The sequence below is a fragment of the Protopterus annectens genome, chromosome 12.part0 (genome assembly GCF_019279795.1).
Source record: "Protopterus annectens isolate FY-2018-M chromosome 12.part0, PAN1.0, whole genome shotgun sequence".
NCBI lineage: Eukaryota > Metazoa > Chordata > Ceratodontiformes > Protopteridae > Protopterus > Protopterus annectens.
The window spans coordinates 563,857,874-563,929,962 of NC_056746.1; positions in this window are offsets into that span (position 1 = coordinate 563,857,874).

Consider the following 72,089-nt stretch of genomic DNA (forward strand, 5'->3'; position numbering starts at 1 on the left):
TATGGATCTATTTATAAGTATTGCAATAGGGAACGCTATTGCATCAGCTACAGTTTGAAGACATTCAGGAGGAAAGTCAGGAGTCAGTGAGGTAGGTTTTAGCTTTTATACTAGTTTTATTTTTAATTGAGTGATACTTGCTGAAGGTTCAGTGTATCAAGAATATTATGTGAGTCATTGTTGCTTGGTATTAAGTTACTGTTTTGCATAGAAGAGTTAGCCATGCCTATGGAATACTTGTTGAAAGTGGAGGCAATGGTAATGTCAGTTTTACTGGGGAGAGGACCAGCGGTCTTTTTGCCCTGTTATAAGCAGTTTTTTAATGTTTGCCCAGTGTTGTTTAAGATTATTTTGATGCTGTAGTTGCTGGTTAAAGACATTTTGCTTGCTTTTCCTAATGATTCCTTAATCCTGACTTCTAAGTGTGTTATATTTTTTTCAAGATTGTTAGGTTGGTTGAGAACTTTTCCAGTGTCCCAAATCTTTTCCCCTGATTGATATTAGTTCCTTAATGTCTGTTGACATTCAAGTTGCAGTATTGATTTAACTGTTTTTCTTTTGTATGAGGGTAAAACAGTAGGAAAGTACAATTAAAGTAGTTGACAGCCTCATCTGGAGGAAGATGCTTTAGAGGATGCTATTTGCATTATGTTAGTAATTCCTTGAAAGTGTCCTTACAGGAATGCCTTTTGGCTCCCACCCACTTGAAAATTATATTTTTGGGGATTTTCTGCTGCCTCCAGATAACAAAGGCTGGATGAAGATCACTAAGAGAGTTTAGTAACGTATCTAAAGAGAGAGAGAGAGCACGACTACTTTGAGTTGTTAGCACCCAATCAATAAAGCTTTCCTCACCACTGCTTTTATCGATTTAAGTAGTGTCAGTTATTATTTGTGTGAAACTGAAGAGGTTGATGTTTGGTGTTAAGAATACAGTCCTGTTGTTTTTAGCCCAATCTATGTTCATATCACCTGCTATGAAGGCATAGAGCTTTGTGTTAGTAGAGATCCAGGATAAATTATCTTCAACAGTAGAAATATTGTTATTGTTTGAGTGAGGTGTGATATAAGTGACTGCTATCTTAAATTCGGTGTGGCTGTTTGTAATTATCTTAGTGAGTACGATTTTGGATGAGTCTAATGCTAATGTAGTTAAGTCAGATCTTAAAAGCTTCAGTTGGCTTGAATAAAATACACATATTCCTCTACCATATTTGGTAAATCAGCTCTAATAATGTGATATGTGGGGGAACACCCTTGTCATCTGATGCACTGGGTTTTGACCCAGTCTCAATGATAGTTAAAATATTAGGTTTATTGTGATGGGTCTACCTACTGGGCTTGCTTATTATATTAACAATACTTTGAATGTTCCTGTGAGACAGCTGTATTCCATGACTGGTTTAAGAGGTAGTGTAGAGTTGTGAATTATAGTGGGAGATAGGCCCAGGGTTAAGTTCAGTATTCAATGGTTGAAGCTAAAAGTTTTCTGTTACAATCTTGATAGTGTCTCCTGATTTATAGAAAAATGTACAACTGATTATCTAAACCATTACAGTCCTAAGTATTACCTCTAAGTTCCTTAATGTACTTGTAGAACTCATTGCTTTTTTTCCATTTTGTTTGGAAGCTTAAACATATAGTAGGCGTTGTCTGAATGGATTGACCTTGTTAGTACCTTTTGTGCTAGGGTGACCTTGGATTTAAGTTTTCAAGTTTTGTCCCATTTGAAAGTTATGTTCAGCCTTTTCTTCCTACCGTAGGGTTTGTTTCTGCTATAGATCCATAACAGGAAGTTGTTATACAGTTCCTGCTATATTTTTATCTCAGTGGGATTCATATTACAGATTTCTTCTGTTATATGGTAAATCAAAAAACTTTGGGTAAATAACTTATTCTTGATCACAAGACAGTGAATAAGAATCTCTAACTGAATCATAGAAACTGAAGTACTCTTGACACAGCTGCCAAATGGGTGTAAGAAAGAATTTTGAGTCACTAATGATTGGCATGCAGAGTGAGATGAGAAAACAGTCCATGACATATACATTTTAAGGGTAAATTTATGGTACCTCCGAAAATATGCCTTACTCCAAGATATAGTAATTTTAAGGGTTATGAGGTTTAATCCCCATATCAGGTTGTGTAGGGTGGTGAAGTCTAACTGCAAAAATGTTTTAAATAATTGTGCCCCATGAATGCATGGTACAAAACAGAATTGTATTAAAATGCAGTAAAGAAAATGTAAATTGCAACAAATGTTATAAACAACTATAAATTATTGGTAAGGGAACCATGAATCAGTTAAGAAGTTAGAGAATTTATTGAAACTGTCAATGTTAACATAATTCAGGCATTTAGGAATGGATCTCAATAAGTGTTTGTAAAGATGTTAATGTTGGTGTAGTCATTGTTGGGGAAATCCTTTAAATGTGGAGGTAGTATGTGATTGTATCATTTGTTTTGATGTTTAGATCCTTAGATCAGGTAATTCTAGTGCTGTTTGTTATGCAAATGTGTAGCAAATCCATCAGGGCTAGATCGGAGATTCCCTTGTGGGTTAGGCATAGATCATCCCTCAGTAGTCTGTAGGAGAATGAGTAGAGAGACAGGGCTTTGAGGTGGCCTGTATTCTTTTACTGAAGAACCTCTGTGGTCATTCCAGCTGTTGCAAATTACCTGGTCAAGTACATGCTAAAGGGTGCATTGGATTTGATTATTGGTCTAATATGGGCTGCCTACAGTAGGACTATGATCTCCTAAGAACTGGATGCCATGTCCTTACTTAAGTTACACCACATAGAAGGATTTTCTCAATTCCATGGACACATGATGATCAAAGTTCAGGTTACTGTCAGCCTGAGTTCCCAAGTCCTTTACCACTGCACCTACCCATAGGGGAGTATTATCTATGCTGTAATTTGCAGGGGTAGTTATTTTCCAAAAAGGTGTAATTATGCATTTTTTTTGCACTGAGTTTGGTTCTGGCACCAGTTATTTGTCTGTGTCAGACCTTCTTGGAGGGTATATACACCTCTGAGGATTCAATAATTGCACACACCTTGCAGGCATCAGCAAATTTGGTCATCCAAAGCCCTTCTGCATTTACCTTGACTTAAATGTTGTGAAAAATGGGTTCTTGCACCCTTGGTAAAAGTATCTGGTAGCCAGACTCAAACCATTAATTAGCTGTGTTTTTTATCTAAAGTTACTGCACTTACACATTGTACCAACACAAAGATAGTTTTGTCTTCAAGAAACATCCTGCACAGAAAGATACCCATCAGAAGTTCAATACTGATCTTTTTTTTTGGGGGGGGGTAAGATAATTTGTTTTATTTTCTGTGTTACTTATGACTAATAAGATATATTTTTTTGTCTTGGAAATGGTCAGTTACTTTGCTTATGTTCTTAGTTTCTGGTTCTCTGACACACAAATTTGGAATCTGGACACGAGGGAAAATGATTAAATCCTGAAACAAAATGTTTCCTTCTTCTCTATTCCTCATGACCTTATAACACGGAACAGTGCCTCTAACAAAGCAAGTTCCAACATCATAAGAAGCTGAAAAAATGAAAGTGCAACGTTTTACACGTGAAACTTTAGCAAGTAACAACACAACACATTGTGAACTACAATTCTCCAATAGCTATCCTGTTTAAGGAAGATGCAGTGCATAACCATCCTGTTTATGTTACGCACTATGCATAACTATCTGTAGTAGACACTGTACAGCACTATATGCAGTAGGCAACAGTTTTAACTATTTGTATTTTGTACCATGTACAATTACCTATTTGCAGTTGGCACTGTGTGTAAGTATTTGCAGTTGGCAGCATATGTAACTGCCTGTTAGTAGCAAGTACTGTACTGTATGGAACTATTTGACTGCAGGAGACACTGTGTACAACTATCTGTCTGCAGTAGATAAAATATGAACAGCAATTGAGAAAGTTTATGTATTATTAAATAAAGGTTACAGATTGGGATATTTTAGTAAAAATGATCTTGATAAAAAAATTTAATGGGAAGGGGTCAGTGATGGCTACTTTTTATTGCCCTCACAAAACACATGTACACATGACACATATATCTTATTAGTTAGACTCTACCATCATCTGCTCAGCCCAGTCCCTACCCAAACTGCAAAAAATCACACAGGAAGCCTTTTCCTCTGTTGAAACATGGTTATCCGATGCCCAATTAATACTCAACCCAAACAAAACTAAACTACTCATCTTCCAACCCACCAAACATACTCAAAACAACTCTCACTTTAACATCACAGCAAAAGACAACACCACTATATACCCAACTGAACACACCAAATTGCTAGGAGTGGAAATAGACAATAAACTAAAATTTGACATTCACATATCCATGACCATAAAAAAAGTCCACAAAAACTAGGAGCATTATACAGAAATAAACAATTTCTCACCAAAGCAGCAAAGATTTCAATAGCAAATTCCCACCTTATCTCCACCCTACTTTATGCCTCTCCAGTATATACCAACCTAAGACAATGTGATCTAAACAAGCTAGAGACCTGCTACAACAAAATTGCAAAATTCGCCACAGGGGCATCCTACCGTAGTCACCACTGTCTCTCACTTGCTGAACTGGGCTGGCTTGAACTCCCTCACCTCCTTCAGTGGTATCAACTCTCACTCGCCCACAAACTAGTAAACCATCCACTAAATGTCCCATCCCTCCAGAATCTACTCCAACCCTATCGCACCACCAGACCACTAAGATCCAGCAACAAAATCACTTGCAGATCACTAAAGCCAATAACTCTGCTGGTGAAGCACTATTCTCTTGCGCCATAGCCAAATTATGGAACTCACTCCCACCCACAATTACCTCCGTACCATCATGCACCAACTTCAAAACTTTATTAAAAGCGCACCTAAAAACATGCTGGCTATGCCCTTGCAACTCCCACTCTAATATCATCCACCCCATCCAACTACTACCTTTCTTTCACCTCCACTAACTACCTTGATGATAGCAAGCTCAGATGCTCATAAGCCTAGTACTTATTATACAGCAGGAACTTCTCATTGTTACATTTGTTAATGCCTGTTATGTACTTCACAGATAAAGATTCTAGTTGTCTACTGATGTACTATGTTCTTCATCTGTAAATATGTTGTAAGTAATTTCTATGTTAAATTGTTAATCACTATGTAATCCAATGTAACTACTGTCTGTTTATTTTACTGTGGAGCTTTTCTGCCCGGGCCTCCGCTGAAAATGGACCCACGTCCAGTCGGATGCTCCCGGTCAACAAATTTAAATAAATAAAAATAAATAAAAATATAGACACTGTACATAACCTTTCCAAATGTGAAATCTCTTCTTTAAACAGTGGCCTAATTAGTATCAGCTGGTCTCCTGTTTGGTTACTTCATCTGGACAAGCACGCATCCTATTTCAACCATATTATTTTTTCTACACTAAATGAAATTGTACGACTTAGGAACTGTACATAAATATCTGCAGTAGGCATTCATTTTAACTACTCATTTGTAGTTTGCACCATGTACAGCTACCTGTTTGCAGTTGGCACTGTGTGCTACTGTTTGCGGTTGGCAGCACATCTAACTGTCTGTTAGTAGTAGGTAGTATATGGAAGTATTTGATTGCAGGCGACATGTATAAGTATCTGTCTGCAGTAGGCAGTGTGTGTAACTCTAATTTTGCAGCTGGCATTGTATGCAACTAGAATAGAAATAACGCAGCATGTGTCTGTGCAGCCTCCAAATGAATGCCAAACTTAAGGCAATTTAGGAAAAGAATATATGAACGCACATATGCAATCTTAAAAAGTAACCAAAATAATGACCTATACAAACATATTTTAGTTTGTGAAAATTCTAAATTCATGCTTGAACGTAGTTTCCCCTGACATGAAGAGTGGCTCATGGGAGACAGAAATATTCATACAATGGGGCTATGCCAGGCCCAGGGAAATCATGGCCCCCCTGCTGTAGAAGGAAGTATCAGTCTACAAAAATCACAAAAAAGCCATACAGATGATAGAGTGGACTCCTGAGGACAAGAAACAAATTATTTATTGTTACTATTATGGAAAAGTCCCAGAATTTCCAGACAAAAGATATACAAAAAGATTAAGAGAGAAATTAGAGGAAAGAAAAATACTTCCACAAGAATAAGAGAGAAATTAGAAGAAAGAAAAATACTTCTACAAGAAAAACTGTTAGAATATTCAAATAAAAAGTTGTGTTAATTAATACAACAGATCCCAGAAAAACACTATATAGACCAAGAAACCTTGTGGTGTTTGGAAAAAGAAGTGACTGAGGAAGTGTGAAAATTTAAAGAACAAAATTTAGGACATTTGAAGGGTATAAAAAAGAAATATGGAGATGGTAAAGAAAGAGAGATCTGATATGGTGCAATATTTTTGCAAAGAAGAAAGCCAAATTAATCAACATAAAAAAGGCAGCCCCCAAAGATATTCAAAGAGAAATATAGACAAAGGCATCCAGATATGGCAAATTTCACAATAAAAAAAATAAGGTCACAAAGAGGGAATGTAGTACAGAAGATAAGCCAAGTAGCAGTTAAAAAAATAGTAGCTGAAGTTATGGAATATCCGTGAGGTGAAGGATTCAGTGTAGAAAGTCTAACACAGGTCATATCACAGTATGATGGAACAACTAGTCCCCAAAGTAAGGAGAAACAAGAGGAGCAGGAGACATCTGAAGAAGAAATATGGACATGGGAAAGAAAAAGAGATTTAATATGGTGTAATGTTTATGCAAAGGAGAAAGCAAAACTAATCAATGCAAAAAGAGCAGCACCAAAGATATTTGAAGAGAAATACAGGCAAAGACATCTGGATATAGAAAATTTCCTAATAAAAAATAAGAAAACAAAGAGAAAAATAGAAAAGAGGATTAGTAATGGAAAAGTTAAAGAAATAGAAACTGAGGTTATGGATTACCTGCAAAGAGAAGGATTTAGTGCAGAAAATTTAACTCGGATAACAACACAACAGGAGAGAACAATAGACACCCAAATTAAGGGGAAACCAGTGGCGCCGGAAGCATCTAATCAGTTGACATATGAAGATATAGCAAATCAGTGCAAAAGTTCAGTTGGAGCTATACAGCAAGACAAAGATCAGGGAGCTGTGGCAACTCTGCACAGTCACTGTCAGGGACTGATAGGCCAGTGATTTCCCATATAAAAGAGCAATGGATGACACAGGGTGGAATTTAAGAGAATTTGGCACAGGAAGAAGCTCTGGAACTTTCTATAGAATGCCCACAGGAAATGGTGAACAAAGAATGTGCCCTCAGTTCAGAAGAAAATGATCTAAGAGAAGAGTCGCTTGATTTAATAGAGATGGATAGACATACTAATATCAATGAAAGAAACAGACTGCAGAAGATCAATGAAACCCAGAAGGTTAGAAGTTTGATAAAACAAATGAACACAGCAATTAGGACTGTCCATAGGGATTCATGCAACATAACAGAAGTAAATAGGATATATTACTGTGCAGCAAAATTAATAACAGATAAAGTTCTACCACGAGAACACAGAGTAGTAAGGGGAAGGACAAGAGGACAGGGAGAAATCAAATACCATCATGGAAGTATAAATAAAAAAACCTATAAAGCAATTAAGACAAGAAGTGTCACTGTTAGAAGAGTATAGAAGACAGAACAGATCAACAAAAATACTCAGAGAGATAGACGTGATAAAAGCAATGTGCAGTATTATAATGGATCAGGATTTATCATGCACTATCATCAATAATAAACTAAAAATATCAGCACAGGCAGAAAAGCTTAGAAGATACACAGATAAATATAAAGGAAAGGTACAAAATAAGCAATTTATTGATGACCCAAAAAAGTTTCATACAGAATTGGGAAACAAGGTAAAAGTAATTGAAAGACCACAAAAAAGAATAGATACATTTTAAAGAAATATTTATGAAGATCCTGTGGAACGTAACAAATATGCTAAATGGATAGAAAAAGTAAAAGAAAGAATAAGAAGTTCAAATGTGCAGGATATGAAATGGAATGATGTAACGGTCAAAGAGATCGAAATAAAGTTAGGAAAAGCCTCTAAGTGGAAAATCCCAGGCCCAGATGCAGTACTTAATCTGTGGCTAAAAGTATTAACATCTTTGCATGAAGATTTAACCATGAGAAAAAACTATTTATATGCACAACCCAAACAGACACCAGCCTGGCTAACATCAGAAAAAACAATGCTCCTACTTAAGAGTGAACCTGCAAGCTACCGTAAAAACTATAGACCAATAACTTGCCTTCCAACAACTTATGAACTATACACCAAAACTGATGCTGACAGAGTTTATAGTCATTTAGAAGAAAACTCAATTATGGCAATACAACACAAGGGTAATAAAAGAAGGTCATATGGAACAAAGGATCATTTGTTGTTAAATAAAGTCATAGCAGAGAACTGAAAAGGGGGAAGAATCTAAGTATGGCATGGATAAACTACAAAAAAGCATTTGACAGTATCCCACATTCATGGATAAAAGGGTGCTTACAAATGTATAAGACATACTACATCACAATGACCATGAAACAGTGGCAAACAACTTTGCAGTTAAGCCATGATAAAGGATAAATTGTTATTCCAGGGATAAAAATCCAAAGGGGGATATTCCAGGGTGCTCTCTGTCACCACTTTTCTTTTGCCTTGCCCTTAACCCATTAACCTGTCTGCTTAGGTCATGGCTATAATTTGTCTCCCAGAAAGCAACAAAGTGTAAAGACTTCTCATCTTCTCTTTGTCAATTATTTAAAACTGTATAGCTCATCAGAAGAGGAACTGAAAGCACAACTGCAAGTAGTCAGAACTTTTTCATATGCTATAAGAATGTCATTTGGCCTTGATAAATGTGCAAAAGCAACCTTTAAAGCAGCAAGCTGCAGCACCAAGAAAACATCAGTTTGGGACAATAATGTGATATAAAAGAACTTGAGCAAGAGGGAGTGTGTAAATATTTGGGAATTGATGAAGGCTCAGCAATAAAACATGAGCAAATGTGAATAAAACTCAGTAAGGAATATTTCAAAAGACTTAAATTAATCCTGAAAACAGCGATGACATCTAGAAACAAAGTTCAAGCTATAAACCAATTTACTCTTCCTGTCCTAACTTATAGTTTTAGAGTGACTGACTGGCCCCCAAAGGTGTAGGATAAATTAGATAGGAAAACAAGAAGGATGCTCCATGCTCACCAAATAGTTTATAAAAATCAATGTGTACCAAGTTTATATATTCCCCATTCTGAAGGAAGGATGGGCCTCCTTGAAATTGATTACATGTTTAGATCTGCAATCATGGGACTTCATACATATCTGCTGCCCTCACAAGACCCAAACATAGTGAAAGTTTTGAAACATGAGGAGAATAAATCTAAGATGACTTCCCTGCTTAGTCTAGCAGAAGCATATCAGCATCAAGCAGGAATGGAAGTCAAACCAGAAGTAGATAAAATCAAGCAGCAACTGAATGTGCCAAAAAAAAACAAGAATATAAGGTGAAGGATCAGATGAGAAGGCAAGAAATGTGGAAAATGCATAAATATAGTTGCAAGTATAGAAAATTCCTGTAATAACCTCATGTTGATCAGGATCGAATGCAGGAATGGTTAAGGAGAGGTAAATTCAAACCAAAAGATGAAATGTTAATATCAGCGGTCCAAGATAGACATGTTGGTTTATAAAGTCCATTGAACATGTAGCAGAAACAGACAAATGTAAGTTTTGTAAAATAGAATTGGAAACAGTTCCACACCTTGCTGCTGGTTGTGACATACTAATGGCAGAAGGATTGTGTACTGAAAGGCATAATAATGTGGAAAGACTGTTGCACTGGGTATTGAGAAAACACTATAATACTGAAATAGCTGAAAAACACTGGAAACATGAACCACAAAGCATCATAGAAAATGATGAGGTCCATATCACATGGGATCACCCATTACCAACAGTTCAAAAGATAGATGCGAGAAAACCAGATATAGTGGTCCATGAAAAGAAGACAAAAGTAGCATTGATCATTGAAATCACTGCACCCAGTGACTATAGTGTCTTGTGTACAGAGAGACACAGTCATAAAACATCAGGATTTGCAGACAGAAATGATAGCAGTGTGGAAGAAAGATACCCAGACAGTTCCAATAGTAGTAGGAGCAACTGGTCTTATAAAAAAGAACCTACAATCGCATTTAGATATGTTACTGATACATGTAACTCCATACAAATTGCAGAAGGAGTCATTACTGGGAACACTGCGGGTGCTGCATATAGCACTTCTGGCTGACATCAAAGATAGAAGCAATACTAATTTCATTTACCTTAATCATACTTTGACTTAGGAATGGGGCCTATTCCTGTTATGGTATTAGAAACCCAAAAGACTTGGAGAACTTAAAAAAACTAAGAGACAAAGCTGGAGCATTGGGAGTTGATATGGCAGTAGAAGCTAGGTGCAACACATGGTCTGGGACTTATCGACCAGGTCTCTATAGCTCCAATATTAAAATTGAGGGCCACTGCTATTTAAAGTGTTTATAATAACAAGATTTGTATCATTCATTGTATATTTTATATCCTTACAAACACTGTCTTCATTTTAATGAGTGATTTTAATTAATGATTTTTAAATAATGGCTTCAGTTTTGTGATTGGATAAAGGTTAACGTGATTGTTTGAAAAGGATAGTTAAACTGACTAAGGTGTGATAGTATGGTTCTGATGTAGTCCCATCCTGTTTTAGGGATGAAAAACCTCAACCTCTATTTGGTATTTAATAAATGAATATTTTATCAGCATTCAGTTGTTCCTGTTTTTGGAGACATCTTCTGAAGAATTTTTGATCCGACAGTTCTGTTTTCAAGGTATGCACTACATGAGCCTGAATTGTTTCTGTCTTATTGTATGTAGCCACCTGTTTGCATTAGGCATTGTATGTATCTATCTTCGCAGTGGACACTGTGTGTGTAACTATCTGCAGTATGCAATGAATACATCTCTCTGCACTTGACATTGTCTGCAACTATCTGCTTATAGTAGGCATTGCGAGTAGTTATCTGTTTGCAGCAGATACTATGTGTGACTACCTGTAGTTGACAGTGTGTGTAGCTGTCTGTTTGCAGTATGTATAACTCTGTGCTCACCGTAACTATCTGTCTGCAGTATGCACTCTGTGTAGCTATCTGCTTGCAGTAGGGACTGTGTCTAACTATCCGTTTGCAGTTGGCACAATGTGTATCTGTTTTCAGTAGGGTCTATGTGTAACTACCTGCAGCTGACACTGTGTGTAACTGTCTGTTTGTAGTTTGTATAACTCTGTGCTTACCATGAGCTGTCTGACTGCGGTATGCACGCTGTGGAAGTATCTGTTTGCAGTAGGAGTAGGCATTGTGTGCAACTATCCATTTGCAGTTGGCACAATGTGTATCGGTTGGCAGAAGGCACCATGTCTAACTTGTCTGCTATTGGTAGTTTGTGTATCTAAATTGTTTTTAGCTGTACTTTGTATAGGTAACTGTTTTGAAGGAGGCACCATATGTACCAGTTTGCAACTTTCAGTATGGAGTAGGTACTATGTGTAACTATATGTTTACAGTTACCACAATGTGTAACTATGTGCTTGCAGAAGGTACAAACTGCTCACCATAGGCACTGCATGTAACTGTCAGTATTTGACACTGGCTGCAACTTCCTGTAGTTAGCATTATTAATGGGCTTAATTGTAGTTAGCTTGTTGTATAACTGCCTGTTTTGCTCTTGGCACAATGTATAGCTAGCTGTTTTCAGAAGGTGCCATGTCCATTTAGTTTGGAGTTGGCACTGTCTGTAAATGTTGGTTGCAGTTGGCACCAATTGTAAGTATCTAATTGCAGTTGGCACCTTGTGTAATTATCTATTGCCAGTTTTCACCATATGTAACTATCTGTTGGTAGTTGGCACAATATGTAACTATCCTGTTTATAACAGACAACGTGTCAATGTGTGTAACTATCTATTTGTAATAAGCACCATGTTTAATATGAAGTAAGCACTGCATGTAGCTCTTCATAGTAGGAACCATGTGTTTTCAGTAGGTACTGTGTGTAATTATTTGTTTGCATAGGTACATGTGTATCTATCTGTTTCCATTTGGCACAGTATGCAGCTGTTTGCAACAAGCACTGCATTTAACTATGTGTTTGCAGTGGGCACAGTGTGTGTGTGTATGTAGTTGTGCAGTAAGTACAATGTGCAACTCCTTGCATTATGTACTGAATATAACTATGTCTGGAGTTGGCAATATACATAACTATCTTGTTTGCATGTCATGGTAATTGTGCAGCTTTGATGAAGCTAGTGCTCCTTATTTGCTGCTGCAGTTTAGGTTTCTGCTTTGTATTATTTAATGAACAAGATATAGCACAAATTTTATTCTACCTTGTGGATTGTTTTGTGTATTTTCATGATGTTTGTATTAAACGTGAGCTGTGACATCTAGTAGTCAATACTTAACCTGTGTTTACATATACAGAATATGAAAAATCTGCAGCTTCATACATTTATGCTCATGAAGATAGCTGCAACAGTAAAACAAAAACACTTGAAAGTACAATTAATGACTTTTTTTCATTTATTAGTCATCTTTAATCAAAAAAGATCATTTATAACAATAACGATCCTGTAAGAAATTTGGATCTTAATAAACAGACACAAATTAGGAATAAGTGCCTCTCCACTTAAATTAAAAGTTAGATATATTATTTATGCAAGTCTTTATAACTGTTGATGTCAGAGCAATACTAAAACTAGAATGAGTATCTATACAAAATAATGTGTTTAACAAATCAGTGCATTTTATTTGTTAGTTTGCTTTTCTCATGGGTTTGCCACTTTCAGGGACTTTGGAGAGCTTGACTGTCATTATTTTCCATTTAAAAATTTATATATCCACCAGACTAGACCATATATCAGATATATTTTGTTTGCACTTGCTGACTTATGTAACTATCTGTTGGCAATTGCTACCATGTGAGACTACTGGTTCTAGTTACTCGTCTTCTGTTAAGTTTATAAGCCAACCTGGCTGCATAGGACGGCAGCTGTGGAAATGGGACATCACAAACTATGCCATAGAAGCATGCCACCTTTTCCTATCACCCAAATGGTGTAGTTTGGAGATAGTTCTCTTTAAGTTGTGTCACTGAGCTTAGAGGTGTTTATAATATTTCCTCAATATACAGTCTTCCTACACTGACTGCAGTGTTCATCCTCCTCTAAGGAATAATGATTTCCAGTGTCTCCAGCTCATCTTCTGTGTGCTCTTCTGCCTGGGACTACAACATTTCTAAAGAGTTTCAGTAACTCTGTACCAGTACTCTGGCTGGCAATAGTACAGTGCCTTTTTGGTTGCAGCATTATATAATAATTATAACTTGTACTTTACACAGTAACTTAAAGCTAGGAAAGGCTGGTGTACAACTCCTCAAGGACATGACTTTTTTAATACAACCCATAGTGCTTTGCATCTGAACAGGCGGTGTTTGACTCCAAGTATGATGTTGTTGTTGCTATTGTTGTAGCAAATTCTGACTATATTCACTGAACAGACAGCTGTTTTTCCTGTTTGGTTTAAACTTTTGTTTTTGATTTTTTATATGTTTGGAAGTTTTTGTATCTCTTCTGTCCCTTAACTTTAAAGCTCTTTTAAGCCTCATAAAGCTAATTATTGTTAACCTTATAAGTAATCTCAAAGCAGCAATCACACAGACTAACACCTAAAGTACAGCTGTCTGCATCAGTCTGCCATTTCACTCATTCTGTGTTTTAATGTTACCTCCAGTTGACCTTATTTGACCTTGTATGTGCTTTTTACTATGCAATAAGAGGTCAAAACTGCAGTGAGTGTCAATAGTTGTTACAACCCTTCAGCATGATGACATTTTTCATTTGTCATCTCAGACAGATTTATATCCAGACTGCTGGAAAAGAAATGTAACCATGAATCTAAAAATGTGAAATAGTTGCCTTTGAGCTATGTGACCTTTTTCACACTTAAAGATGTTGGTGTATCAAGTAATGTGCCTGTATTATCAATAAATGCACTACCTTGAAGTCAGACGCTAGCTGAAATGTTACACATCTGTATGCACTTACTAACTATATGGTCATAAGTATGGCATTTTAAATATGTTTGCACTGTAGTTTTTGCAAAGTAAGTGCAGGATCCAGTCTTGGGTTAGACTTTCAAAGTGACACTGTTGTCATTAATGATATGAATCAAATGAATGGCATGACATACAAATCAACTGACTTCCTTCTTGAATGTTAAAAGACAAAAGAGAAGTAAGAGTAAACAAGGAAAAGGTTACAGTAAGCTGCCTGCCGGGCGCTAGAATCCGCCACATAACACAAGCACTCAGGTCACTCCAAAGCAAGTGCAAATATGACTCAGTCATTTTATTTATTTATTTATTTATTATTTTATTTTACATTTGTTGACTGGGCTAGTCCAGCTGGATACATATCCATTTTCAGCAGAGGCCCGGGGAGAAAAGCTCCTCGAGAGTACAGAACAATATTTTACTTAAATCAAAAAATAAAACAATTCAAAGTTTAACAGGTGGAAGTACCATATAAAGTTAAGCTATTTTATGCATGAAAGAACATATTGGAGTAAGTAGTTTAGTAAATAAGGAAATGTGTTCAGTTCAAAACACATTTGAATGTAGTATCTTATGTTAAGTATATATGTTAACATAGTAGGGAGACTGAGAGTCATATTATGATATAAAAGAGAGTCCAATCAATTGAAAGGCAAGATACAATTCTGGTTTTCATTAGGCAGTTAGATTATACAGTCATTAAGACTTAGTGACTTAGTGAGAAGAAGACATGAGAGGTTAGTCTGGGTTCAGACAGGTGCATAGCCAATGTGATTTGAGGTAGGTTTTAAGCCTGATTTTAAAATGTGTTAGTGAAGGTAGGGAGGTCAGGTCACTGGGGAGAGAGTTCCAGGTTTTACCCACGGTATTAGAGAACAGAGAGTCCCCTGCCTTATTGTAGGTTTTATGATTTGTAGTAGTATTTTGCTAGATGAGTGCAGGGTCTTAAGGTTGCTGTAGGGGGTGATAAGGTTGGTAAGAATTGGTGTGTTGTTAGGCTGATACAGGATTTTATAGGAAAATGTTAATTGTTTAATGAATGACGAATTGGTGCTTCAGTTTTGATCACTTAATCAGTGATGCCTATTACATTGGACTACATGATTACAGTATCGGGTATGGCTGACAATTAGGTGATGGCATGGCTTTCGACTGTATGGAATCGGCAGCCTGTCCAGTGAGTTAATCATATTATATGCGTGTTCCTCATACAATCTGCTTCCATCTGGCTGATACATGGGAACCGATACTCTGCAATGCAGACAAGTAAATGTGTTTTGGGAACCACATCCATCTGCCGGGTCATGCTACCGCATACCTATTGTAGGTTTTCCACCTTTTAAATTGGCTGAAGTGAGACTTTAGGATTAACACCTATCTAGAAACTGTAAATAAAGCTCATGATTCCGGCCATATTGTCTCTACCCTACTACTTGACCTTTCTAAGGCTTTTGATACCATTTCACACAGCCTGCTATTAACTAAACTTTCCAAACTTAACCTTTCTTCCTCCTCTGTGAACTGGTTCTCCAGCTACCTATCTAACAGACACCAAGCTGTAAAATGGAAAAAGGCCACTTCCTCTTTTCTTAGTACCCCACCGGGTTCCCAAGGCTCCATACTTGGTCCTCTTCTTTAACATTTTTATAAACGACTTTCATAAATCCATTCCATTCTCTAACATCATCCAATATGCTGACGATTCCACCATTATCTGCTCTGCCTCATCTACCCCTGAGCTTCTAAAGCTCACACAAGCAGCTTTCTCAATTACTGAGCATTGGATGAAAATAAACCACCTTGCTCTCAACTCCTCCAAAACTAAACTCATGGTATTTACTCCCTCTAAAACTACTCCCTTTGATACAAACACATTCCTGATCACTGGTCAAAACAATTCAACCCTAGAACTCGTATCTGAAACCAAGTTACTTGGTGTTCAAATTGATAACCAGCTTAATTTCAATTCCCACGTACACCTAAATATTAAAAAACCCACCAAAAGCTGGGTATGCTCTACCGTCAAAATCAATACCTCACAAAGACCTCTAAAATCACTCTGTCTTCTTCCTTTCTTATTCCCTCCCTTCTCTGTGGTTCACCTCTCCTAACTAATATTCAGTCCTCTCTTAAGAAACAACTTTCCTCTTGCTACAACAAAATCGCCAAGTTCGCCAATGGCCACAGGTCATTCACCCATCACTGTTCCTCTCTCCAAAAACTACATTGGCTTGAACTTCCACATCAGCTCAATTACATTCAGCTTACCCTAGCCCATAAACTCATTAACAACCCCTCTCTTTGTCCCTCCCTGTCTTCTGCTTTTAAGTTTCACTTACCTGATAGAATCTTAAGGTCAAACAATCAAAACCTATTAGAAATACTTAAACCAAAGCGCCCCCAGGGAAGAACCTACTATCCTTTAACATAGCTCGTCTTTGGAACTCACTCCCACCATCCATTCGTACTCATCTCTAATCTTTATTCGCTCAAAAATCTCTTCATACTCATCTTACGTCCCAATGGGAATGCTCTTGTTCCCATCCATCATAAAAATCTGGAACCCTTCATCCTTCATCCTTCATCCTCCATTCATTCTCTTCCTACTCAACAAAGCCTATATACTTATTACTTTTTTCAAATCTAACCACACTATACAACAATATAATCCTACCTCTTTAATGCCCTTACTCACCTCTCATTTTTTGTACTTTATCTAATATTTCACATTTTTGAATGTACCTCAAATGCAAAAGTTATGACTGTATTCTTTTTTACATTGTATAAGTAGCTTAGCTCTATTGTTTTCACCTTGTCTGTTAGTTTGCATTAAGAGCTTTTTCAAGTGTATGCACATATTCTGTATGTCTGTTCTTTTTTGGAGCTTTTCTCCCCAGGACTCCATTGAAAACGGGTTATTTTAGGCCCAATGGACTATCCTGGTAAACCAACTGCAAATAAATAAATAAAATAAAATAAATAAATAAATAAACACCTGTCCCACTTTGCATGGGACAGTCCCTCCTTAGGCGTATGTGTCATGCAAAAATAATCTAGACATAGCAAATGTCCTGATTACAGGACAATATTATATTCTACGTTTCTCTAATAGTTGCATGTAAGAGTTATTGTATATATGACACTTCTATATGTTATGTGAAGTAGCATAAGCAACTTGACTGCTGCTAGACTAAGCTTTGATTTGTGATAATACGTATAGTTCTGTACTATGCACGGCTGTAGGTATGTTCTGACCTGGTACGTCTGACATTTCAATGGAGCAGGTCCCACTTTGGCCATTTGGAAAGGTGGCAGCCCTATAGGACCTATATGTAGAGATGTCAGATTTGGCAAAGCAACACATACCCACAGCCAGTAGAAAATAGACTACTTCACCTGTTTGCATAAGTAAAGGTTATTCTTGTAGCATTATAGTTGCTAATATTGTTTCCTATAACATCTAGGTGTTTCAGATAAAACATAATCGTTTTATGCAACCACTACAGACAATATATGGATTCTTTGCCCGAAATCACAGGCCATGTGCCATAATAACATTCATTTTGCAGGACACAACTGCCCAGAGGGGAGTGTCCCTCACAAAGGCAAACAGGTAGCAACCCCAACCTATTATGCTATCATCTACCTAAGATAGTCGGCGGAATATGCGCTTTCCGTCACTAGCAGACCTCACATATGAATGGGGGAGAATGAACACTGTATCAGGGACACTGCATAAGACCCTCAGGGACACATTTAGATGATTGGTTCTATTAACCTGACACATTGACAGTCCCAGGACATATGTATTCATTCACATTTGTCGAGGTACATGCTGTTTATGACTCATACATGTTGTCATTAGTCATTACGTGTATTCTGCCACCTGTCCACCTAATATCACTAGTTCTGGAAGGGTTTAGTTAGGACTGTGTTAGATTCTGATTCATAATCACGGATGTCCATGATAATCGGGTACAGGGCACTGATATATTCCCTATGTGTTTCCCCAATGGTTTACGGACTGTCCAGTAGATGTGCTCTTCAGGTTTGGGAGGTATGGGGGTCTGCTATGCCCACATAAGAATATTAATTACTTCCACGGGGCGGGCCTAATACATCTCTGCCAACCAACACCTGCACACTTAGGCCCATTATTGCATACCCATGATTCCCCTACCTGACACCCCTCTACAGCACTCATGACTCATACTTACTGTGAGCGCAGCTGGGGTATGAACACACCCCTACACACTGCACACTCTCCCTGTCTCGGGACACATGTCGTACGTTTTGTCAACCCATGTGTTATCAGACTTGCACAACCTACTGTTCTGTGTATAACTACATGCTGGTCGCTTCAATCATTACTGGTTCGCCTACAAGGCAAATTTTTGGTGTCCCGCAAGGGACCCCGTGATCCATGTTTAAAGTGTAGACCTTTCAGATCTCTTCCACTGGTAGTTTCCTGCCAGTGGTCTGGAAAGCAGCAGTGTATTTACTGATTTATGATGTTGTTGTTGCTATTGTTGTAGCAAATTCTGACTATATTCACTGAACTGACAGCTGTTTTTCCTGTTTGGTTTAAACTTTTGTTTTTGATTTTTTATATGTTTGGAAGTTTTTGTATCTCTTCTGTCCCTTAACTTTAAAGCTCTTTTAAGCCTCATAAAGCTAATTATTGTTAACCTTATAAGTAATCTCAAAGCAGCAATCACACAGACTAACACCTAAAGTACAGCTGTCTGCATCAGTCTGCCATTTCACTCATTCTGTGTTTTAATGTCACCTCCAGTTGACCTTATTTGACCTTGTATGTGCTTTTTACTATGCAATACAAGGTCAAAACTGCAGTAAGTGTCAATAGTTGTTACAAACCTTCAGCATGATGACATTTTTCATTTGTCATCTCAGACAGATTTATATCCAGACTGTTGGAAAAGAAATGTAACCATGAATCTAAAAATGTGAAATAGTTGCCTTTGAGCTATGTGACCTTTTTCACACTTAAAGATGTTGGTGTATCTAGTAATGTGCCTGTATTATCAATAAATGCACTACCTTGAAGTCAGACACAGCAACTTAAATCCTTATTTGCTAGCTGAAATGTTACACATCTGTATGCACTTACTAACTATATGGTCATAAGTATGGCATTTTAAATATGTTTGCACTGTAGTTTTTGCAAAGTAAGTGCAGGATCCAGTCTTGGGTTAGACTTTCAAAGTGACACTGTTGTCATTAATGATATGAATCAAATGAATGGCATGACATACAAATCAACTGACTTCTTTCTTGAATGTTAAAAGACAAAAGAGAAGTAAGAGTAAACAAGGAAAAGGTTACAGTAAGCTGCCTGCCGGGCGCTAGAATCCGCCACATAACACAAGCACTCAGGTCACTCCAAAGCAAGTGCAAATATGACTCAGTCATTGTCCATGCCGGTGTGAATGACCTGAGACGTACCTCCCTGGACTACATGAAAAGAGACACAGAGGAGCTCTCTGGTTATGTAGCCCAGGCTGGTATGACCCTGACCCTGAGCAGCATCTTACCCTCACCAAGAATGATGCCACAGTACAAAGACAAAATGATCAGCTTTAACAATTGGCTCAATTACTGGTGTCATTCTAAGGGGATCCAATGTCTGTCTGCTTGGCATGACATGCTTGGCATGACATGCTTGACAAGCCACGATGCTTCACGAGGGACGGCTTGCACCTGTCACCCCTGGGCTTCCGGATATTGGCCAAGGCTCTTGCCACCCCCATAGTGCCTTTTTTAGGCAAGGCTCAAAAGACAAACCCACCTCCCTAGAAAACATTAGTGGAAAAAAACTAAGGGTAATGCTGTTCAATGCCAGAAGTCTAAACCTCAAGATGCATGCTCTCGAAGCCCTCCTCAGTATGGAGAACATCAATGTCTGTGCAGTGACTGAAACCTGGTTCAAGGCTCCTGACAGCACCCCAGCACTACCAGGTTATACCTCATATCATGCTTTTCGGCCTCAAAACTTGTACCGAACCACAAAAGGAGGGGGAGTATCCATATTCATCAAAGATACCCACACCTCCAGGTTAGTGGCAATGCACGAAGCATCGGAGACCATCCATGTGCAACTAACCGTAGGCAAAACTGCCCTACAGTTTGTAGCATGCTACAGACCACCCTCTCAAACTCAGGAACCCGACTCAGCCTTCCTGAAGACACTGGAGAGTATGACTGTCTCTCCAAATACCATCATATTGGGAGACTTCACCTACCCAAACATAGACTGGGAGCATTACTCAAGCCCCAACACCCTAGCCCAAAGGTTCCTAGAATTTATAAACTAAAATGCAATGGAACAACTAGTCACCACTCCCACAAGAGGAGATAATATACTAGACATGATCATCACAAACATGGGGACGCAATGCTCCACACCGGAAGTATACCCCTCATTGGTGAGATCAGACCATAAATTAATCTCACTGGAAATCTACATCCCGCCCCCACCCCCAGCACAAAAGACCACAGTGAAGAATTTCTCAAAAGCTGACTTCACACTTCTTAAGACTGAAGTGGTATCCTTCAAGGAACCTGGGCCAGTGGAAACCACAGCCCACACCGCTGAATCCTTTATAAACTCTTTCTATGGACACCTTCAAGAATGCATGGATCATGCAATCCCAAATAAAATCAAGACCCATTCCCTCAAAGGCAGGCTTCCTGTCTGGTGGACCCCAGCCATTAACAAGCTTTACAAAAGGAGGAGGAAGCTACTACATGACAGAGCAAAATCCCCAAAAGGGAAGGCATCTCTGATCAGTACTAGCAAAAAACTACGATTACTCATAAAATCATCCAAGGCCAACTTTGAGAGAAAAATCACAAAAGACACTAAAGACAATCACAAGGCCTTCTTTAGTTATGTTAGAAACCTGGGTGGAAACTCCCATATATGCTCAGAGTTAGTCCAAAATGGCAAAAAATACACTGAACCCACAGACATTGCCAACATACTGGCAGACAGGTTCAGTGCAAACCCCCCCCCCCAAAAGGAGAAATATCTATCCCAGCAGAGTGTAGCCTCCCTGACATCTCAGATGCCCAGGTGAGAGCCGTCCTCTCCAAAGCTAAAAACACAGCATCAATGGGACCAGACGGTGTCCTGGGTTACGTGCTACATGAACTCCAAGAGGAACTAAACCCGCACATAAGGCTGCTGTTTAATCTTAGCCTTACTACAGGATACGTACCCAAAGAATGGCGTACAGCAACAGTGGTCCCACTCCACAAAGGAGGTGCTTCTATGGACCTTGGAAATTACCACCCCATAAGCTTGACGAGCCTGGTCTGCAAAGCTATGGAGAGGATCATTATGGAACTCATAAACAAAGACATTGGGGACCTACAGACACTGGATCCTACCCAATCCGGCTTTGTCAAGGGCAGATACTGCCTTTTGAACCTGGTTGACTTTTTTGAAACAGTCACTAAGGCCATTGATGAGGGTAAGGCAGTTCACGCAGCCTACCTTGATCTTGCAAAAGCCTTCAACACAATACCCCATTTGGGCATTATAGACAAGCTCACCAGCTTAAATGTAAACCCATATGTCATAAGATGGGTTGAAAACTGGCTCAAGGACAGAACCCACAAGGTCAGAATTGCTGGAGCCATGCCAGACTCTAAGCCAGTCACAAGCAGTGTCCCACAGGGCTCGGTCCTGGGACCCCTCTTGTTCGGCATTTATTTTTCCAAGGTGCAAGCAAACATAGGAGGATTGTGGCTGACAAAGTTCGCAGATGACTGCAAACTGGGCGCCATAATTGATACTCCAGCGGACACAAGCATCCTTCAGAAAGGCCTCATAGAAATGGATAACTGGTGCCAGAGCCATGGCCTTAAACTGAACGCCAAAAAATGTATAGTCATACCCTTTGGGAAAAACAAAGTACCCACAAATTACCACATAGGTGGTAATCCATTAAATACGGAAGAAGTAATCAGGGACCTAGGGACCCAAGTTGACAGTAACCTCTCATTTGACACTCACATTGCCAAGGTGGTTAGGAAGACCTTCTATATTACCCACCTTATCATGAAAGGATTCACATCTAGATCAAGAGAGGTCATTGTGCCCCTATACTCTTCCCTTATCAGGCCCATAATTCAGTACAATGCCCCATTTGGGATGTACCTTACCGGACACCTGCAGCAGTTAGAAAGACCCCAAAAGTACCTCACCAAGAGGATCAAGGGTCTCAAACATATGTCATATGCTGCCCGGTTGAAGAAACTCCAGCTCTATTCAGTCGCATACCGCCTACTCAGAGGCGATCTATGCCTGACGTACAAGGCCATGTCCAATCCGGAATTAATGGACATGCTCCACCTCAGAAAATCCAAATCCACCAGAGCCACGAGAGCAAGAGATTTGAACCTCAACACAGAAATAAATAGGACATGCTGGAGGGACAGATTCATAACCCAGAGGCTCCCTACACTCTGGAACAGAATCCCAGTCCATGTTAGGCAGAGCCCCTCACTGACTCTCTTCAAGAGAAATCTTGATGAGTGGATGGGAGATCGTAGGTTTACCCTGGGGGTCATCTCTGTGTCACTACTAGACAGGCACAGTAAACTAAACCCTAAATGGGCATAGTATTCTCATCCTAAGGGGTGGTGTAAGCCACACACACTCTGGCTAGGCTTATAAATGCCCTAGGGCAGATAGCCTAGTATGAACCTATGAGGGACTAGCTAAGGGCCCTGGCAGCCAAACCTTAAAATTATATCTACTTTGACCCCCCCAGTACCCCTACACCTCCCTATAGTGCTAATGTGTCTATTCTTGAACAGTGATATGCAGAGTAACATTGCTTTTGGAATTGATTTGATTCTCCTAGAGTTACTTAAAGCAAGGTTTTGTCAGAAATAGTTTGCTATAACTCTTGGTGGCATTGTCTGTTGTGAGAAACTGTGTGGATAATACCTGGTTAACCTTACTAGACCATGTTGTTTTCTTTTCAGATGTCTGCAAGGCTGTCAAACAGACTAGTGCCTTTAAACTTGATTTGTTTTCCTTTGGCTCATAGAGCTGCTTAAAATACAACTCTTATGAGTGGTTGCAATTAAGTGTAGTCACATTTCATGTTTGCACATGACCTAAGATGATACGATGTATGTTTAGCACATCTTCGCACAACATATCAGACAAGCAAAGCAAGTCAAGGAAAAATAATAAGTAAGAAAAAAGAAAGTAAAGAAAAAAGAGTAAGTCTTCATATATTAGATAAACACAGTTTTCTTGTTGATGTTAATACTACAAAGTGCTTTAGTTAGATAAGACATAATTTTCTACTTCCACCTACAATCAAGTTATACTTCACATTTAAGGAGTTTTCATGTCAAAAATAAGTAGAATATTCTTCATACTATAAGAAAAAGCAGGTTAATTCATGCAGAAGAAACAGTAACAAAGTGATAACTGCTCCTGTAAATGGAAGCAGGTTAATCTGTGTTAAATGGGAAATGACAGCTGTGTACATTTTGTACCTCATATCCAACTAGCACCAAAACATATTATAACTGCAGGAAGAATTTATACAAGTTTAAAGGAGATACTTAAAAAGCATTATTTTTTGCATGTAACAGTGATAGTGCTTGTACTTATTACTTTGCAAACAGATGTGTTATTCCAATTCTGTTAGCTACTCAGGTTTGTAAATCACGAGATAAGCAACTGACACATTCAGAACAATTACATTTTAATTATTTTTTGCTGAGATACTTTTTCAGTGTACTGCAGACCTTTGTTATCTTTAATGCTGACAGAAAGCAAGAAGAATTACTAAGTTAAATTAAATTAAAATCGTAAAGAAACAAGTGCTTGACTCCAAAAGCTATACTGTTTACAGAATTTGCAGAACTGGATATAAACATAGATATACAAGTCAAGTTGCAGTAGGCACCTTTCAAGACTATTTTAAGTGGATTTTTTAAGCTACACCTGCACTGGTATAATAAGAGAGTCTAAACATCTCTTTTTTGTGGTTCAACAGCATGAAAATATTTTCAATGGAAGAATTGAACAATTACACATTAATTGACAAATTGTATCAAATTTTACAAGACAATGAAAAGTCTGAGGCAACTATTTCAGGTTTTTCTTTAACTGACAATGACCAGATATGCCTTAGTTAAATAAATTATTTATTACAGTAACATCCTTTACAGTAAGGACAACATTAGTGAAGGAACCAGCCAGTTGACTAGGTATGTAGCTTGGAAAATGTTTGTTCTCTTCATAAATATTGCAGTAAAGAATGGAAGACGACTAAAACACATAGTAAAACAAGTAACTGGTCAGACTCTATAAATAAAAAAAATGCAGATAGTGCAGAGCAAAATAATAATAATAATAATAATAATACTGGAGAAAATTATATAGGAGAGACAACATATGAATAGATGTCCATTACCATTTTACCCAAATGGAAAAATACCCAGCAACAACAGAGAAGGGACTAAACAAGATCAAATACATGCCATAATCACTTTAAAGACAATAGTAAAAGCAAAAAAAAAAAAAAAGGAACAGCTAGAATAAAGGATAAATGACTAACTTCAGGGATTTATAAGACAGTAGTAAGAGGGTCCAGACACAAGTTCAGTGATATGGAGAATGCAGGCCATGGAAAATATGGTAGTATAATGCAGTTAGAAGGGTTATTGTAAGTCACAGTCAACAAAGAAAGAGAAAATGATCAACATCCAGATACATTACAAAGAAAGAGCAAGAGTACTAATTGCAACTTACAAATATCACAAAAGATGAATTATAAAAGGAAAGAATACATTCTCTGTACCTTGTTATTGCCTGATTGGACTGGGCCATTGCTGAAAAGGCTCCACCTACCTGGTTGACAAACAAACAAGCAAACAAACAAATAAATAACAACTTTAACAAATGTTATAATTAGCAAAAGGAATACTAACAGAATTGGATTAGACTAAATGATCATTTATTCAGGGTGACCAAATAAAAGAGAAAGACAGAAAAATATGAAATCTAGGAAAGCCTCCGACCAGCTGAGACATGTTTCCACAAGGAAAAAGGCTAAAAAAGCAACCAAAGAGGACATTTGTTTGGAAAGAAGTGAAGGGCCAGTGGTTTCTGATGTATTAGGAAATTACTTTATCAGTCATGATGCAGTATCACATAGTAAGATTATTAGATTGCAAGTCATCCTAGAAGGAAAAGCAGTATTGGTCATAGGAAATTCAATAATCATAAAAATGGACTCTTTCATATGCAAAAACATAATGAAAACAGAGTAGTTATGTGTTTTTTACAGGCTAAAATTAAAGATACTACTAAAGCAAAAAGACCTGAGAATAAATCTTTCTGCACATAGACACAAATTTCATTAGTTTGAATGAGCCACAATTTGTAACAAAGGAATCTATAAATTAATAGATGAGTTATGTCATTTTTTTTCTAAAACTGCTTTCAAGACTTGTCATAAAAAAGACAAAATATAAAAATAGCGTAGGTTAAAGCTCATGTCAAGAACAGTAAAACTAAAAGGATGGGACTTTATCTGCTGTCTAAATTTAATCATGGACTCACTTGCTTGTCAAAAATGTAAAATACTTACCAAAGGCAGGAAGGAGGAATCTTGAGAAATTACCTACTTAGATATATATAATGGGAGGTAAAAAGGTTTTTCTGTATGCCAGCATTGGTTAGCAATGTATATAGTTGGAAACTGCAATATTTATTTATTTATTTATTTATTCATTCATTCATTTATTTATTTAACATTTGTTAACCAGGATAGTCCATCCGAGCAAAAGCCTTTTTTTCAGTGGAGGCCCAGAGAAAAGCTCCACAGTACAAGTAAGCAAGAAAACTTTACAAAAATTGAAGTTGAATACAATATACAATAAAACAGTTAAGCAAATGTAGATAAAGCTCCACAGTACAATATAATAAGATGCATTATAACACCGAAGAAAAAACATAACAAAGAAATATAGAATAATGGTAATAAATGTATGCAGCTTGAAATAAAACTTTGGTGCTGAAAGGAGTTCTAATATCAGTGAATACAGACATAGCAAGCATTACTGAAATATGACAAAAGGATACAAACTGGACTCCGGTATTAAGAGGTTTTAAATTATACTTGGGCATACTTAAGGAAAAACACTTACAAGTGGTTTAATTTGACACCTATGGAAGTTCAAGTATTAAAAGAGTTAGAAATGAGGACCAATTTAAGATTCATGATGGCTGATGAAGGCTCTGGAGTAGTAACTGTGAATTATGAACAATAAAAAAGGAAACTCTATGAACATTTAAATACCGATTAAGCTATGTGATTGTCAATAATGTATTGACTGAACACAAAAATAACCATATAGGCAATATTTTATTAGATTTAGGTAATCAAAAATGGTCTGTTTCAATTTTTTAAAAGATGTCCAAAATTAGGTAGAATCTTTGGTATTCACAATGATTTTAATGTCCTGCATATGTGCCCTATAGTAGTTGCAGATTATAGCAAAACAGAAACAATTTCTATGCATTTAGTTTATTAAATGCTATACTACAAAATACTATTTTTGTGAAATTCATAGGTGGTTTTAGATGGTTTATGAAATTACAAGTTTACTGTGAATGAAACTGTGTTAATCACTTTATATGTTAATACATTATACACTTCTTTTTACATGATATCCTATATGAGCAGGTATACTGATTCAGATAATTTAACCTTTAACACCATTTGTATGTTAATGGAAATAGCTTTAAAGAACATTTTTTGTATTTTAAAGACATCTTTCATAACAATTAAAATGAGTAGCAATGGACACAAGAGTAGCACCTTCACTTGCTAACATTGTGATGAGCTGGTGGGAACTTCATATTTTAGTGAGTTGTTCAGTGTTTAAATTTGTGTTGTTCTATAAGAGATGCAGGTATGATTTATTGACCGTATGGATTAACACTAGAGGAAAGTTTGTCAATTGTTTACAGAATTTGAACAATAGTACTCCATTCATTGTCTTATCGGTAGCAAAATATAGTAAGGAAGTATGTTTCTTGAAAGTGAAGATAAAATTGGATACAATGGAGAAGACCTTTTCAAGTATCATATGCCATAAGAAAACTTTCATTAATTATTTACATTTTGATAGTCAACACCCAACATTTATGAAATGGAATGTCATTACAGGACAATTCATCAGATTATGTAGAATAGTTAAGAAGGTTAATGTGTCTGAGAAAGAAGTTAGCATTCTAAAAGGGCCATTTTTGGAATGTGGTTATTCTTCAGATAAATTAGATGGCATAATTAATGAAATCAAACAAGAAAGGTAAGAAAAAAATTCCTCAAATGTAATTAATGTATATGATTATCATAAAGTTGAACATAAACATGATTGTATAAGAGCATTTCCTTCACCTATAAGTTTGTATATGTATAGATTAAAGACAGGAATACATTATAACTGGACTATTATTAAAAGCAACTGTGATCTTGAAATATTACTATATAATGAACCAAAATTTGTGTTGAAAAGGGCAAAGAATATTAAAACCATTTTAGAAAATGCTGCTAGTAGCATTCCTTATAAGGCACCACATGGGACTTAATGTTGTAATGGTTGTAGATTTGTAGATATATTAGTGTTGAACATAGTTATTATCTGAAACATTCTGGAAGATAATTTTTTTAGCAAAGGTAGATATACATGCAGCACTACTATGGTTGTTTATGTAGTAACCTGTGGTTCCTGCAAGAACTTCCATGTTAATAAAATAACTAAGAGAATAAACACATCATTGCTATCAGAAATAGCGATGACACTAATCAGTTGGCAAAACATTCTATTAAATGTAAAGACTTTAAAAGTTTATATTTTTGTCATTGATCACATTAAATCAAACACTTTAGGTGGTGACTTAAACAATAAGTTGGAAGTTAGTGACATTAAATGGCAGATTCTGGTAGCAGTAGAAAAATGCTGGGCCTGAATGAAACAATAAATATTAAATGTATTTAAAGGAACAATCTATTTAAAAATATTGATTTTAATCAACATTTTTGTACGTAATAATATTTATGCATTTTTATTTACATTATATGCTTATTTAAAGGGAGTGTTTAAAATAGTATAGTATAATAATGATGGTGTCTGTCAGCAAATTTGATGTCATGTCATTCATCATGTGATTATTTTTGAGTATTTAATCGTACTAAGTATACTTGTATTCTGAAGAAGGTCTTAGATAATAAAGAATGAAAGTGTTACAGTAATGTGTTTTATGTCTCCAGTTCAATTATAAGAGTTGAGGGGTTTATTCAGCATTAGGAATAAAACTATCTGGTAGTGTAAACCTTGGATGTAGATGATTGTCACTGTTGAAGTGACACCCTGACCCCATTTGTAAGAAAGGGATATAGGGGTTATAGTAGTAGGTTCACTAGGCTATCTCTGCCTGGGCATTTTTACAAGCCTACCCATAGTTTGTGGGCTTACGCCACCCCTTTAGTATGGGGAACTATACCTTATGGATGGCTGGATGGATGGATGGAAAGGACAAGGAGGAAATTTAATGATTTCAGTAGGAGATGATTTACAGGTAAATATATATTAATGAGTTTAGTAAAAAGTATGCTAGTTTGGGTTTAATGTAACTTACAAACAGTGATTTCATAATTTCTGATTTGCAAGACTTTACAAATCATTTTATAGAGTGTATAATTTTATAGCTATCATTAACCAATTAATTGATATGATTAGAAAAACTCAAAGTTGGATCTACGCATATGCCAAGGTCCTTAAATGACACTACAGTTTCAATCATTGTTTGTTGTATTAAATATTTACCCTTCAGTCTATGTCTCCCAAATCTTATATGCTTAGTTGTTGATACATTCTGAAGGGACATGATCCCCAATGTAATATCTTCTTGAAAACAGGGAATGGTAAAATAAATGACAGTTGGACCAGAAGATAATCTCTGATGACATCAAGTTTTAAAATAATAACAGTAGCCTTTTAAATATGTTCATAGGTAAGTTCTAGGTAACTGCCCTTGTGTGCCATTTTAAGCCTACCCAATTTCCCTTTTGGTACTTATTTAATCTATCCCATTTGGTGTTAGATTGGCCTTACCCATGTCATGATCGATAATTATATATTACCACTAGTGAAAATACTTGGGATCATACCATAGGTAACTTGAGAGGACCTCTGTGGGATAAAATGTTTAGAAGCTGCATCTGTCAATTAGTAGCACAGCAATTATTACTAGAATAGCAATTTCATGAGTAGTGAAGAATACCATGCAACCATAAATGCTTCTGAAGTAACTACTTTGTAGACAACACTTGAACATAACAAAGTGGCAGAGAGATAGGGTAACCAGTAAAGACTTAGGGACATTCTAGCCCAACTGTTAAGATTAGTTTTCACCTCTTGAACTGAAACAGTTAGAATAATAAAACCTGGACAGCAGCTATTGTCAAACCAGTCTTAAAGAGGAAGGGGCTTGTGCAGACCCAAATAACTCTAGGTCTATTGGTTTGCTTTCCAATTTATGGAAAATAATGTAAGCCACAGTATTAAATATACTAAGTGATGATTTATGTAATAAAGGATTTACATTAACATATTTACATTAAGGAGCACACCATAATAATTTCTAACCAGCTATTTTATAATAGTATAACACCTACTGAAAGCAACATCATGTTGATGATTTGACAGAGGAGCTCACAGATCAGGGGTCTTTCTTGAGGCTGTATATAGTTAACATTTATGCTTGATATCTGGATATCCTAAGACATATTTTCCTGCTTCTATACAGATGATTTAAAGTTAGGTAATTGTATAACAAATTATGAAAACATAGCAAGTGTGATGAAAGGAGATACTGCCAACACAGCTACCTGGAATTTTGTAAATAATTATATGTCACTGGTAAATATCAAAATGATTTATATAAGGTGCTTGTGTTACAAATGTATTATGGCTGTATGCCATGTATATCAAACTGCTCTGTACAGATGTGTGCATGTTGAAAAGGTATTTGCAAAGTGTTGTGTTTGAAATGCATCCACAATGTGCTCTACTAGAGAGAACAGAAATGTACATGCACTGTTTAAATGTATATATGCTTAACAGAGGAAACTGGAGGGTTAACTTCAGTCCAACAAATTTTAGGAAAATATTGAAAATGAAATTACTTTATAGGCTAGGTCATAAAAGTTTGGTATCTTTCAGTTTTCAATGCAGCCAGAGACAAAAAGTCTGCAACAGGGAGCTTTCTGTATTGTCTTTAGGGTGAATTAATTACTAGTCCTGAAAGCATGAAGTAATGCAACTGTTTTATGACTTCTAGCATCTGCCAAAGATCTGAGGTCTATGTATTTTTACAGCTAGATGCTAAATACTGCCAGCTTCCATCAGTGGGGGTTTCACCTGGGAACTAGGAGCCAGATGACAAAAAAATATGTCATTCTGCAAGCTATCCCAGCAGTAATATTGTAGACATTAATTTGAGAAGTCTCGTAGTGAGACAGAACATTCTGCATTCTGTCTCGGGCCTGACAACAAGTAGAAGAGCCATTCACCACACCTGCCTTGCTCTATTAGTAAGTTCTTAGGTTATAGTAATTCTCTTAGATACAGTCAGGAATGCAGTGAAGCTTAAGTAAGATAGTTTATTTATTTTTGTGAGCCTGTACTGCAATGTTATTTTAAATATTTCCTGTGGTTTTGAACTTTGATGTCACTGTGAATATATATTTATTGTTGTCTTGCTCTTTTACTATTTATTATTAAATATATTTAAACCTTTCATTGTGACTGATCTGTGTAGAGATATTGAAGTTCTGAGAGTACTTGCAAATTTATTTGGTGACACTGTGTGGGCCACCCCTAATAGCCTTGCTCTTGGTCAAGCTACCATTTGTATTAATATTAATATTACACAGTAAGATTGGACACCCTTTGTTAAAGGCCTTAAAGTAGCTAATACGGAGTGACTGGTGGCAGTGAAAACTACCTTATAGTCTGGGCAGAAGGGGACATAGTTGGTAAACCTGTGTCAGCCTTTCCCAGGTGTATGTGTGTATGCAAATCAAACCTCAAAGAATATGTGTGTCAGCTACTTAGGCAGGGACACAAAACACTGGTTGGACAGAGAGGGTGCTGGAGGTCTTGGCTTGGTCACTCAGCTGAGATCTCAACTCTATAGCTGTGCCAGTGGGGAGTCTTTTTGAGAATCTGGAGAAAGAGTGAGAAATCAGCCCTGGACTGACTGTAGCCTCTGTGTGTTTTTAAGGGAAATTTCACTTGATGCAGAGAGCTATATCTGGAAATACAGTGCATTAGATGACTAGGTCAACTCAGCTCTGTGTGCATGTACCTGTCATTCTCCCAATACTGTGTGTGTACCTGTCATTCTCCCAGTCTTCACCCCCCACTGGTGCCAATAGTGAGAACTGAGGTTCTTTGATCACTGGTCTAGTGGTGGGGTGTCAGAGCAAGTTTGCAAAATTGCTTGTACAATCTTGGCAAAATAGGCAGAGGAAAATCACATGGTAATAAGCATTAATGAGTTGAAATATATGTGTTTTGTACAGAAAAATTCAAGTAAATATATCAGTAAAGTAAAGGAGATAGAAAGCATTAGACTCAGATATCTGGGTATTGGGTAGGCAATATATGCTCAGATACTTGAGTATCTAGGTGAGCAACAAAGTTTTGACTACCAGGCTGGCCAAGTCATTATTGAATACAGTAAACATACTGGATGCATAAGGACATTTTTAAATTCTAGGGCTTGCAAATTGCTAAAAGTGGTTTACATAACATTGATAACTGCAAAAAAATCAAATATGGCAGTGAATTATTATATCCTGTTACAAAAACAATAAGGCAAAAATTGGAGAAAGTATGATTCAGATTTACTAAATTAATGAATGGACAATATATATTGCAATATGAAGATAGAATAGAAAACATGTGTCATGCTGCCAGCCCAGCTATCTGGAATTTTGTAAATAATTCTGTCATTTGTGAATATTGATATGATTTATACAGAACTGTATGTTATATACTGAGCTTCAAGAATGTAACTCCAGCATACCCTGTAGGAACATAGAAGATTAACTTGCAGAACTTAAGAATAGTTGAGATTAAGTTACTTTATAGCTAGGTCATAAACAAAATATGTTATTTCTCAGTTTCAGTTCAATAGCATACACAACGTCTAGAGCTAAATGTTTTTCTATTGTCTTGCAAGAAAAGTATTAACTAGGTTTAAAATGTAAAGTGTTTTATTGTTTTACGACTTCCAAGATCTGGCAAACATCTGCGAGATATGTATTCTGAACACATAGATGTGAAATTCTGTTAAGTTTCTGTTTAGCTTGGGAACTGAAGTCAGGTGACAAAAAGTGATGTCATCCAGGTAACCCAGCAGTAACAAAACACTCTTTTGGCTTTTCCCAGTTAGGGGTCACCACAGCGGAACTCCAGTCTGTTAAAGATTGGCAGTGGATTTTTATGGTGCCGAATTGCCAGCTCGATGCTCTACCTTCAAAGAAGGTACACCCATTCACGCATGCACCTACCTGCATGTCTTTAAACATCACTTGACCATGGGGAGGACATGCAGACTCCAAACAGAAGATGCTCCAGCTGAGAATCGAATGGGAGAACTTCTTGCTGTGAGGCTACAATGCTAACTGCTGCACCACTGCGGTTCTAGAGTTCTTAAATTAATATCACATTTTGCTGCTAACCCAGCATCAAAATGTGATATTAATTTAAGAACTCTCTCAGAGAGAGACTGTGCATTTTGTATTTTGTCTTAGACCTAGCAAGAGCATCCACTCATCATCACCATCTGCCTGGTTCTGTAAGTAAGATTAAGGGCATAATATCTCTTTTAGATATAGATAGGAATATAGTAAAGATTAGTTTAGATGTTTTCTGTATTTATTTGAGACTGTCCTGCAATATTGTTTCAAAATATTTCCTGTGATTTTGAACTCTGAAGTAACTGTGCTTGTGGACTAAGTATTGTCTTGTTCTTTTATTATTTATTATTAAATATATTTAAAACTATCTTTGTGACTGATATTTTGTGAGACATATTTAAGCTACTAGTGTACTTGTATATGTATTTGGTGACACTGTACAGACCACTCCTAAATGGCCTTGCTGTTGGTCAGACTACCATTTGGATTATTAGTAACATTACACAGTAGGATTGGACACCCTTTTCCAGGTGTGTGTGTGTGTGTGTGTGTGTGTGTGTGTGTATATAAATCAAATCTCAAAGTGTGTGTGTCTGTGTGTGTGTGTGTGTGTGTGTGTGTGTGTGTGTGTGTGTGTGTGTGTGTGTGTGTGTGTGTGTGTCAGCTACTTGGGCTGGGACACAAAGCACTGGTTGGACAGAGAGGGTGCTGGAGATTTTGGCTTGGCCACTCGGCTGAGATCTCAACCTTATAGCTGTGCCAGTGGGGAGTTGTATTGGGGATCTGGAGAAAGAGAGAGAAACCATCTCTGCGTGCTCTTAAGGGAAATTGCACTTTACTGTATGTGCACTTGTCATCCTCCCAGTGTGTATGTCTCCTAGCTATTGCCAGTGGTGAGGATTGAGGCTCCTTTACTACTGGGCCAGTGTGGGGTGTCACAATGTGTTTTCTGTAAGTTACATATAATGATGGGGGGGGGCTAAGAAAGGTATTTCAACTATTCAAGAGCCTGTTTTAATGGAAATATCTTGGACTGCGGAAAAGTGAACAACCTGTTTCATTTTATTTGGTATGTATATGTAATAAGAGTACTTAATTATAAAACAGTTTACAGAAAGGATTCCTGGTAAATGGAATGCCCTTCCCAAAGTGTACAAACCTGTGAGAACTGATGTCTTTTAAAGTTATTTTTGATAGTTTTATGGATCCCACTACTATGTTTTTAGACAGTGTTATCAAGTGTAACGCCATGTCTGCATGTCACTGTTTTGCATTATAACCACTGCAGAGATGCATGGTCTATTATGAAAGTGAAGCTACATTCCAATAAATAACACTGTAAAGGAATTAGTAATTGCAAGACATTTTCATTCTTTGGTGGGGTACCTTGTTTCAGCCTTCCCTGGATTCCTACTTAGTCAGTAAACTGGATATCCTACTTCCTGAGAAAAATTCCCAACCTTTCTTTGGATGCACTGACAGAATAAAAGTTTTAAAAAAGTCAGGGACAGACAGCACTGGTTCTTAGCCTATGGGAGCATTTGGTTGATTAAATACTTTAGCTGTATCTATGGTCTACCTTATCTGGTTAGATGCCTTACCCTTTGTAAGGTCTGTTTGAGGACAAGCTATGATATAGAAGATGGATATGAATTTTATATAGTAGCCTGCTAGTCCCAATAATGCTTTCAAATGTCATTTGGTACTGGATACATGCCAGTTTTTGGCAGCTTCTGTTTTTTTTCTGTTTGGGGTCTAATTATCCCACTTTTAATCACATGCCATAGACATCTGGCTTTTGTCACGCAAGGCTTACTTTTCATAATATTATGTGTTAGTTCTTATAATCTTAGAGTACAGTAGAGCTTGTACATTGGAAAAATGTGACTCCCAGTCTTCTGAATAAATTACTACAGCATTGTAATATGTAGTTGAGTACTTGGTGGGAGGTTTCAAAATTTTAACCAATATTAATGTCACAAGTATAAGACAGCATAATGAAAAAGACCTTCAGAAATAGAGAATGTAGTCTTCTTTTTGGCTTTAGGAGGGACAGAAGTCTGCCAGTACTCCTTTATTAACTATAGGGTAGTCACAAACCTTTAATGCCTAACCTCTCTTTGAGATCATCCACTGAGGGCATTGAACACATTTCAAATGTATAGATTTCTTTCAATTTTTCAGAAGGCATTGGAAAATCTTATGAAGCCATCATATTTTAAGACCAACGTACTTAGACTGTTCTGTTCTCTTGGGGAATCCTAATAATTCCTAGTTTAAAGATTTTTTAACCTCTTCACTTATTGCTTTTCTTTATGACTTTGGTATTCTATGCAGTTGTAGGCTTTCTTTCTTTCTCAAAACAGTTTCAACAGGATGATTTATTATACCTGTTTTACTTGGTAGCTCCAAAATATTTCTCAATCAAATTTCATTTACTTTTTGCATCTGGGCATTAGATCATAAATGTAGCTAGGGTGGGGTGAAGGGCTGGTGCCCAAAAGCCCCAATGCAAGCTGTTACAGGGCACAGTTAGTATGAGCTAATGTTGTGGGAGTGCAGTACTGATATTTCCTTATGAAGCCACAAGGATATTGAAGCTTCATAAATGAATGCTGATACTAATATTGTGGCCACAGCTATAGTGCAGACGTATTCAATGTGCTGTAATTGTATCAAGCTGCTGGTTACATTTTTAGCAAGCAGATTGCTATAGTTTTTTTTTTTTTTGGAAATCATCTTTGAAGAGGTTTTTTTTAGCTTTCCAACTGAGTTGAATGGGTGCCAGTTTGGTGAACTACACAGGGTACAAGATGACCTAACTACAGTTCTGTCTTTGAAAATATTTACCTGTATGAACTGCAATGAGAAATCACTGATGTTATCTCATTGTTCTCAGAGAATGATCTGCAAATATATAGAGCTGAGTATATTTTTTGGTTATAGAGTTTGTTAATTGTTGCTTAGATCTCTGTTGAAACTATTGTCTCACTGTTCTGAGAGACTGATCTGCAAATATACAGAGCTGATTATATTTTTTGGTTTTAAAGTTTGTACTGTTAGTTGTTGCTTAGATCTCTGTTGAAACTGCCCCCCCCCCCATTTTCTGCCATGTCTTCAGTTGGTATAACTGGTCTTTACAACTTGTGTGTTATCTAACTCAAGGATCACTTAATATGACCTGTTAGTAACATTTTGCATTTAATTGCTGGAACCTGTGTTCTGAGAGACTGCCTTCCAGACTATCTGCAAATATACAGAGCTGAGTATATTTTTTTGGTTATAGAGTTTGTTAATTGTTGCTTAGATCTCTGTTGAAACTGTTGTCTCTCTGTTCTGAGAGTCTGATCTGCAAATATACAGATCTAAGTATATATTTTTTTGCTTATAGAGTTTGTTAATTGTTGCTTAGATCTCTGTTGAAACTGTTGTCTCCCTGTTCTGAGAGACTGATCTGCAAATATATAGAGCTGAGTATATTTTTTTGGTTTTAAAGTTTCTACTGTTAGTTGTTGCTTAGATCTCTGTTGGAAATGTTTTGTCCTACCCACCCTCCCTATTTTTGGTTTGTAGTTTAAATTTGGTGGCTTTTGCAGTTGCCCACCCCACTGTAGATTTGATCTGGGACACTCCCCCAGTCCCATCTCTTAATCACATTCTACCTAATAAACTCTTTCTGCACTTGCTTTTTGTCCTTTTTAATTTAATTGCATTTTTTAAACTGTGTTTGGTCTAATATTGCTACATACTCAAGTGTGCTAGCTTGCACTACATGTGAATTGTTTTTACTACTGCTTTTGCTACTTTTCTGTAAAAAAAATATATATATAAAAAACTGTAAGCCTGTTTCCTACCGTTCCTGTAACTAGTGTTCCAGATACAGATTTGCTGTATCCAGGACTGTATGTAAGCTTCTGAGCCCCCCAAGCCTTTCTGTGCTGGAGGGAAGCCTTCTAGATTATCAGTGGGAGTGGTAAGCACTAGGTAACCTGTCTACCACATAAGGAGTGGTTCTGGCCCAGAAATTGTAGTTACTGGCCATTTGGACAATCTCTTCCATCTCTTTCAACTTTCTGATTTGAAAGCCTGCAGTTGCACTTGTTTCTGTCCTGTAACCCGTCTAGTGCAGATACAGATTCTTAGTTTTAGCACTTAAATTTGCTTATTCATGCTCAGCACTTGTTCAGAACTTGTAAGCACTAAATAAGCTACTAATTGCTATAGCACTCAATCTTCCTCATTACCTCAAGAAAAACAGTTTTTGTACTTAGTTTTCTCACTTGCTTAGAGAAAAACAGCTCTTGTACTCACTTTTCCTCACTTATCTAGAGGAAAATATTTTTTTATTCAGGCATGTCCAAGGGTCAGTTCCCAGTGTTCTCTCCATCTATCTGATAAATCTGGGCCACTTGAGGCAATGTAGAAATTGCCTCATGTACACAGACAACCCTCTCCTCCTACCACCCAACACTACAACCTGTAAGAGATGCACTTATCTAGCCAAACTAGAGGTAAAGCTCTCTCCAACCAAGACTGAACTTGACAGTTATGAGGAGAAGGTAAACATTTGCACCACACCACACACATCACATAGTCTTACTAAATCTACACCACCAAAATCCACACATAGTAACACAAAAACATTGGCGGAGACTCTCAATAATAATCTGTCTAAGCAGCAGAGACCTCCAAAGCAGAAACGCAAGCAACCTCCATCCCCCAACACAACTCAAATGACACATAGCCCACAGACTCAGTGTGCCACTCAACCACAGTCAATAAGGCAAAACAACGTACCCAGCACACTAGTCATAGGTGACTCTATAGTCAGGCACACTGATGTCCCACTCACCAGGCTAAACAAGGAGATGGTTACTGTCAGCTGCCTGTCAGGTGCCAGGATCCACCACATAACCCATGCACTCAGGTCACTCCACAGCAAGTACAAATATGACTCTGTCATTGTCCATGTTGGTGTGAATGACCTGAGATATACCTCCCTGGACTACATGAAAAAAGACATGGAAGAGCTTTCCAATCTTGTAGTCCAGACAGGTATGACCCTAGACCAGAGTAGCATTCTGCCATCACCCAGAATGATACTGCAGTACAAGGACAAAATGATTTACTTCAACAATTGGCTAAGCTTCTGGTGTCATTCTAATGGGATCCAGAATCTGTCGGCTTGGGATGACATGGTTGACAGACCATGATGCTTTGCCACAGATGGCCTGCACCAGTCGCCCCTGGGATTCTGGATACTGGCTAAGGCTCTTGCTGCCCCTATAGTGTCTTTTTTAGGCAAGGTTCAAATAACAAATTCACCATCATAACAGGAACAGGCAAGCAAAAACTGAGGGTAATGCTACTCAATGCTAGAAGTCTAAATCTCAAAATGCACTCACTTGAGGCACTCCTTAAAATGGAGAATATCGATATCTGTGCAGTAATTGAGACCTGGTTCAAGGCTCCAGAGAGCACCCCTGCACTACCAGGCTATAACTCATACCACAGTTTTCGACCATGTAGTCTGGACCGAAACACCAAAAGTGGAGGTGTGTCCATATTCATTAAGGATATCCACACCTCCAGGCTAGTTGCTCAGCACAATGCATCTAAGGTTATCCAAGTGCAACTAACTCTGGGCAAAACTGCAATCCAAATTGTAGCTTGCTACAGATCCCCCACCATGCCCCAGGATTCCCACTCCTCTTTTCTTGATATACTGGAAAATATTAGGGTTCAACCAAACACTCTAATAATCGGCGACTTTAACTACCCTACCAATAAGTGGGAAAACTACTTGTGTACCAGCTCCTTTGCTCAATGCTTTCTGGAATTCATAAACTCCAATGCCCGGATCAACTTATCCACACCCCCACCAGGGGCAACAATATCGTAGACCTAGTCATTACCAACATGAGTGACCAGTGTTCCACACCTGACGTCAACTCCTCATTGCTCTGATCCGACCATAAGCTAATCACCCTTGATATCCACATCCTGCCCCTACCCCCCCCCCCCCATTAAGGAAACCACAGTAAAAAAATTCTCCAAAGCCAACTTCATGCTTCTTAAGACAGAAGTGGCGAACTTCATGGCACCCATGCAGATGGGCAATACAGTTACAACTGCTGAATCCTACACAAATGCACTCTATAAGCACTTACACAAGTGCATGGATTGTGCTATCCCAAACAGAACCAATCTGCAACAGAAGGAAACAACTGTTGCAAAAGAGAGTAAAATCCCATGAGTGGAGGAGCTCCCTGATCAGCCTCAGTAAGAAGCTGATATCCCTTATAAGATCCTCTAAAGCTAGCTATGAAACCAAAATCACCACTAATTCCAAGGACAACCACAAAGCATTCTATAGCTATGTCAAGAATCTCGATGGCAACACCCAGATCTGCTCTGAGTTACAGCACAAAGGCATGAAAATTACAGAACCAACTGATATTGCCAACATCCTGGCAGATAGGTTCAGTGCTAACTTTACCCCCCTCTCACCCCCTAAAGGGCCCATATCTATACAGGAAGAATGCAGAGTGCCTGTAATCACAACTAAGCAGGTAAATGCTACACTCTCTAAAGCCAAAAACACAGCATCCATGGAACCGGATAACATCCCAGGCTGCATTTTACACAAACTTCAGAACGAACTGGCTTCCCACTTAAGCACCATGTTGAATAATAGCCTCACATCAGGCTTTGAGCCCACTGAATGGAGCACAGCAACAGTTATCCCACTCCACAAAGGGGGAGCCACCACTGATCCCGGGAACTATCGACCTATTAGCCTGACAAGCCTGGTCTGCAAGGCCATGGAACGTATCATCATGGAACTCATAAACAAAGACATTGGTAACCTCCAAACTCTGGATCCCACCCAGATTGGGTTTGTAAAAGGCAGATCATGCCTCCTGAACCTGATCAACTTCTTTGAGGCAGTCACCAAAGCTGTAGATGAGGCTAAGCTGGTTCACACAGCCTATCTTGACCTCGTCAAGGCTTTCGACACCACCCCCCATTCTGGAATTATAGATAAACTCACTAAACTTGGTATAAATCCCTACATCACAAGATGGGTTGCTAACTGGCTTACTGACAGAACACACACTGTAAAAGTTGCAGACTCCAAATCTGACCTCAAAGCAGTGACAAGTGGAGTACCACAGGGTTCCGTCCTGGGATCTGTCCTGTTTGATATCTACTTCTCTGAAGTACAGGCTAACACAGAAGATCTCTTGCTAGTGAAGTTCGCAGATGACTGCAAACTAGGAGCCATAGTCAAGTCCCCAAATGATGTGGGCATCCTACAGAAGGGCCTCGCTGAGACAGGTTGCTGGTTTCAGAGCCATGGCCTCAAGATCAATGCCAAAAAGTGCAGTATCATCCCCTTTGGTAAAAACTATGTACCCATGAACTACCACATAGGCAACAATCTAATTAACACCAAATGCGTGATAAGAGACCTTGGGACCCAGGTGGACAGTAGTCTCTCCTTTGATAGTCACATTGCCACAGTAGTCAGGAAGTCCTTCTACATGGCACACCTCATCATAAAAGGGTTCTCATCCAGGAAAGAAGAGGTCATTGTTCCCCACTACTCGACACTCATTAGACCCATTATAGAGTACAACGCCCCTTTTGGAATGTACCTCACAAGACATCTGCAGCAGCTGGAAAGGCCACAGAAGTACCTCACAAAGAGGATTACTGGCCTCAAACAAATGCCCTACACTGACCACCTCAAAAAACTCCAGCTTTACTCTGTAGCATATCGCCTACTCTGAGGTGATCTCTGCCTAACATATAAAGCCATGTCAAACCCAGAGCTGTTGGACATGCTACACCTAAAGAAATCCCAATCCCTCCAAGCTACATGCTCTGTGGACCTAAACCTTGTCACCACAATAAACAGGACATACTGGATGAATAGATTCCTGCCCCAGAGACTTCCCATACTCTGGAACAGGCTACCCATCTATGTCAAGCAAAGTTCTTCATTAGCACTCTTCAAGAAAAATCTTGATAAGTGGAGGTGAAATAGGAAATACACCCTGGGGATCACTTCTTTGTCTCTGCTCGACAGTGGCACAGGAAAATAACTTTCTTGGGTGGCGTAAGCCAGGGAACCTTGTTGGCTAGGCTTACGTAGACCCTTGGGCCGATAGCCTAGTACCTACCTATGAACCTAAGAACCTATACAATAATATTAGTATCTATATCAGCTCCTAGACTGACTAAAGAAGCTTCAGCTTCCTCCATGGTTTTAACACATTCATATGATATATCTCCACTGGTTTTCTGTTTCCAGTTTGTTTTATTTTGTAGTTCACTTTGTTCATTTTCTCTTCCACCTTTAAGGGTCCTTGCCAGCTTTGTAGGATTTTACTTTAAGTAAAAAATAAATAATAGTGATACCTTCTACCATCTTTTAAACTCTCTGTATGTGGGGTTTTGTTATATACCCTCTGTTATATCTCTTGTGTCCTTTGCATATATATCTTGACTAGTGGCATAACAACCTTTAACTTATCTTGCCAGTTTGAAAGGTGTGCTATCATACTTTTAAGTAGAGACTTTTATGTCTATTCACAAGGATTGTCTTTTTGCAGAGGTAAACATTTGTGAATTAAACAAATATTGTTTGTGTGTGGATAAAAAAAAGGAAAAAAATGCCAGATTTGTAAAAGACAAAACATGACAGATACAGTAAGGACACAGCTAAGACTTAGCCTGTGAGATATGACAATTGTGATGCTTCTGTGAGACCTTCCCTCCCAGCACTTAAAAGATCAGTGTGTTGCCCCATACCCCATCCCAATGTAACTTTCGCTCATGTCAAATCAGCCTGAAACATGGTTAAATATATGCAGGCTGGTATTGCAATTACTGTTCTTTTTGGTGGCAGTGAGCACTTTGCCAGCCTAACCATATGGACTTGCATATATAGTCATCCATTTTGGAAGAGAACTGCTCATTCCATACCTCTCAACGTCTTAGTGTGAGAAATCTGGACAAAGGCTCAAAGTCAGGGACAGATTTTAATAATAGCTCTAATAAACTTAGAAAGTTACTAGAATAACACAATTTTTGCACTAGCATGTATTTTTGGAAGAGCATGAAGTCTATATCTGAAATGTCTATCATAATTCAGTGATTTCAGTCCTCAAAGATTTGCCAGAAAACCACAAATTTTATGAAAAACAGATGAAAATATAAAGCAGAAATCTGGACAGTCTATGAAAGCCTGGACATTTGAGATTTATGGGCAGCACTGCTTTAATGTCATAAAACAGTAAATCATTTATACTTTACTTGATGTCATTGCACTTTGAGTGTGGGTTCTTTTTACTCTTTCAGGATTTGTTGTCTCAGTGGAGCATCACATTCAAATGGAAGCTTATGTAAGATAAGTTAAATTAATCCTATCTGTCTGCTGCATATTATTTGCATAACTTACCAGCTCTGTGCTACAAAAATGCTTATTTAAAGCTTTAACAGTTTTGTATATATATATATATATATATATATATATATATATATATATATATATATATATATATATATATATATATGTATGTTTAATTTCTGATATAAATATTATGGTGATTATTGATTCTCTAGTCCTAAAAATGTATACCTTCTAATGAGTGCTTTATATTTATATATTACATTGACTGGGAGTTAATCTCTTATGTTTTCCTTAAACATTTGGTACAAGCAGCATGACAGAATCTATATCAGGATTTCCTACTAATTTGTCTCCTGTCCTTAAAAGGCATATATTGCTTTCACTGCAGGGTTTAGCAGTTGCTAGCTTTCTGTGTTTTGATGACAAATTTCAGGTTATGTTGATTACCTACTAACAGCAGCACAGTGACACAGTGGTTGACATTCTGCCCGATAGCGCTGAATTCAACATTTCTTTTGCCAGCTTGTAATGTCTTCTCTATGGAGTCTACATATTTGACCTTTGTCTATGTTACTGTCCTCTTAGGTAGGTGAACAAAAATACTTAAGTGTGTGTGTGTGTGTGTGTGTGTGTGTGTGTGTGTGTGTGTGTGTGTGTGTGTGTGTGTGTGTGTGCACGCGCGCACGCGTGCGTGCTTGACTGTCAAAGTATGTTTATTCTTCATTCAGTACATTTTTGCCATTATGTTGAGCCACTTCTGATGGCATAGGCGGATAAAGCCATAATTATAACTCTGGTGATTTGAACTTGATTAGTGGCTGGGGTGCTTTTTGGAACATGGGGAAGATAAAATCAACAAGACTTCACTGACTCACCCTTCTTCAAGGGAGGGTATGGAATGTGTACCCCAGGTGCAAGGTCCCATGTTAGAATATTTGGTTGAGATTTAAAACAAAATTAGTGCTGACCTCAAGTGGGGTAGGACAGTCTTGCATGGTTACAGCACTCATAGAAGTAATAAAACAAACAAAACCAGCAAGCCGTGCTAAAAGAACTAGAAAACTATTAGCATGGCTTGCTGGTATTTTTTGTTTTATTGGTCGAGTTTTAATACCTGTTCCATGTTTCTTCGCTTATTTTTTTTATCACTCTTAGAAGTGAGTGACACTTCCTCCCTGACATCCATTGTATGCCTATCTCTGAACAGAAAGCCAGGCACATGTAGTGCAGTTAGAGCTTAAACAAGAGAATCTCCATTCCTCCCATGTTGATGACAGTCCTGGTGACCATCTACTCAACCCTTACCCCAGAGAAATGAGTGTTCTTGACAAGGAAAAATGAAGGTGCCAGTAGGGTGGCCAGGAGAGAGAAACTATGATGTCAGCTGAGGAGCAGAACAAAAAAAGGCAAAGAAATTGTGATAATTTCTAACCCTATGTACTGCATAAAAAAACAGGAAAATGTATTAAGAATTACTGCTTCTCCCTCACACACACACCATGCACTCAATGTATGTGCTTGTGTGTGTATATGTATATACACACACACACACACATATATATATATATATATATATATATATATATATATATATGTATATATATATATATATATATATATATATATATATATATATATATATATATATATATATATATATATATATATATATATATATATATATATATATATATATATATATATATATATATATATATATATATATATATATATATATATATATATATATATATATATATATATATATATATATATATATATCTATATATATATATATATATATATATGTATATATATATATATATATATATATATATATATATATATATATATATGGGTCTACTTCTCTTTATCGAAGAAACACTTCCGCGAAAAAGAGAAGTAGATCCACACTTGCGCGAAAGTTCATTTAACCAAAAGTGCACTTCCGAGAGGAACGGTTCAACGAACCGTTAAGGAACACTGAGGGCTGAAGCACACTACAGTGGGGAAAAATGAATTTACCTGTTTCCCCACTGTAGTGTGATCTCGGAGTTGGTATATTTAAGTAGGGGGGTGTGGGTCCACAGCCCCCCACATGGGGGGTGCAGGGGGGCTTGTCACATTGTTTTGGCGTTCGTTTACAGTTTGTTGAACCATTCTTCACGAAAGTACACTTTCGGTTAAGTGCACTTTCGCTTAAGTGTGGGTTGACTGTTCTTTTTCGAAGAAGTGTTTCTTCGATGAAGTACAGTAGACCCATATATATATATATATATATATATATATATATATACATATATACATTTTATTTATTTATTTATTTTATTTTACATTTGTTGGCTGGGCTAGTCTAGCTGGATACATGTCCATTTTCAGTAGAGGCCCAGGGAGATAAGCTCCAAGCATTAGTAAATTACAAAAAAAAAGATTACAATAGTTAAAAAATGACTAAATTCAAATACAAAGAAATTAAAAAAGATTTAAGAGAATCAAAAATTGTTTCTGTGAATAATAGCTCGCAGGCTGTGCAAGGTTTAAAATACAGTTGAGTACAAGGACATTCAGTATTCTGAAAATAATGATTAGTAGGTCTGAGAAAGAGAAAGAGAGAGCAGAAGAAGGCACGAATCACAAGGGCTAGAATAAGGTTAGATTCTATTGATTAAAGCTGTAGAGGGGACAAAGGTTGGAAGGAAGGGGTATAGAAAAAAGAGCATTAAGGGGGAAAAGGTAGGGTTTAGTCTGGTTTAGAACAGGGACAAAGTCAATGAAATTTCAGATGTTCTTTGAGATGTTTCTTGAAGAGTGGTGTGGATGAGAGCGAAGAACGGTATATATATATATATATATATATATATATATATATATATATATATATATATATATATATATATGTACTGAAATCTCGAATTTCAGTATCTCGAGACCATAAAGTAGAATTTTTAAAATCACAAAACTCCATGACCGCGAATCTGGAAATGTCAAATTCATGGTTATGATGTTCCGGTATTTGTCGCGGGATGTAGTGTGTACGGTTTAGTGTGTGGATTTGGCTGTTATGTAAGGTAAGTGAGTATTTTGTTATGGTTTTAGGTATTTGTTTGAGTGTTTCTGAGTGTCTTTGGAAGTTTTATGTGTGGGTTAGAGTAGACAGGTAAAAGTATGAGTGTTTAAGTGTTGAAAGTGGTGGTGTTTGTGTATTTGTGATGTATGTGTGCACGGGTACTGTAGAGTGTGTAGTGGTGAGTTTGCTGTCTTTTTCTGTTTAATGTGATATCGAAGTTAGTATATATAAGTAGAGGGGTCTGCAGAGGCACAGCCCCCCCACATGGTGGGTGCTGGGGGTCTAGCCCCCATGCTTATATGTAGTGTGGGTAGGATGGTGTACGTGTTGTGTGGTGTATGGTGTGTTTATGTTCCTGATTTTGTGTTTCGCTGCTTTGGGGTTTCCGGATTTCAAGCATTCAACTTTATGGTTTTGAGATAGTAAAATTTGAGATTTCAGTAGTTCAAGATTATAAAGTGGGACCATATATATATATATATATATATATATATATATATATATATATATACATATATATGTGTGTGTGTTTATGTGTGTGTGTAGGACAGCTGATCAAATGATCAGCTACAACACCACCCAGAATATTGATATTAAAATAGTGAAACAAACTTTTATACATTTTGAGCATGTGTCAATGGTTACCTTGGAGGAGAGTAAACGATATACAAGTATTTTTGTAGAGGGCAAGCCCCCTGCACCCTACACACCTTCTGCTAATTATATATACTAATTACACAATCCCAAGGAAAGGGAATATTCCCCTACCTGGGGATTATCAGTCTTGCACACGTTTACCATCTGTCGACTAAATGGTGTAGACCAAACAGATGTTGATGTAACAGGTTATTCAACTAGCTGCCTCTATATATATATATATATATATATATATATATATATATATATGTGTGCAGGTTCACTAGGCAATCTCAAAATACTGAAATGTCAAATTTCAGTATTTCGAGACTGAATAGTCGAACACCCACATACCCGAACACCCAAAACCGTGAATAGCACAATAGCGACCACACACACACACACACACACACACACACACACACACACACACACACACACACACACACACACACACACACACACACACACACACACACACACACACACACACACACACACACACACACAAACAACATAACTACATAAATACACAACACACACACACAACACATACATACACACACACACACACACACACACACACACAAACACACACCTACCCTACCTATAAGCAGGGGTCAAGCCCCCCTGTGCCCCCATGTGGGGGGTTGTGCCCCCACACCCCCCTACTTATATATACTAACTCTGAGGTTGCACTAAACACACAAACAAACAAGCAAACAAAAGACACCACTGCACACACTCACACACACTAACATCCCTAGCCAATACCCTTACATAAACACCACTTACCTAAAACCCCAGATAAATCCACAAACCGTACCGCACGTCATGAACATGACACCACCATAGCAGATTTGACATTTCCGCAGTTGACATAGTGCAATTTCGTGTAACTGCACTTTCGTGTATTCAGCCTCGATGTACTGAAATTCGACATTTCAGTACATCGAGATTCTCTAGTGTTTCCGTATATATGTGTGTGTGTGTGTGTGTGTGTGTGTGTGTGTGTGTGTGTGTGTGTGTGTGATCTTATATTACTTCATTGAGTTTTCAGAAATTCTATCATATGGTCTTGACTATATGAATTTCAGGTTTCCAAAAACTTGATTATATAAACCTCCTGCAGCTGAAGCATTTGCTCTATGTCTCAAGACTATGAATCATTTAGAAGGAAACTTTCTCTCAAAGGTCTGGCACTAAGGCAGCAGATTAAGGCTATATACTGTTAAGAAGCTGATTCCTGTAGTCCAGGGTTAAATTGCCACAGCCTTTATTAACCTATTATGTGACTCTGAACAAGCCATTTAACCAGCTATTGCTCCAGGACAAATGGGAATTGGGTTAGACTCCACAATGGTCTCCTGACTGTATACTCAGTAACTACATATGAGCCTATAGTGAGTCCCTTATGTTATAATATATTAGTAGCAAAGAATAGTTATCTGTGAAACTATATAAGGATTTTAAGTTGTGCTTCCTTGGTATCAATGTGTAGCTTTAAAATTCTATTATTTTTTCATTATAGTGCTTTTTCAGCAATTTAGCATTTGGCTTGTGAACTTTTGCTCACTGCTTCATTAAGTAATATATGTTCAGTAGTGTGTTTTGACTGTGTAACCAACTAATCTGAATTAGAACCTATAATAATAAGACCAGCTTCAAGGCACAGGTGGAAAGAACCCTGCCTGTGATTCAAGTGGCTCAGGTGAGATTAGTGGGCTAAGACACTGAAGAGTTGACTGAGAAGGGTAGGAGAAATATGTCTTTTATCAGCTCATCTGTCCTGGATGAATGATAGATTTTTTCTCAAATAATACCATTCCCCAGCACCCTGTCTTATAAAACCAAAAGAATCCACCACGATATGTAGAAATGTAGAAAGCTTTTTATTAAACAAAACTGGAATAAAAACTAGCGCTTTCACATACTCCAAGTATGCTTCATCAGGTTATAACAAAATGCTGAGACCCCTTGGTTTATATACAAATTCAAATGCTGACTGTTAGTTCAATTAACTTCATTATTCAATTAAATGATTAATCATATTACTTGGCATTTAAAAGAGACAGAACGTTAATTCTACCTTCAGTTCTTAGACAATTAATATAAACTATAAAAGTACCAACGTAGATAGCAAATTCTTTTGAGAATAATTTCTAAAAACATATTACACCAGATGTAATGCCATAACTACATAAAAAAGGTATTACAGTAGGAAAAATATATGTTAAATTATATTAAATAATACAACATAGAATAGCATGAAGTATAATAAAATGAATGATTGATGAATAAATAAATGCAATTAATTCTATATATCAACATCTCATAAACCACATATATATCATAATGGCTAATATAAAATTACCACTAACTGTATATAAATAAATATAGAAACAATATATACAGAAAAAATATAATATCAAACTTGTTATCTCACAATAATTAAAAATGTATGTATATAAAATAAAGTAATAAATAATGAACTATATCTGGTAAATGATGAACTTCAAATATTTAATCAATTGACATTGATCTACAACAAATTGTATCATCAAAAGTTGTATCATATAATGCTTTGATATTGTTTAATATATTCATTATTTCTTTATAACTCATTATTATCTACGTGCTTCTAATATAGGTTTAATGCTAATAGCAGTATTAAGTCCAGGTTCTATATGTGCCCGCAACCTGAAGATCCATTCTAACTCAATTTTCTCTAAAAAATTCATATTATCACCACCTCTCATAGTTGGTTTTATTATTTGTAAAACTCTAAAATTAAAACTATGGTCATGATACATGTTAATATGCTTGGCTAAGGCATTAGTTAGAATCATTTTCCTGATTTCATATACATGATTGTATATACGGTCCCTCAGTCTCCTAGAGGTTAGCCCTACATAATATGCTTGGCATTTGGTACAGGTAGCCAAATAAATCAAATTTGTGGTGTTACATGTAGCATATAAAGTGGATCTATGTGTAATTCAAAGTTGGTACTATGAATTCCTTCTCTGTTGTAATTAACTTACACATATTACATTTCTTACATGGCCAAGTTCCCATCAAGACCCTAGTCTCTCCACCTTTCAAAGGCCTACTGACCTTCTTATCAATACACAACCAACGCTTCAGGTTCTTGCTATTTCTATACCTGAAGTGTGGTGTTGAACCTATTAGTTTTCTCAATTCAGTATCTATTAGTAGGATATCCCAGTTTTTCTTTATAATCTCTACAATATTACAATTATCATTTGTATACCTGGTAGTAAAAGGTACCATGTTCATTTTGCTATTAGGAAAATGTTGTAGAGCCTTATTATATACCCTCTTAACTTTGTAATCTCTATTGTTATAAGTAGCTTTAATAGCATCAGACTGGTGTCTATCACTAGGGTCTTCAATAAAGCTCGATGGGTAACCCCTATCAGTGAGTAACTTGTTTAAGATGTTTAACTGTTTATTTCTTTCAGATATCTCAGCACATAGCCTGGTAATCCTATTTTTTTGGTTTTTCACTATGTTAGGAAAAATAAACCTAGGATGCATGCTATTATATTGTAAAATAGCATTTTTCCAACAGGGTTTTCTAAACAATTTGGTAGTAAGAGAATCTTTACCAACCTTCAAAATAGAGATGTCTAAAAAGTCAATTTTTGTCAGTGAGTAATCTAAAGTAAACCTTAAAAAATCTGTAGTTGTTTCTAGATAGATAACCAAGTCCTCTAATGCCCCTCTGTGTATGTGTCTGTGTGTGTGTGTGTGTGTGTGTGTGTGTGTGTGTGTGTGTGTGTGTGTGTGTGTGTGAGATCTTATATTACTTCATTGAGTTTTCAGAAATTCTATCATATGGTCTTGACTATATGAATTTCAGGTTTCCAAAAAGTTGATTATATAAACCTCCTGCAGCTGAAGCATTTGCTCTATGTCTCAAGACTATGAATCATTTAGAAGGAAACTTTCTCTCAAAGGTCTGGCACTAAGCCAGCAGATTAAGGCTATATACTGTTAAGAAGCTGCTTCCTGTAGTCCAGAGTTAAATTGCCACAGCCTTTATTAACCTATTATGTGACTCTGAACCAGCTATTGCTCCAGGACAAATGGGAATTGGGTTAGACTCCACAATGGTCTCCTGACTGTATACTCAGTAACTACATATGAGCCTATAGTGAGTCCCTTATGTTATTTATTTATTTATTTATTTATTTATTTTACATTTGTTAACTGGGAGAGTCCGACTGGATACATGTCCATTTTCAGCGGAGGCCCGGGGAGAAAAGCTCCAAGTACATAACAGACATATGAACATTGTTAATGCAAAAAAGGAAGATAGTTGAGTTCTAAATACAATATAAAGATACATCACATCTTGGGAAAAAAACAACAGCAGCATATAAAAAAACATAGGTCAGTTACAAAGGCGAGGCGCCTTGTTAAAAAGCGGTTAAGGATAGTGAGGTAAGAGAAGGGTAAATGATAGTGGTTAATCAGGTTTGGAACAGGGACATTGCCAGAGAGTATTGAGATGGGGTTTAAGCTTTTTTTTTGAATTGTAGGAGTGAGGGTTCTGAGGTGAGCATGGTCGGTAGGGAGTTCCACATTTTACCTACAAAGTTTGAGAATAGAGAATCCACAGCAGAATTATTGGCTTTGGTAGTTTGAGCTAAGATCTTATTGGAGGAGCGTAAAGATCGCAGGTTAATATAGGGGTGAATGATGTTTTTCAGAGCTGGTGTTTTCTCTGGGTGATACAGTATCTGGTGAGCCGTTTTGAGTTGGTTGAAATGGAGTTTGCTGGAAAACTCTAACCACCCTAGTTGCTTCAAGTTAGTGCAGTGGTGCATTCTAAAGGTGGAATTTGTGGCAAATCTAGCTATGTGATTGTAACAAGAAGCAAGTTTGTTAAGGGTTGTCTTGTTTAGGTTTGTAAAGAGGGGAGGCATAGAAAAGAGTTGATAGTAGGTGTGTGCTGGCAATTGTAATTTTAGCGTGAGGAGTGAGACAGTGGTTTACTTTTTAGAGAGAACCCAAGCTTTTATTGACGGTTTTGATGGTAAGATTGAAATGGGTGTCAAATTTAAGGGAGTTATCAATGGTAACACCTAATAGCTTTGTGTGAGCTTCTGGTGATATAGTGATTCCATTGGAGGATGTAATAGAGAGGGTGGGGAAGAGTCTTGTTAGTGGGTGAGAAAGTAAGTAGTTTTGTTTTGTTGGGGTTGAGAACTAGTTGTCGACTTGAGAACCATTTTTCTATTAGGTTGAAGGTGTCTTGGGTTGAAGCAGTGAGGTCTGCCAGGTTGGAGGCAGTGCTGATGATAGTCGAATCATCTGCATATTGAATGCATGTGGCATGGGGGTGATTGTGGGCAGGTCATTAACAAAGATGGTGAAGGGAAGAGGGCCAAGAATAGATCCTTGGGGAACTCCAAGTGTAACAGGTAGGCATGTAGATAATTTGTCCTGCCATAAAACAGCCTGTTGCCTATTGGACAGGTAGGATTGGAACCATTTCAGCGTGGAATTGCTGAGTGATAGTTTTTTTTAATGTATGGAGGAGTTGAATGTGGTTCACCATATCAAAGGCCTTGGAGAGGTCTAAGAAAAGAGCAGATGATAGTTTATTATTGTTTCTGAAGTTATTGATGGTATTAGAAAAGGATAGTAGGGCTGATGTGGTACTGTGATTTGGCCTGAAGCCATGTTGGGAGTTAGCTAGAATTTTATTTTTGGTGAGGTGTTCCATCAGTTGTTTGTGGACACACTTTTCCATAATTTTGGCCAGGGTGAGAGTATAGCTATAGGTCTGTAGTTGGTTAGCTCTGAGTGAGCTACCACCTTTATGGAGAGGAATAATGTGGGACATTTTCCATATGGAGGGATGAAGGCTTCTGACAAGGTGCGGTTTATGATTATGGAGACGGATAGGAAATGGCCTCAGCTGCTTTTGCAGAAACTCAGCTGGGAGAAGGTCAGCTGCTAGCTTAGTGGGTTTTAGTTTTTAAGAACAGATGTTATAAAGGATATGGGTACTGGATCGAAGGTAAATAGATGATCTGATGTAGTTGTAGTATTCTGCTGGCATGGGTAGTGGAGTGGGCTGGTTGTTTGTTTGAATTGTGTGGCTAGGGATTGTATAGTTTCTGTTAAGAAACTATTGAATGTGTTAGCAATGTTTACAGGGCGCTGTTTGCAAGTTGTTGGAGTGGGGGTGGTTGCCTGGCCTGGGTGCAGGAGCTTGTTTAAGCCTGCCCAGAATTTTTGTGGATTATTAAGGTGTTTGTGTTGGAGGTGGAGGAAGAAGTTTTTTTTTATAATTTAAGATCATTCTTTTAGTTTCATTTCTAAGTTGCCGGAAGGTTTGGTGGGAGTGTGGGTCTTTAGAGGTACGCCATGTGACCCACATCTTGTTTCTAGATAGGATTTTGGATTTTGTTTCCTTAGAGAGCCATGGTGCGGTTTTGGTTTTAGTTCTAATGGACCGTATTGGAGCATGGGAATCTAGAATCTTGAGGAAGGTGGTGTTGAAGTAGATAACTGCCTCTTCAAGAGGAAGAGACTTGAGTATTGTCCAGTTGTGGGCTTTAAGTTCAGTTTGAAAAATGGAGGCGTTGAATTTATTATTGTTCCTGATTTTTTATGGTTGTAAGAAGGGGGTGATTTTCTTGAATTTGATAACATAGGTGAGTAAGTGATCACTCATGTCCTCTGGGTGAGTACCTGCTGAGTACTGGTCAGGATCTTTATTAGTAAGGATCCAGTCCAGGATGCTGTCTTTGTTGTGGGGTTTACCTAGTCTGGTAGGAGTGGATATGAGCTGAGAAAAGCCATGTAGATTTATGCTGCTAGATGGGGAGCTAGATGAGAAGGAATTCCAATCGATGTTGAAGTCACCTAACACTATGGATTCCTGGGGGTGAGTTTGAGTTAACCAGTGGAGAAAGTCCTCTAAGGTTTTGTTATTATTGTTGCCTGGGGATGTAAATACATGCTATATTTATGCTTTTATGTTTGTTTGGTTGAAGTTTTACAAGTAGAATTTCGGCATTGTTTGTTAGGAGGGGTTGTGGAGAGGCAAGGGAGATTTGTAATGTATTTTTGTAGAGTATGGCTACACCGCCACCTTTACGAGTTATTCGGTCTGCTCTTAGTATATCATACCCTGGTGGGATTATCTGTGTGTCTTTCATACTTGGTTTAAGCCAGGTTTCTGTGAGACATAGTAGGTCTGGGGAACAAGTGGCTAAAAGAGCATGTAGGTTGTGAATCTTATTGTTTACACTTCTGATGTTTAGATGACAGGTCAGAAGAGAGTTAAAGGGTCTAGAGTTTAGATTGAGAAGTGGAGGGGAGGATAGGGTGGAATTACAATTGAGTGGAGGGGAAGGGCCAGGGTTGGGGTGGATATCACCATCTGTGGCTAGTCTGTGATTCAGAGTGGTAATGAATTTAAGGGCTTTGAGTAGAAGTTTGTAGTAATGTTTATCATTTGGCCTAATATTGGTAGGTTTGATAATTACATAGCGTTCGAGTTCTAACAAGGTGGGTGAGTAGGGAGTTGAGTCATGACCTCTGTTGTTAATTATGGGTGAGGGGTTAGTTTGGTAGCCTGGGTGGTGGAAGCCTATGTAAGACCAGGTTTCATATAGGGTAGCTAGGTAAGGGACAAGTAGGAGGGGAAAAAGAGTTAGTATGATAAGCTTCCTGGGTGGTGTCATATTCCGTTTGATCTTAGAGGGCGGTAGTGAGGTACAGGAAGTTAGTGGACAGTAGGAGGAGTGGTTTGAAGTTATAAAAGTATGAGTACTGGGTGCGGGTGGGAGTAGGGGGCAGGGCGGAGAGCGGAGCGAGCACAGCAGCAGTGCTTTCATGAGCGGGTTTACACTAAGCCACTAGAGCCCAGGTTTCAAGATGTAACTCCTGAATAATTAACTTGCAGGTGAGTAATCTCATCTAAACAAACACCAGGTTCAATGCCTATGCTTTGGGAGCTTGTTTTTACAATTTTATAGCAGTTTGCCTTAGTTTTAGAGTGTGTTCTGTAATTTAAGTGGAGTACATGCAAACAAGCTTGGATTTTTTGTTTGGGTAAGCCTAGGGAGATTTGTGCTAGTGCTGAGGACCCTTAAATAATACTTTACTTTAAAGTCTATACTAAAATGACCAGATAATGACCTGTTTTGTTTTTACAGGTTGTGGGCAAAAGTAGAGTAGTCGCTCGAAAAGGGCGAAGTTCTTTTCTGCCTTACGCTGTGCAGGGGAAGACCTGGGAGGGATAGAGAGAGAGCTTGATTTCAGAGGCAGTCAGAAGCAGCTGTGTAGCTTAAACATTAGCCTACCCGAGGAAACCCCTAAACTATGTTAGTAAAATCTTCACATATCTTTACATATAGCATAAATCATTATAACACATTAGCATTTTACTGCAACAGTGCCTTATGACTGAGATATATATGAGTTATAACACCTTAGTAGCAAAGAATAGTTATCTGTGAAACTATATAAGGATTTTAAGTTGTGCTTCCTTGGTATCAATGTGTAGCTTTAAAATTCTATTATTTTTTCATTATAGCGCTTTTTCAGCAATTTAGCATTTGGCTTGTGAACTTTTGCTCACTGCTTCATTAAGTAATATATGTTCAGTAGTGTGTTTTGACTGTGTAACCAACTAATCTGAATTAGAACCTATAATAATAAGACCAGCTTCAAGGCACAGGTGGAAAGAACCCTGCCTGTGATTCAGGTGGCTCAGGTAAGATTAGTGGGCTAAGACACTGAAGAGTTGACTGAGATGGGTAGGAGAAATATGTCTTTTATCAGCTCATCTGTCCTGGATGAATGATAGATATTTTCTCAAATAATACCATTCCCCAGCACCCAGTGGAGACCAGGGACTTGAGTTTCATGTAAAATAGAGGAAGCACACCAATATATCATCCACAAAGTTCTGTATTGACATCAGTACACACTAGGTATGAAGTGAGACTATGGATAAAGTATACAATGAAAATACTCTCCAACAGCAGTCAGCATGGTGGTACACTGGAACACCCTGATGTCTTCTACATGTACTTACTGAATCTTCCACAAGCAGATCTCCAGTGGAAGATTCCTCCAACTTATTGGATCACAGTTCAGGAGTCAAGTGGAACATGTGTCATGGGAGCTAGCCATAGATGATCAAGGAAGGGCTGCAGGGCAAAAGGGCAGTGGGAGTGCACATAAATCAGTAAATAACTGGGGAAGTGGGCAAACAAGGTTGGATAAACAGTTTATATGAGAAGTAAGTTTTCTCTTTGTTGGGCCGAATTACAAGAAGTAGAATTCAAGGCTTTAGCCTTGAACAGTAAGGCTGCTTCTCAGCTCTTGCCACTGTGACTACTTGACTTTTCCTGCTCTGTTTGTAGTATATGTAGCAGAGTGAATGGCTTAGCCATTGTTAGTTACTTCATAATGTCTTGGGGGAAACTTCACCATCCGCAGTTATCTTGTGTGGGTTACACTGCTTCTCAGTTTTCTGAACTAAGTGCTACAAAGTGGAAACCACTCTGTCATTAAATAGTCCAAACCAAGAAGAAAGTTCACTGAGGTAAGATGCCCTCAAAGATTCCCCCTTCAACATTGTATCCTCCTGTTTGTACCAAATGTCATAACACCTAGTTCAGCTGATAAGTGAATTATTTGCATGACATTTTTAGATTTCTTCTGCTTGATGGAAAACATGCTCACTCTTCTTTTTGCCATCCCCTTAAATTGTATATTGCTTCTGACAGATCGTATCAAAATCATTTCATATTTGTTTATGATTACCTTTATGCATAATATTTGTAATCTTTCCTTTTATAATGCATTGTGCTTAAAAGACTTTTCGAAGCTTCCTACTGGAGTGTAAGGAAAACCTTCCTGTGGTCTTTTTAGAAGATTAGTCTTCTCAGGATCCTATGTTATAAGTTGTTCTATTTTGTAAACAACAAAAACCAACAGCATAAAACAAGGTAGCCAAAAAATAAAAAAGAATGCCATACTAGATGTCACTTGAACTGCAAACCAGGTTTAATGTTTAAAAACAATTGAATTTAAGTGCTTTCATTCCATTCAGCTCAAATGGGAACTTCTTCAGAAACAAAGTAGCAACTGTTCTGGTGGTTTATATAACCTTAAAGGCACCAGGCTCTATTGCATTTAAAGTGATAGTACTTACAAAACAAGTAGCAAACATATATTAAAAATGCAACAAAAGTTTAGCAGCATTCAGTATTAAAAACAACTTGGTAAGCTTTAATAAATATATTAAACTTATACAAATTCTAGCCTTTCATATATTAGTAGCATTTGTTTTTAAAACTGGTTGAAATAAGACCAGTACTATCACTTTAAATAATTTTTCATTCTATTTTGTGCTAACACCTAAGAAAGAGACATGGATGACTCCTGGGATTATTCAATAAACTGAACTGTCTCAGTGAAATGAGAATTAATATTAAAATTCCATTGTACTGACTTAAAATATTTTCTTAGAAAAAGCCACTTCTTTGCTGTAGTAGCTTGAATCTGGCTGCAGACAGTATGTAGTTTACAAAGTATGGGCCCATGTTCCATTGCTCTCAATGAAAGTGACTTACTCTGGTGAAGCTTGTGCTAATTCCAAAAGACCTATTATCAGTATAAGTGACTCACTTCAGTGCAAGGCTTATCTAGTTGGCAGTATTACACCGGAGTAAGTCGGTTACCCTGAGAGCAAGTCTTTTGGAACTGGGGCAGGCTTACACTAGAGTAAGTCTCTTACTCTAAAAGCAATTCTTTTGGAATTGGGCCCTAAATGTTCAGTGATAATGCACTTAAAATATGTTACCATTCAAATCAGTTTAATCTCATTGTCATTTAATAAACTGCTGTTTGTTTTATTTTCACTGCTTTAGTGAAGTCCAGATAACTCACTATTTTGTATAATTAAAGGTATTTTACTTTCTGCCCAACAAACACATGTAGTCACATTTCACACCCAGTATTTAGGACAATAGAATATGACAGAAAATTAATCTATTTACACAGCTGAGCAATACAAAGTCTTTCAATAAAGCAGAAGATAATTTTGTATAGGTTCATATATTCATGGGTTTATACTAGGCTATCTGCCCTGGGGCTTTTACAAACCTAGCCAGAGTGTGTTTGGCTTTTGCCACCCTTTTAGATCGGTTTACTGTGCCTCTGTAGAGTAGGTCACAGAAGATAGCCCTTTTAAGGTTAGTTTACTGTGCCCCTGTCTAGTAGGGACACAGAAGAGATCCCAGGGGTGAACTTACGATCTCCCATCCACTCGTCAAGATTTCTCTTGAAGAGGGTCAGTGAGGGGCTCTGCCTAACATGGACTGGGATTCTGTTCCAGAGTGAGGGCAACCTCTGGGATATGAATCTGTCCCTCCAGCATGTCCTATTTATTTCTGTGCTGAGGTTTAAGTCCCTAGAGCATGTAGCTCTAAGGGATTTGGATTTCCTGAGGTGGAGCATGTCCATTAATTCTGTGTTGGACATGGCTTTATACGTCAGACATAGATCACCTCTGAGCAGGCGGTAAGCAACTGAGTAGAGCTGGAGTTTCTTTAGCCGAACTGCATAGGGCATCTGTTTGAGTCCCTTGATCCTCTTGGTGAGGTACTTTTGGGGCCTCTCCAGTTGGTGCAGGTGTCGGGTAAGGTATATCCCAAATGGGGCATTGTATTCAATTAGGGGCCTGATGAGTGATAAGTAGAGGGGCACAATGACCTCTCTTGTTCTAGATGTGAACCCTTTCGTGATAAGGTGGGCTATATAGAAGGTCTTTCTAACCACTCTGGCAACGTGATTGTCAAAAGAGAGGTTTCTATCTACTTGGGTCCCCAAATCCCTAATTACTTCTTCCGTACTTAATGGATTACCACCTATATGGTAATTTGTGGGCACTTTTTCCCAAAGGGGATGACTATGCACTTTTTGGCATTAAGCTTAAGGCCATGTCTGTGTGTGTGTGTGTGTGTGTGTGTGTGTGTGTGTGTGTGTGTGGGTGTGTGTATATATATATATATATATATATATATAGATATATATATATATATATATATATATATATATATATATATATATATATATATATATATATGTGTGTGTGTGTGTGTGTGTGTGTGTGTGTGTGTGTGTGTGTGATGTGTATACTAAAGGAGATATATCTACCCTCTGAGATCAAAACAATAAGCACCATGCCAATTAACTAGACTCTCCAAATGTAAGCTGCTAGAAAAAAAGGTAGAATAAAAAATAACAGAACTAAAAAATAAACTGAAAAAAGAGAAGAAGAAAAGGAAGTAAGGGACAAAAGAAGATGTTGATGAAGAAGAATGGTTGATTCTGCAAATGCCTTTCCTCATACAGATGTCTTAGACTATTTAAAGCATCATAAATCACATGTTAATTCATAACCTGCCACGTGATTAAATTAGTAAAACAACATTGATCGAAAGGAACAATCAATATAGTGGCTTGCATAAACCTTCAAGCTTTTGAGTCAAACTTTAAAAATATATACTAAACTGACTACAAGCATCAAATAAAATGTACTCATTTTTTACTTATTTTGACCATAAACATCTAATAACATTTATCACATTGGTCTAAACAATAGATCATTGTCCTGTTTTACTTTTTGTGAACCACAGTAGCAGCAGCAACAATGTGAAGAATGTGTATCACTTCAAGTTTCAATAGGATTATAGAAGTATATGGAGTATATGACACTCAGGTGTATATTCAAAAAGAAGTGGTTGATCCCAAAAGAAATTGAAAATAGCATAAAAAAATGCAAAAAAAGCAGTATTTTCTGAAGAGGCAAGCTCGCCTGACACTTCCCACATCCCTTTCTAAGTACATCTACCAAATCTATGATTGCCATACAATGGAGAAAGGGCAAAGTCCCTGATCCCCACTGCAGAGAAAATAAACCACCATGTATTATCAGCTGATTTTTTTTGGCTGTGACTCTTTTGTGTGTGTGTGATGATAAAACCATTTGATCCCCTCAGTGACTCCCAGTTAAACAAAGAAATATATTTCCCTTTCATTGTTAATGTCAGCTATATATTCTCTAACCCTTTTGGCTAACCTTAATTTGTTTTTTGCCTATACTGGAGCTTTTATGTGTGCTGACAAAAATTACTTCCTTTCAGAGAAATCTGACATAGTGTTTACATGAAAAAAATTGTAACTGGACACCTAAAGCCTGATGAAGCCCAAATGTGACAAGCATATACAAATGAGGCATACAATATGCCCCATTTGCATTTTAAGTTTCACTCACAGGCAAATATGATTTCTTCCCAATCTTGTATTTGTAGTGTTATTTTTTTCCCTTATACAAAGCTTTAGATATACCACTGAGAAGCTTTTGATAGGGATATAACTGCCTAATACCAGTGTTCTCTGCATCCTACTGGGCAACTCAAGTCACGTTTTTAGTTTGTAACTAGTGGGCATACACAGAAATCCACTAAATATTGGGAAAAAATAAAAATAAATTAAGAATCAGACTACCTGCAGTTACAGTATCACAGCTATTCATGTAGCTGCTCTAAACTATATTTTCTGAACAACATTTTCCCATAACAGTTACTGCAGTTGCATTTCCTATACAATCACTTCTTGATTGACATGATTCTCTTCTGTGGGTCTGCAGATCACTGAATCAAATATTTTGCAAACAGCAAATTTAAATGGCTGAGACAATGGGGCACTACACAGCCTGAAGCATTTTTTGGAAATGCTATAAATTCAGAAGTTTCTTGCCAAGCTGACAGTTCTCTGTAAGAGAAGAACAACAAAGATATACATACACACCTCACACAGAAAGAATGTTAAAAAAGTGTGGACAGGAGCATATGAAACCCTATAATATTCTTTTAGGCAATTTACTTTTCTGTTGTTGCAGAGATATGTTATTGTACCTGACTGACTGGTAGTGATGGGGAGGTAATAGACCTTACTTTATTGTAGTGATACTGGAAGGTCTTCTCTTCCTCATTTCTGGCTGCCATAGAGGATGTTATTTAATTTCAAATGTAAGCATTTCTAGGAAAATGATAACCTTACAATCCTTACAAAATAATGTTACCACCTTGATGGAACTGAGTCCATGCAAAATATTCTGCTGGCAGATAATGCTACACAAAGATACTGTATAACATATTTTACCTTATAATACCTGCATAATGGCTTGTTGTACTTTTCTTTATAAATATTCAGATACATACCTAAGCAGTTTAATGCTGCTCTTTCCTTTATAATTGTGTTTTCCAGCTCTTCTATCTGCCTGCAAGGTTGTATATATTGCTTTCTCCTCTCTACTTTATCAGTTTATTTGGTTATGTCAACCTTATCTAGCCATTTTCAGTTTGATTTCACTGGAGTGATTTCTCTGTTTTAAGACAAGATGTGTATTCCATTGCTATAGTATACTGATTGCAATGTACAGTGTTCTGTGATTTAAATATCTCATAATGCTAGAGGGCAAGTCCGATATAGATATCATGTGTTCATTAGATATATGTACAATGAAAAGGAAAATAAAGTTAATGCCTATTTGTACTAAGTAAAATAATGTTGTCAAGACATAAGTGCAATAAGAGAAACACTTTAAATGTTATTGCAGCAAAGTGCATTTCTGTTTTGCATGAGCCTGATGATGCATTTTAAAATGAAAAGCGTTTGCTCAAACAGCCACCACTATCAGCACAACAGATGGCATATCAATATTTAACAGAGAATATGGGAAGTATAGACAGCATAATAATTTTTCCAAATATGCAAGTTGAGGAAAAAAGGGGAAATACACTGCATTCCAAATGACTTGACAAATGAAACTGATGCTTTTACTGTTATTGGCTTGAAGTTATCTACCTGACCCATATAGAGCAGAAAATGCTAAAGCTTTTATTATGTGTATTGAGATTGTGTACACCTTTACTAGACACAGAAGAGCATCAGTGATATCAATGTACAAATCACTGGACAGAAATGCTGTCTATAAATTGGAATAGAATATTTATTTAACTTAAGCTAGATATTAAAATATAATAAAATGTTATTACCGAAAGTGCATTCAGGGAACTGGTTTTGAAAAGTTTAATGTTTGAGTCAAAACTTCACTACTGACTAATTCTGGCCATAGATATAATGACTGAGTCATATTGAGTTGTATTGTGTGTAAATACAAATGGAACAATTTATTGTTTCAAAATGTATCAATATAGCAACTGGATATTTTGGGAAGTTCTGCTTATCAACAGTTGTGGATGACCAAACAAATTCATAATGTGTAGATACCAGTGCGAAAAAAACTAGAGGTCACAATGTAGTCAGAAAAGATGATTTGCAGACATGCAGTGATCAATTGCAATTTATTCAGTCACAGAATGAAATATTCTTTGACTCATAATGAATGTGAATTTGTATGTTTGTATGTTCTCACAGTCAGTAACTTGCAAATTTATGCAGTAGAATCTATTACACTTCAGAGGCAGAGTATAATGTGAGTGATTGCAAAGTGAAAACAAAATCTGAGTTCAGATGTTTCATTTGATTTTTTAAATAATATGCTAATGTATTTAATGGCCTTAACAATTTACTTCATGAGTTTTCTTAATGAATGGAAAATGAGTTAGAGATATAATTGCTGACATGATGACCAGATGACAAGAATAATGTACCAGTTTGAATGCATACACTTATAATGATATTCATGAATCATAAGGAGCAATATCTATGTTCTACCATATGACTGCACCAAACCAAGTAAGTAATGAATATTTGGAAAGTATCAATGAAGTGCACTTGTACATTGTTTAGTGTGAGGAAACAGCTTACAACATAATGCTCTGGCCAGATATCATGTTAAGAAACTGTGTAACATTTTTTTACAAAAGCAATGCTAAAGACATGGTGTTACCTTGTGAAATTCCAGATGCACAATGTAATACAGTCGATGCAGATTTGTTTTAGATCAAGTACAGTCAGCATCTGATCTGGGTTGTCTCCTACTCAAAGTACCCTGAAATAATCAATTTGAAAGCTATGTTTTCACAATCTAATCTGCCATCATAGGATGAAATTCAGTTTTCATCAAACTGGCATGCCTGACATTCTCATCTATGATAATGGTACACAGTTTATTAGTCAAGATTTTTATCATTTTCAGATGGAGGTGGAGCCAAGATGCCCAACTGATAGCATCAGTTTTTCAGAGCTCCATGAAACTAGTATAAACAACAAGAAATAACTTATTTTATTTTAGCAAAAATACTTAGAATTGATAGATGAAAGTATAAACTATATTATTAGTAACTTTGGTGAACTTAGGAAAGTTTTTTTCCTGTCAAATTATAAAGGAGAATATATCATTTGTGGAGATGAGCACTTCGAAGACTTCTCATTCTGACATGGCTTTAAAAAAAGAAATGTAGCTTGTGACATTTGCTCTACAAGAACTCTCACTAAAAATGGATGATTTTAAGGAGAATTTGCAAAACCTCAAGGAAAATAGTCAGAAACAAACAGATTCTCTCAAGGAACTTATACAGCAGCATCAATTTGGAATGACACACTTAGAAGCATCCCTGAATGATCTTGATGGAAGACTGAAGGAAGAAGAAAGCCAGAAAGATTTTCTCATCAAACAAAACATTTGGCTTCTCAATAAAGTGGATGACCTGGAAAACAGGGAGAAAAGGTCAAATATAAGGATTTTTGGCATCCCTAAGACAGCTGAAGGAGAAGATATTTCTTTCCTGAATACCTGGATTCCAGAGATTTTAGATTTAAAGGAGCGTCTGTCCTTTGGTATTGAAAGGGCTCATAGAGCTTTAAAAAAGTTAGTGTCAACATCCTGCTTTACTCCTCCCAGATCAATAGTCATAAAGTTTCTATCTTATTTGGACAAGGAGTTAGTCCTAAAATCTGCCTGGAGGAAAAGTCCATTAAAATTTTATCAAAACTAAATTAGCTTTGATAATGACTATTCTACCAGGGTTTTGGAACAGAGGAAAAAAGCTTGGCCATTAATAAAACTGCTAAAGCAGAATAACATCAAAACTCAGTTTGTCTTTCCTGCCAGAATAAAAATTCTATATCAGAATGAAATGAGATCATTTAATTCCCTAGGGGAAGCCACTGGCTTTATTAAAAACAATAACATTATTTCCTTACCTGAAGATATGGAATGGGCATCTGCATCTCTGAAGAGAGTTACTGATAAATCTTTTTGGACTGATGTTAAAAAGAAAAAACAAAAAACTGAGTCAAAGATTGCTTTTCCACTAAATCTTTCAAAGCATCTACTGCAACTGGACTTTAATTTGTTTTATACTTGCTAAATCTTCAAGTAAGGTATATCATGACAATATTTTTCTTATTGCTTTTCTTTCTCATTTTGCTTTTTCATTTCTATACTTTTTTGTTCATATACAAATTAAATAACTGTTTATGCTTTTAGTATATTAGTATAATATTACTGGTTTCTTGAGTGATATAATTGAACAGTAAGCTATATTTGCTTTTATGACCTTAAGATGACATGCTTTATTTCAAATAATATATAGCCCTTTGCCCTGCTAAATGTTGTTCTTCTGAGTTATTTCACAGGCATAGTCACTGCTTAGATTGATTTATCAAAATTGTTTTGGATACATGGGATAACAGGGCATATCTATGATTTAGTATATATTCTTCTTCTTCTTCTTCTTCCGGCTTTTTCCCAGTTGGGGTCACCACAGCGGATCACCTGTCCACTCATGATTGGCAGTGGAGTGTTATGATGTCAAGTTGCCAGCCCAGTGCCCAACCTTCTACAGAAAGCACACACACACATGCACACACTTATACCTAGGGGCAATTTAGAGTGTCCAATCCACCTACAGCATGTCTTTGGGATGTGGGAGTAAACTGGAGCACCTGGAGGAAACCCATGCAACCACAGGGAGGATATGCAAACTCCACACAGAAGGAACCCCAGCTGGGGGTCAAACCAGAGAACCTCTTACTGTGAGGCGGCAATGCTAACTGCTGCACTACCACGCCCGCCATGATTTAGTATATACTAACTAGTTTTTTAATATTTATAACTTTTGATTGCTTCAGAATACATATTGGCACCTGTGTGAACAAAAAGCTGTTTACCAGCTTTTGACATAAATTGGGTCTCTGACAGTTATATGCTTGTATGTTTTATGGCACAAGGTTTTTAAATGGTTACAAGTCATGTTTCCTGTAGTGTTTAATGTTAAAGTTTTGTTTTCTCTCTCATTGGCATTGAATGTTATTTTACTGTTAGGAATTATCTGATAGTTAAACTTTGCATTTGTTACTGTAAATTAGCAGACTTTGTGATACAATTAAAGTGAGGTCAGGAAACTGTACTGTGTAGTGTGCTGGGCGGGAAAATGTTAGTTTGAAATTTAAGAAGTGAAGCTTTCTTACTTAGCTCATGACATCATGCATTCTATGCATGCAGATCAGATTACATTAGATCTAATGTGTATATGCAAGCCTAATTGTGAATGTCAAGTCTCTGATTGGTTAATGTAGCATAGTAGGCTTCTTTTGCAAGAATTACATGTCTCTGAGATCCGCAGTGGTGCAGCGGTAGCATTGTTGCCTCACAGCAAGAGGTTCTCCCATTCAATTCTCGGCTGGAGTGCGGGGAATGCCTTCTGTGTGGAGTCTGCATGTCCTCCCCGCAGTCGAGTGGCATTCTGAAAGACATGCGTGAATGGGCGTTCCTTCGTTGAAGGTTGGGCATCAAGCTGGCAACTCGGGACCATAAAAACCTACTGCCAATCATTAGCGGACCGGAGTTCCGCTGTGGCGACACCTTAACCAGGAAAAAACCGAAAGACAAACAACAACAACATGAGCTACACTGTCTGCAAACATATTCATGGTTCCCTTTTATAATAGTGACTATAGTTTGTGATCAAGTATTAACAGACATTATTTTTTCTTGTAAACAGTTAATTATAGCCATTATTTCTAGTGAATATACTGGAGTTTTTTATAAATAGATCTCTATAAATAACTTTCCTATAGTATAGGTTTATACATTTACAGGAAATGCTTATGACTAATGGTAATAACTGTAAGGATACTCAAACACCATACTAAATCCTAGAAAATATATGTATGACTAATTTTGATTGAATTATAATTACTTTGCATTTAATATGTTGATTTCCTTATTGTATCCTAGATATTATTTATGTTTCAGATGTCATGTTTTCAGTTATTATAAAGTCATGTTTTTTAGTATATTAGCACTTTATGACAGGGAAAGAGCTCAGTAATATCTATGACTTGTGATAACACAACAAACAAGTTATGAGTTTCAATATTACCCTATTACTATGGTAGATATTTACAGCTATCTCTGTCTTAATTTGACTTTGAGTCATTCACTTTTAAGACCTGTTATCCATAGTAAGTTTTATATAAATAATGATTTTTACTAATTTTTGTCATTTTAACTGATGCCAGTTAATTATTATTGATTTTAGTCAGTTATTTAAACATCTGCTATTCCAAAAATGAAGGAGTTAATTAAGGACAAATATGTCTTATGCAATATTTCTAAAAATCTATGTTAACATCTTTTGGGAATGACACACACTCACTATGTGCTAACACCCAATTCTCGTGAACTTTTTATTTAGTGGGAGTTTGTCATGATAAGATTTATTCAGAGAGTAAGTAAATACAAATGCTAAATGATTCTTTGATTTGTTCTGCCATTTTGAAGTTTTTATTAAAACTAATACAGATGACATGCTTAGGTATTTTGGGTAATCATTTAGATTGTTAATAAAGCTAATGTTTCCTTAGTCTATTAAGCACTAAATTCAGATTATATATATCCTAATATATCTCTTGCTTCCTTAGTGAACAATTACTGTATAAATGTTTAATGTTTCTAATAATAGTGTATGTAACTCATCTCTAAAACCTAACTGGAATTAATATCTGATTAGTTGTTTATCACTACTATTTTTCTCTTAATTTATAATATATTCTCCATTTTTTACTTTGTTTTCATGGGCTCAAACCAACAAAAGTTGATGGTTGGGATAGGTAGTATAGCAGATTTAGTTTTGTTTGCTAGACTAAGAATGTATCTCATTCCATGTATAGGGTGTATTAAAGTTTATATCAGAGTGAATATGCTATTTTTTTTTTTGTTATTTAAATGTTTTTCTAGTTTTGAAATGCCTGACACAATTGTTTTACTTTTATCTTTCATGGGGAAAGTTATTTGGATTGAGATAAATAGAAATACAACAATTGATATTCTATTGTCTATTCAGGAGGAGTATTATGTATACAGGATTCTATTAATACATGTCCCATTATTATTTGTTACCTTTAAAGTATTCTGATATTGATTTAACTTTGATATCCTTAAATACTAATGGCTTAAACAACCCATATAAGAGAGCCAACCTACTAAGGTATCTTAAACTAAACAAGGCTCAAGTATTTTTTCGAGACATACTTTAAAATAAATGACACATTTATGTGAGACCCTAAAGAATTCACAATACTTGCTCAATCTTCTTAAAAAATAAGACCAGAGGAGTAACAATTCTATGGCAAATGACTTTCTTAAATCCCCAAATCATTTACAAACATGTAGATAATGATGGACTCATGGCCTTAGTTATACTTAAGTTTAATAATAGAATTTGGACCCTGGTTAATTTATACTGGTTCCTGGGTATGGGGACTGGACTAGCTAAGAAACACTTAGACTTTATTACAGCTACTTCTAAAGGTAATATTATACTAGGAGGTGATTTCAATTGTATCACAGATATTACAGAAACTAACAATAGGAAATCTCATAGACTATTGTCCTCAGCCAAACAGTTAAAAAAATGGACAGAAATGTTTAAATTAAAAGATACCTTTAATGCTTTGGGACCAAATTCTTTACTATTCTCACATCATGACTATAGACATGGTACCCAAACTAGAATGGATAAAATTTATATCTCATAAGATCTTTATTCTAAAATCTTGAAATTTTCAATACAACATTGTCCCTTTTCAGATCATAATTCCCTGTTGTTAGCAATACACTTGGAATTCAATCAATTAGTTATTACTTCAAGGATTCCTTCATATATCACAAAAAATAAAGACTTTAAATCTTGGATAACTTCTGAACTTCAGCTTTTCTTAGAGATTAATTATAAACCTGAAGCAAACACAATTACGGTTTGGGATTCTTGTAAGGCCTATCTATATGGTAAAACCATTAGCTGGTACAAAAATAAAATTAAAGAATGGGACTCGGAGTTACAGCAACTCCAAAATCAAATATTATCTCTTAAATCTAATAAAAACTATCTAAAATAATTAATGAAGACCAAACTGGTTTCATACATAACAGGCATACACAGGGTAATATTAAACAAGTATTAACTCTGATAGATTACCTCAATAGAGGAAACCATGAAGCACTGATAATCTGTCTAGATATTCAAAAGGCCTTTGATGCCTTAAATTGGGGTTATTTATTTAAAGTCTTACAGTTATTTGATTCCCCCCTTTTTTATAACAATAATAAAGAAAATGTATGAAAATAATCTAGCATATGTCAAATTAGGTCCCTTTACTTCCAAATCAATCCAATTCACTAGAGGTACTAGACAAGGATGTCCCATGTCCCCTATCCTATTTGCTCTGGCCATAGAAATATTTGCCATTTTAATACGCAATAACCCAAAGATAAGAGGTATAAATATATATGACCATTATATTTCCAAAATAATGATGTTTTCTGATGATGTCTTACTTACCTTACTCAAATGCTAAGGAAGTGTTAGGTGAAGTGGATATAGTAACAACAAATTTCCAAAAAAAATCTCAGGACTCTCCTTCAACAAATCTAAATCAAAATATTTATTATTAAATAAAAAAAGAACATACAGGTCCCAGTTAATCATATTATTGGAAACCAAGTTTCAACTCTAGACTATTTAGGAATAATCCTAGGCAAGAATATAGAGGAAACCTTACCGTTTAACTATGCTAAAGCCATAGACTTAATCAAGACATTAATAAGCAAATGGAATAATTTGTTTATAACATTTGATGATAGGTTGCAACTGATAAAAATGGTTTTGTTACCTAAAATATTATATATAGCACAAGCCCTTATACTTCCACCAGGAAAGAAAATCCTTAAAGAAATCACTTCAACTCTGATGAAATTCCTATGGTACACCAAAAGAAATAGAGTGGCATATTCCCATCATATCAGAAAATGGAAACGGGGTTAAAATTCCCAGAGATTGAAACTTATATAAAGGCATCTATAATTAAAATAGTGATGTATTAGATAAATAAATTAGATAAATCCTAGATACTCTTCCAAATGGAAACAGTTACACTCTATTATACTAATGAATGAAAATAATTTATCTAAGAATGCTTTGGTAACTGACAAAGATAACAATATATGGCACTATTTAAGTTTAAAGTCACAGTGTAGTACAACAAAATTAACTAATATTTTTGATGTGTTTAGAAAATTCATTAACACAAATTTAGATATAAAACTGTGACATAGATTTTTAATACCATTTACTACTACAAGGGATTTCCCTGATAAAACACATAGAGAGATTTTTGGTTTATGTGAAAATAATAACCTATTTTGTTGGTTGCAATGTATTGAAAACCAACAAGCTTTGAACACACAAAGTATATTGTCAACCTATGGCCTATTCCCTAATGACTGGTTGGTTCTTCAGAGTGTCACAGCATGCACTAAGGTTCTGTATAGAATAATGCATAATTCATCCTTCAAAACCATACCAAAAATTATAAACTGGATTTTTGGAATTCTATATAATAATATCAATGTTAAGAATGAATTATATCTATATAACAGTTTAATTGTCTATAAGACAGCTCCTAAAGATTCTTACTGGCAATGCCTAACTAAAGGGTTTCAAGTATCATTATCAATGGAAGCTAAAACAAACATTTTATTTTCTGTTAAACTAACTTCTTACTCACACTTCTGGAGGATTTTTCATTGGAAATTTCTACACAGATCCTTTTTGACACCTGAGAAACTCTCAGAAATGAACCCTTCAAACAGCAAGTTATGTTGGAGATGTCATCTGTCCACTTATGCTGACTGGTCTCATATTTTTTATGACTGTACTAATATTAAATCATATTGCAATGAGATTAACAAATTTCTTCAAGCTATCTATACTCATATATTTGTTTTGACAAAGTCTTTAATTTTATTGAATGTTGTTAATAGTAATAATATGAAGAAAGATGACCTGTATTTGTTGTGGACAATGTTAGCAATAGCCAGAAAATGTATAACTAGAAGATGGAACACTAATGTAGCACCCACAATGGATGAATTCCTATCATCACTGAAGAAGTACATACTAATGGAGAAAAGAACTAAACAGTTAAGAACTTTTCCTAAGCCATTGGTTAATAGTCCGTGGAGGAAAGTTTTTAATTTGATTGATACCCTACAGATGGAACCAAACTCTTCCTAACTATCATAGTTTATATATTAACTTATTATTTAACTACAAATGTTTTTATCTGAATCCTTTTTGTCAGGCCAAATGTAAATACTGTAAATAGTTATTGAATGTTATGAATGTATTAAATGATTGTGATATTTCATCAAAATAAAAATCATTTGAATAAAAAAAAAGATTTATCATTTTTCACTAAACTGAGAATTTCAGTACCATACTCAACTTCTTCACTAAAATATCTGCATTCTAATGGGCAAGTAGAGAGGCACATCTAAACTTGAAAAATCTGATGAAAATGTATTGCTAGCTTTAAATAAGACTGTTATTTAGTTGTTCTTAAGCAAAAAGGCACTCATTACAGCCCATAGGACCTTTACCTTCATTAATGTTTATCAGAAGAATGAAGACAATGTTTTATATGCTATCTGTTTTACTTCACTGTGAGAAATGCCAAATGTGGAATCAATGCATCAGAAAGCCCAACAAGAACTATGGTAGCATGATAGAAGAACTAAGAGACTGCCTTTTTTTTGCAACTTGGAGATATTGTTTGAATCCAGAAACAAGTTGAAAACAGTTGGAAGTTGATGTAGTTGGTCATGCAAACACACCATAGTCTTAAATTGTCAAGATCAATGAAGTTCTGACTCTCAGATGCAATAGGCAGTGTTTGTGCAAGGCTGAACTGCTCTGTTCTTAAAACAATGACTTGTCAGAGAAGCTGACAATAAGGAACAGTTGGAAGCACGTGTCAAGTTGAGATGAACACTTATCATGATCATGATGTTATATAACCCATGCCTCAAGTACAGGTATGGATGCTGATACTATAACTGATTCTGGCCATTTACTGGCTGTAATTGTTGAACCTGCTATGACATCGTCATCATATATACAGTAACTAGGTTTAGTAGGTTAATTTAAAGGCCACATAAATTGAATTACTTTGTTACATGCTGTGATAACAAAGATAGAAAGTAAGAAGTAATTTTTTAGGTCTGACTTGGAAGTGACTTTTTCCCCTTCCTCAAGATGTTGTAATCTTTTAGCTTGTTATAGTGAATTAAGGAAATCCCTCCCCCCAACATATTGTGTTAAGGGGGTTTGGCTCCTTCTACAAAAATTGTTTAAAATCTATCAGCAAAATGAGTCTTAGACCACATTTGGACCACAAGCAATTTGCTGCAAAAGAATATATGTCTGCTATATGACATCCTTAGTCTACTATGCTATAGTATAATATAGTATAGTGTAGTATAGTGTAGTATAGTATAGTATAGTATAGTATAGTATAGTATAGTATAGTATAGTATATTATAGTATAGTATAGTATAGTATAAAATAGTACAGTATAGTATAGTATAAAATAGTATAGTGTAGTATAGTATAGTATAGTATAGTATAGTATAGTATGGCATACTGTAGAGTGCTATCTATGTATGTTTCTGTGTATAAAAAGCTAGGTTAAGGGGATGGATATAAGGGAAGCAGGCATAAATTTGAGGATCTTCTGATCAACACTGAATATTGCACTGACAGAAGTGTGCTTGGTGTGAAAGGTATATAACATCATAATTCCACTATCCCTGAGAATTCCTTTTACTCCATGGTATAGCACTCTTGGGCTTACTACATATGCAAATGTATGGGACATGAGTGTCTATGTTGAAGGGTGCAGAAGAGGGTTTGCTTTAAGATGCAGGGGCAGATCCCTCCAGCTCAAGGCATGCAACATGCTGGACAGCTTTTACTCACAAAATGTTTACAGCAAGTTTCAGTTCTTGCTATGCTAGTCTGCATTTATTGCTTTATGATTGTGATTTGTAGTGCTGATCAGAAAGCCCTCTCTTTTATGCTGTTAAACTCAATGCAACGTATAGTGCAGTGTGTCCTTAAGTATCTAATGAGGCTACACTTCATGCAGAATGTCATGTGACTGCCTTGTCTGGTACTTGCTGCCATGGAAGTAAGGAGTGTGGTTCTTCACACAGTGTCTCTTGGATGTCTGTATCTGGCAGTCAGTCAAGTTAATACCTACAAAGTGAACCTAAATCAAATGGTCATCCTAAAATAGATGGATAAAAGAAAAATGGGAGGTACCATAAGCAATCAGTGTTATGTAACACTAGCTAAAAAAATGTAAAATTTCAAAAATACTTACTAGGCTCAACAGGGTGGTTGATGAAAATCCCTTTTGCTCCTATGTCACCAGAAATTAAAAACAGAAGCCATCGGCCTTTTAATTTAGCTTTTTGTTTTATTCAGAAAAATAATAACCTGAGTAGAAGGCAACTAATGATTTCTGCTCACCACAATCTTCAGTGCAAAGTGGCAACCTGTCTCATTAGAAAGAGGCTTGGCACCATACTCCTGAACCTT